At 39.1% G+C, this 72,089-nt stretch overlaps 1 long non-coding RNA gene across 1 annotated transcript; it reads left to right on the forward strand.

The window, feature by feature from the left end:
- The first annotated feature begins 28,614 nt into the window (after positions 1-28,614).
- LOC119530836 lies at positions 28,615-41,481 on the forward strand. Its single transcript, XR_005216149.1, has 4 exons — positions 28,615-28,781; positions 36,344-36,497; positions 39,791-39,828; positions 41,337-41,481. It is a non-coding gene; the product is annotated as an uncharacterized LOC119530836 (long non-coding RNA).
- The last annotated feature ends 30,608 nt before the right edge of the window (positions 41,482-72,089 follow it).

Raw genomic sequence — 72,089 nt, forward strand, 5'->3', positions numbered from 1 at the left:
ACAGATAGAGGACCTTCACTTCTTCTTTGCTGCCCAGTGAAGGCATTTCCTGAGGAGTTTGCATTGAAGTTCCCGGTTCGTTTCCTGAAGAGTTCGAAGATCCCAGTTCATTTCCTGAGGAGTTCATAGAGTTGCCAGTTCATTTCCTGAGGAGTTCATCAGTTATCTTCCTTGGAGTTGACAGTTTGCTGACTGCTCTACAGAATTTGGACTCATGCATACCTACAGTTGCGTCAGTCATTTTTACAAATTTTATAGTCAGAGACACCTCTCAATGATTCTGTTTCCCTAGAGAACCCTAATACAACTTGGTACCAGGAGAGGTTCTTGAGAAACAGAATCTTAAAATGGGCTTTTACAATTTGTTTTCTACTCTGATTAGATTCAAAGTCACTAATGACTCTATTTCCAATAATCAAGAGGGCACTGACAGTCCATGGCATGAGTTGGCAAAGGAGATAAACAAAATAGCACCATTTGATTCTCCTAATCATACTCTAGTATGAAGCAAGGCTCTGGGTGACAGTGTTTTCAACACCTACACAGAATTTGGGATGAGCTAAAGGCTTCAAATTCAAAACTTAAATGTCATATGACAGATGTAAAGGTTTCTATGTATGCCCTGAAAGAAAATCTTATTTCCTGTGCCCACAGACTGGAAGTTTCTGAAAACCAGATGCAGAGTCTCATTGTGCAAGTAGCAGATTTACAACACAAACTAGAATCTCAACCTCTTAGGGTGTCTGCTGTTAAAGTAAAGGCATTGATTGGAAAAGAATGGGATCCAGAAACTTGGGATGGGGACATATGGATTGATAATAATAGCAGTGAGGACATTGGAAACCTGGATTCTGCTGAGTCATTGTTAGATTTACCTGTAGAGGGTTTGTCCTGAGGAAATAGCTTCTCCACCTCCAGTTGCCTCTAAGGAGCCTGCCATCCAACCCCCACCTAAAGAGATTAACCCTTCAGTGCCTGCTAATCCTGTAATCACCTCCCCTGAGGAGCAGCCCTCATTCTCTGTCTGGAGAGATTAATCCTGTATTAAGAGATGAAAATGCAGCAGAATGTCCTGAAGTAAATGGCTTGAGGGATAATTCTAACTCTTTTCATGACCCACCCCCACCACCAGTCTTTGCTTCAAGATCTATATCTAGGCTAAAGTCCCAACAGACCATAAAGTGTGAGATAAAATGTGTAACCCCTGAAGAGGTATGCTATACTCCAAAGGAACTGTATGGGTTTTCCAACTTATACAGACAGAAACCAGGGGAATATGTGTTCAGAATGGATATTAAGGGTGTGGGATAATGGTGGAAGGAATATAAGGTTGGATCAGGCTGAATTTACTGATATGGGCCCACTAGCAGAGATTCTACATTCAGTGTTGCAGCTCAAGGGGTTAGAATGGGTACTAACAGTTTCTTTGGGTGGTTGGCTGAAACATGGATCAAAAGGTGGCTGGCATTACCAGAGGTTGAAATGTCAGAACTGCCCTGGTACAATGTGGAGGAGGGGATTCAAAGGCTTAGAGAAATTGGAATGTTAGAGTGGATTTGTCATGGAAGACCTGCTCACACACCCCTGGAATGTCCAGAGGACACAACTTTTACCAGGATTGTGAGGAATAAATTTGTGAGACCATCTCCATCATCCCTGAAGAGCTCTGTAGTTTTCCTTCTCTGTAGGTCAGATATTACTGTAGGAACTGCTATCACTGAGCTGGAATCCTTAAACACAATAGGGATAATTGGGTCCTGAGTTGGCAGAAGCCAAGGGGCTACACATAATCACCACAGACATGGTGGGCATGGCTACCATAATGGAAAACAGGCTCAAAGCAGCAATCAAAATAATATGACTCACAGAGACTTATGGTGTTGGCTAGTGTATCATGGAGTATCAAGTAGTAAAATAGATAGGCAATCAACTAAATTCTTGTTTGAACTATATAGGCAGAAGAATTCTAGGTCAGATGAACAAAAGCCTCCCTTGAATTACAACAACAGAGAGTCATGGCCCCTTAATCAATTCCCAGAGTTGAGACAGTTTACAGATCCAGAGCCCCTTGAAAGAAGGGAAGGCTGGGTACCCTTGGGAAGGACCCTGTAACACTGCCAAAAATTTATACTGTTAATCTTCCTCCCAGCCTTCCCCAGGGGGACCTACAGCCTTTTACCAGGGTAGCTGTGCATTGGGGAAAAGGAAATGATCAGATATTTCATGGATTATTAGACACTGGTTCAGAAGTGACATTAATTCCTGGAGACCCATAACGTCACTCTCGTCCACCAGTCAGAGTTGGGGCTTTTGGAGTTTGGGTGATTGATGGAGTTTTAGCTCAGGTCCATCTCTCAGTGGGTCCAGTGGGTCCCTGGACCCATTCTGTGGTTATTTCCCCAGTGCCAGAAAACATAATTGGAATAGACATACACAGCAACTGGCAGGATCCTCACATTGGTTCCCTGACTCCAGGAGTGAGGGCTATTATGGTAGGAAAGGCCAAGTGGAAGCCACTAGAACTGCCCTGCCTAGCAAAATAGTGAACAACAAGCAATATCAGATTCCTTGAGGGATGGCAGAGATTAATGCCACTCTTAAGGACTTGAAGGATGCAAGGGTGGTGATTCCCACCACATCCCCATTCACCTCTCCTATTTGGCCTGTGCAGAAAACAGATAGGTCTCAGAAGATGACTGTGGATTATCATAAGCTTTACCAGGTGGTGACTCCAATTGCAGCTGCTGTTCCAGTTGTGGTATCATTGCTTGAGCAAATCAACACATCCCCTGGTACCTGATATGCAACTATTGATCTGGCAAATGCTTTTTTCCCAATTGCTGTCAGTATGGACCACCAGAAACAGTTTGCATTCAGCTGGCAAGACCAGCAGTTTACATTCACTGTGCTACCTCAGGGTTATATCAACTCTCCAGCCCTATGTCATAATATTGTCTGCAGGGAACGTGATTATTTCTCCCTCCCACAAGACATCACACTGGTCCATTATATTGATGATATCATATTGATTGGACCTGGTAAGCAAGAAGTAGTAACTACTCTAGAATTGTTGGTAAGGTATTTGCATGGCAGAGGACGGGAGATAAATCCAACAAAAATACAGGGGCCTTCCACCTCAGTATAATTTCTAGGTGTCCAGTGGTGTGGGGCCTGTTGAGATATTACTTCTAAGGTGAAGGATAAGCTGTTGCATCTGGCCCCTCCTACTACCAAAAAAGAGGCACAATGCTTAGTTGGCCTCTTTGGATTTTGGAGACAACATGTTCCTCATTTAGGTGAGCTACTCCAGCCCATTTACTGAGTGACCAGAAAAGCTTCTAGATTTGAGTGGGGACTGGAACTAGATGAGGCTCTATGACAAGTCCAGGCTGCTGTGCAAGCTGCTCTGCCACTTGAACCATATGACCAAGCTGATCCAATGGTACTCGAAGTGTCAGTGGCAAATAGAGAAGCTGTTTGGAGACTTTGGCAGGCTCCTATAGGAGAATCACAATGCAGGCCCTTAGGACTTTGGAGTAAAGCTTTACCATCCTCTGCAGATAACTACTCTCCATTTGAGAAACAGCTGTTGGCCTGCTACTGGGCCTTACTAGAGACAGAATGCTTAACCATGGGCCACTAAGTTACCATGAGACCTGAATTACCTATCATGAGCTAGGTATTGCCTGACCCACCAAGCCATAAAGTTGGGCATGTAGAGCAGCACTCCATCATAAAATGGAAATATGAGATAGAGCTCAAGCAAGTCCTGAAGGTACAAGTAAGTTACATGAGGAAGTGGCCCAAATGCCCATGGCCCCCACTCCTTCCACCTTACCTTCTCTTTCCCAGGCCACATCTATGGAATCTTGGAGAGCTCCTTACAATCAGTTGACTGAGGAAGGGAAAACTCAGGCCTGGTTTACAGAGGTTCTGCATGACATGCAGGCACCACCCGAAAGAGGACAGCTACAGCACTGCAGCACTTTTCAGGGATGTCTCTGAAGGACAATGGTGAGAGGAAATCCTCCCAGTGGGCAGAATTTTGAGCAGTGCACCTGGTTGTTCACTTTGCTTGGAAGGAGAATTTGCCAGAGGTGCATTTGTATACTGATTCCTGGGCTGTTGCTAATGGTTTGGCTGGATGATCAGGGACTTGAAAGGAACATGATTGGAAAATTGGTGACAAGGAAGTCTGGGGAAGGGGTACATGGATACACCTTTCTGAGTGGGCAAACAACATGAAGATATTTGTGTCCCATGTGAATGATCACCAGAGGGTGACTTCAGCAGAAGAAGATTTTAATAACCAAGTGGATAAGATGACCCATTTGGTGGATACCAATCAGCCTCTTTCCCCAGCAACTCCTGTCATTGCCCAATGGGCTCATGAACAAAGTGGTCATGGTGGTAGGGATGGAGGTTATGCATGGACTCAGAAACATGGACTTCCACTCACCAAGGCTAACCTGGCCACAGCCACTGCCTGGTGTCCAATCTGCCAGCAGCAGAGACCCACACTGAGTCCCCGATATGGCACCATTCCCTGAGGTGATCAGCCTGCTACCTGGTGGCAGGTTGATTATGTTGGACCACTTCCATCATGGAAGGGGCAGCAATTTGTTCTTACTGGAATAGACATATACTCCAGATATGGGTTTTCCTTCCCTGCATGACATGCTTCTACCTAAACTACCATCCATGAACTTACAGAATGCCTTATCCACCATCATCATATTCCACACAGTATTGCTTCAGAGCAAGGAACCCATTTCACAGCAAATGAAGTGAGGAAATGGGCACATGTTCATGGAAATCTGTGGTCTTACCATGTTCCCCATCATTCAGAGGCAGCTGGGTTTGTAGAATGTTGGAATGGCCTGTTGAAGACTAAATTACGGTGCCAGGGTTGGGGCAGTGTTCTCAAGAAGGCTGTGTACGCTCTGAATCAGCATCCACTCTATGTTGTTCTTTCCTCCATAGCCAGGATTCATGGGTCCAGGAATTTAAGGGGTGGAAAGAGGGGTGGCACCACTCCCTATCACTCCCAGTGATCTACTAGGTAAATTTTTGCTTCCTGTCCCTGCAAGCTTAAGCTCTGCTGGTCTACAGGTCTTGGTTCCAAAAGGAGGAGTGCTTCCACCAGGAAACACAATAATCCCATTGAACTGGATGTTAAGACTGCCACCTAGCCACTTTGGTCTTCTTATGCCTCTGAATCAACAGGCAAGAAAGGGGATTACTGTACTCAGTGGGGTGATTGATCCTGACTATCAAGGGGAAATAGCACTGCAACTACACAATGAAAGTAAAGAAGAGTTTTCCTGGAATACAGGAGATCCCCTAGGGCATCTCTTAGTACTACCATGCCCCGTGATTCAAGTCAATGGAAAACTGCAACAACACAATCCAGGCAGGACTACCAATGGCCAAGAAACTTCAGGAACGAAGGTTTGTGTTACCTCACCAGGCAAAGAACCACAGCCAGCTGAAGTGCTTGCTGAGGATAAAGGGAACATGGAATGGGTAGTGGAAGAAGGTCGTGATAAAAATGAACTACAGCCACATGAGCAGTTACAGAAATGAGCACTATGATTTGTCTGTAAAGCAAATATCTTTGCTTTCTTCTCTGTCTTAAACCCTTCTCATATGGCATAGCCTGTAATGTTCATTTTGCTGTATTTAAGCTAATGTGTATAACTGTCAAGTTGACAAGGGGTGGAATGTGATGGCTAGGTTCATGTGTCAACTTGGCCAGGTGATAGTACCCAGCTGTCTGGTCAAGCAAACACTGGCCTAACAATTGCTGTGTGGACATTTGTGGGTGGTTAATAAACCAGCAGGCTGGTTTATTAAATCATCAGTCAATTGATGACAGCTGTGACTGATGACTCACCCAAGGGTGTGTCTTCCACAATGAGAGAATGCAATTGGCTGGATTTAATCCAATTAATCAGTTGAAGACTTCTAAGTGAGACAGAAAGAGGACCTTCTCTTCTTCTTTGGCTGCCCAGTGAAGCATTTCCTGAGGAGTTTGTCAAAGCTGCCAGTTCATTTTCTGAGCAGTTCATGAAACACGTTCATCAAAGATCCCAGTTCATTTCCTGAGGAGATCATCAATGTTGCCAGTTTGTTTTCTGAGGAGTTCATCAGACATCTTCTTTGGAGTTGACAGCATGCTGACTGCTCTACAGAATTTGGACTCATGCATACCCACATTTCAGTGAGCCACTTTTACAAATTTTATAGTCAGAGACACCTCTCATTGATTCTGTTTCCCTAGAGAACCCTAACTAATACACCAGGTGTGCCTAATATATAGCAGGAAATCCCACATTAAGAAAACTCAGGGAAGAAAGCTCACTGGGGCTCAAATCTGTGGAAGTTACAGAGTCAGCCCAGTCTCCAAAGTGGTGTAGAATTCTGGCAGGTGCTTGGAATGCACATGTGCAAAATATGCTGACCCTCTCCTGCCTCAAAATAGGCATCAGGTTGCTAAGCAACAGGGCTCTATCCCAAAGGCTGCCTTGTGGTCTGAAAACATAATGGGCCCCCCAATTGTGCAGGTGATGGTGGAGTTGTGGCCTGTACAGTTTGTTTTAAGTACATGAGGATGATTCTGCAGACCTGAGGATCACCTGCAGCCCTGATGGATGGTGAGGATTTGACTCTCCCCAGAGGATGCTATACAGAAATGCCCAAGGGCAAATTCCAATTTGGTGTGGGGTAGGCAGAAGTTTAATGAAGTGCCCTGGGCCAAGGTTGAGACTCCCTTTTTTTTCCAATGGCATAGAAATTACCATTGGAACCAAACATGCAGCTGAGCATCCTGGGTGCTTACTTAGCAAAGCCTGCCTACCATGAGGCATGCCAATGTGCAGTCAATGAACCCACTTAAATCAGAGAAATTTGGACAATTTTGATGTGTCGGCCCTGTACACTGTTTATAGCTGACATGAGGATTGGCTCATGGCTGTCTTAGTGGTGGGATTACTTTCTCTATTTATGCTTGCCAGAAGTAACATTCTGTGCCTAAATACTGAGTGAAAGTCAAGGAGGTCCTGTGATGAAGAGAACATATGACATGTGGAGAAGCCTATATGTTTTGTGTTGAGTGGATTGGAGGCATGATTGGGGACAGAAATTGAGACACCCAGAAGGCAGGCATGATGGTGTACACTGAATACTGTTTGTTCCTTGGTGCAGGAATTATCATTGCCATGAGGGATATCCCTGTTCTGGGAGCCAATATTCCCTGGCTCTTTCAGTTAGACTGATACACATGTAACTGTGAGTGACCACCCCAAGTACCCCATTTACATGTTGCTCAACTTGGGAGAGATTAACCACAAATGTTGCACATATTTTTTTCCAGATCGGAAAGCAAGTTTATTAGCAAAGGAAGAAAACTTCCCTGACCTCTACATTCCCAAATGTGCTGAAGCCCAAGGGAGTAGGTCCAAGTGGCACTGACTGTGACCATTGTTCTCATATCCCATGAAAGCAGGTCAGTGTAATATCACCCTGATCTGACCCTGCAGCCTAATGAGGAGGGATACTAACTCATGTGAAGTGTCTATATTTAATTTCTTTTCTCACTGATTTAACATTGTTTCATATTCCTTGTATAATAAGATTTCCTTAACAATTTTAAAATTATCTTTTAAAAATGTCAGTTTCTTTAATTATTCTTGTAGTATTTCACTTAAGATCAGAGACAGTCACTTATGTATTCACAGGAACATTACCACAATCATTAAATTAACCTGGTTGTAGTAATAATATCTCATCTAGGGGCCTGGACCCCACATCAACAATTACCCAATCATGTCCTATTGACCAAGCAAAATGTTAATAGGAATAATAATGATAGAAATGTAGAAAGGCAGAAAACAAAAATAGGGTCCAGTCTCATATCTCATATCAAACATGGCATTTGTTTTTCAGGTATATTTATGCTTTTTAATCTGAATATATATCAATTATTTCCTTCTTCTGGACATAATAGAAAACTGCTGAACCATCCTTTTAAAGAATATTCCTCAAATTGTTTTTTTTTCCACAGGTTCTTCCTGATAAAATTGAGTTTATGAATTTTAGGCTGTATTGACAGATATTTATTGTGACCCCATGGTGGTGTTTTTTAAATGATGTTTTTGTTTTTGTTTTTGTTTTTCATTGTATTGAATTCATTTTAAACTATCTATAAGCTACAACAACACACAAGTATCAAAACTCACCACTTTATAATAAAGCAAAGCAAAGTCTCAGGAAAGCTAGTAACCTGAAATGAGTTCTTTGCTTCCTGGATTGCACAAGTTTGCATTAATGGGTTATCTTCAAGGCACTTGATTGAAATTTCTAATATTATAAACAGTACTCTTCATACAGTCCATGTATCTTCCTTGGAGTATTGTTTATTGCTGTACAGTCCTAAGTTTCCTGTTTCCCCCTCTTGTCATCTACTTCCAGTTACATGACTTCACATCCCTCATATCCACTTTCAAATAGGCTTCTCTGCTGAGCCTCATGTGCAGAATCAGCTACACACCACAGCAACTGTTTCTGGGTCTTTCCCTATACTACAAATAGGAATACCTGTACCCAGGTGTGCCTAATATACAGCCAGAAATCCCAAGTTAAGAAACCTCAGGGAAAAATCTCACTGGGGCTCAAACCTGTGGAGGAGACAGAGTCAGCCCAGTTTCCAAAGCAGCCTAGAATTCTGGTGGGTGCTTCAAATGTGCATGTGCAAATGACACTGAATCTCTCCTGCCTCACATTAGGCATCAGGTTGCTAAGCAACAGGGCTCTACCCAAAGGCTGCCCTGTGGTCTGAAAATATAATGGGTTCCCCAAATGTGCTGCTGCTGATGGAGCTATGGTGGCCAGGGCCATTTGTTGTAGGCATATGAGGATAATTCTGCAGCCCCAAGGATCTCCTGCAGCCCCAATGGATGGTGGGGATTTGACTCTCCCTGAAGGATGCTATACAGTAATGCCAAAGGGCAAATTCCAGTTGGCTGTGGGGAAGATAGAAGTTTAATGAACTACCCCTGGCCAAGCTTGGGCCTGCTTTTTTTTCCCAATGACACAGAAATTAGCACTGGTTCTAAGACATGGAGCTTAGCATTCTGGGTGCTCACTTAGCAGAACCTACCATGAGGCATGCCCATGTGCAGTCAATGAACCTGCTTTAAGTCTGGGAAATTTGGACAATTATGATGTGTCTGTCCTGTCTGCTATTGATAGCTGACATGAGGATTGGCTCATGGCTGTCTTAGTGGTGGGATGTCTTACAGTATTTGTGCTTGTCAGAAGTCTCATTCTGTCCCTAAATGCTGAGTGATAGTCAAGGTGGTCCTATGATGCAGAGGACACATGATATTTGGAGAGGCTGATATTTTACTGTTGAGTGTGTTGGAGGCATGATTGGGGACAGGGATTGAGACTCCCAGAGGGCAGGCATGATGGTGTTCAGTGTAAATTGTTTGTTCCTTTGTCCATGAATTATCATTGCCTTGTGGGAGAGATTAACCACAAAAGTGGAATATATTTTATTCCAGATCTGAAACCAACTTTATTAGCCAAAGAAAAAGTCTTCCCTAACCTCTCCATTCCTGAATGTGCTCAAGCCCAATGGAGTAGGCCCAAGTGGCACTGACTGTGACCATTCTTCTCATATCCCATGAAAGCAGGTCAGTGTAGTCTCACCCTGATCTGACCATGCACCTTCATTAGGAGGGAAACCAACTCATGTGAATTGTCTATATTTAATTTCTTTTATAACAGATTTAACATTGTTAAATATTCCTTGTATAAGTTTCTTTGATAATTTTAAATTTATGTTTTAAAAAAATGTCAGTTTCTTTAATTATTCCTGTAGTATTTCACTTAAGAACAAAAACAGTCTCTTATGTATTCACAGGAATATTACCACCATCATTAATTTGACTGGTTGTAGTAAAAATATCTCATCTCAGGGCTTGGACCTCACCTGAACAATTATCCAATCATGTCCTATTGAACAAGCAAAATGTTAATAGTGATAATAATGACAGAAATGTAGAAAGGCACAAAACAAAAATACTGTCCAGGGTCATATCAAACATGACATTTCTTTTTCAGGTATATTTATTCTCTTTAATCTGAATATATATCAATTATTTCCTTCTGTACAAATTAGAATACTGCTAAACCATCCTTTCAAGGAATAGTCCTCAATTTTTTTTTTCAGATGTTCTTCCTCATGAAATTGAGTTTATGAATTTTAGGCTGTATTGGCAGAAAATTATTGTGCCCTGATGGTGATTTTCTTTTAAGTAAGTTTATTTTTTGTTTCTTTCATTGTATTTAATTCATTTTAAACATTATCTATAAGCTACAACAACACACAAGTAAAAAAATCACCACTTTATAATAAAGCAAAGTCTCAAGAAAGCTAGTAACTTGAAATAAGTTATTTGCTTCCTGCATTGCAAAAGTTTGCATTAATGGGTTGTCTTCAAGGCACTTGATTAAAATTTCTAATATTATAAACAGTATTCTTAATACAGTCCATGTATCTTTCTTGGGGTATTGTTTATTGCTACACAGTCCTAGGTTTCCTGTTTCCTCCTCTTGTAATCTAGTTCCAGCTACATGACTTCACATCCCTCATATCCACTTTCAAATAGAGGCTTCTCTGGTGAGCCTTGTGTGCAGAATCAGCTGCACAACACACAAAGTGTTTCTGAATGTTTCCCATTACTCCAAATAGGAATACCTGTACCCAGGTGTGCCAAATATACAGCAGAAAGTCTCACTGGGGCTTGAAACTGTGGAGACAGAGTGAGCCAAGGTCCCAATGCAGCCTTGAATTCTTGTGGGTGTTTGGAATGCACATGCACAATTTATGCTCACCCTCACCTGCCACAAAATAGGCATCAGGATGGAAAGCCACAGGCCTCTATCCCCATGGATGCCATGTGGTCTGAAAATATAAGGGGTTCCCCAACTATCAGGTATGGTGGAGGTGTTGTGGCCTGTGCATTGTTGTAGGTATATGATGATGATTCTGTAGCCATGAGGATCACCTGCAGCCCTGATGGATGGTGAGGTTTTGACTCTTCCTGGATCATTCTAAACTGGAATGCCCAAGGGCAAATTCCAGTTGGGTGTGGGATAGCCAGGGCTTTAAAGAAGTGCCCCTGGCCAAGCTTGGGCCTGCTGTGCTTTTCCAATGGAACAGAAATTACTGCTGGTTCTAAGACATGCAGCTAAGCATCTTGGGTGCTCACTTAGCAGAGCCTGCCATGAGGCATGTCCATGTGCATCCAATTAACCAACTAGAAGCCAGGGAAATTTGGACTTTGATGTGTCTGCCATGTCCACTGTTTATAGCTGACATGATTGGCTCATGGCTGTCTTCGTGGTGGGACTTCTTGCTCTATTTGTGCTTGCCAGAAGTGTCATTCTGGGCCTAAATGCTGAGTGACAGTCAAGGTGGTCCTGTGATGCAGAGACCACATGATATGTGGAAAGGCTGATATTTTTTGTTTTGAGTGTGTTGGAGGCATGACTGGGGACAGGGATGGAGACTCTCAAAGGGCTGGCTTGATGGTGCACACAGAATATTGTTTGTTCCTTTGTGCAGGAATTATCATTGCCCTGAGGGAAATCCATGTTCTGGGAGCCAATATACCCTGGCTCTATCAGTGAGAATGAACCACAGGTAATTGTGAATGCCCACCCCAAGTCCCCCTTTAACATGGTGCTGGACTTGGGGTAGATTAATCACAAATGTGGCACATATTTTTTTCCAGATCTGAAAGCAAGTTTATTAGCAAAGGAAGAAGGCTTCCCCAACCTCTCCGTTTCCAAATTTGCTGAAGCACAAGGGAGTAGGCCCAAGTGGCACTGACTGTGACCATTCTTCTCATATCTCCTGAAATCTGGTCAGTGTAATCTCACCCTGATCTGACCTTGTGCCTTCATGAGGAGGGAAACCCACACATGTGAAGTGCATTTATTTAATTTGTTTTTTCACCAAGTTAGCAATGTTTCATATTCCTTCTATAATAAGGTTTTCTTTAACAATAGGAAATTTGTTAAAAAATTTCAGTTTCTTTAATTATTCTTGTAGTATTTTGCTTAAGAACAGAGACATTCCCTTATGTATTCATAGGAACATTGCCACAATCATTAAGTTAACCTGGTTGTAGTACCAATATCTCATCTAGGGCCCTGGTTCCCCCTCAAGAATTACCCAATCATGTCCTAGTGGCCAAGCAAAATGTTAATATTAATAATAATGATAGAAATGTAGAAAGGCACAAAACAAATATAGTGTCCAGTCTCATATCAAACATGATATTTCTTTCTCAGGTATATTTATTCTCTTTCATCTGAATATATCTCAATCATTTCCTTCTGGACATATTAGATATCTTCTGAACCATCCTTTTAAAGAATATTCCTCGAAGTGTGTTTCTTTCAGAAATTCTTCCTGATGGACCATTGAAATGCTAATGACCTTAACCTATGTAGTCTATCTTCTCTAAGAGGGAAGTGGTGTGTCCCAGCTCTATTACCCACCTTCCATTCAGAACCAAAACCCAGACCTTGGGGAAAATGACCACAGACCACACCTCCTTACACCAGTCTGGAATTATAGGATGTTAGGTACCACCTCTTCAGCAGAAAATCACAGTGATCTGAGGTATCACAGGGTGAACCAATTTTTTAAGACTCATGTTCTAGTTTGCTAATGCTGCTGGAATGCAAAACACCAGAAATGGACTGGCTTTTATAAAAGGGTGTTTATTTGGTTACACAGTTACAGTCCTAATGCCATAAAGTTTCCAAGGTAACACATCAACAATTGGGTACCTTCACTGGAGGATGGCCAATGGTATCCAGAAAACCTCCATTAGCTGGGAAGGCACATGGCCAATGTCTGTTCCAAGTTCTGGTTTCAAAATGGCTTGCTCCCAGGATGTTCCTCTCTAAGCTTCAGCTTCTCTCCAAAATGTCACTCTCAGTTGCTCTTGGGGTGTTTGTCCTCTCTTAGCTTCTCCAGAACAAAAGTCTGCTTTCAAAAGGCCATCTTCAAAATATCTCTGTAAGCTGAAGTTCCTCTCAGTTCCAGTGAATTCTTCAAAGTGTCCCTCTTGGCTGTAGGAAGCTTCCTCCTTCTGTCTGAGCTTATGTAATGCTCCAGTAATTTAATTCATACCCACCCTGAATGGGTGGGGCAACATCTCAATGGAAATTATCAAATTAGAGTCATCACCCACTGTTGTGTGGGATACATCACCATGGAAACACTCAAATAAGGAAAACCTAATCAAAACTCATACATATGCCCACACAAGATTACATCAAAGATAGTGACATTTTGGGGGACTTTATACATTCAAATGGCACATTCCATCCTTTGGACCCCAAAATGACATTTCTTTCCATATGCAAAATACATTCATCCCACAACAGTATCACAGAAACTTAAATCATTTCAGTAACTATAGTTAAGTACAAGATCCCATCAAAATCAGTTATAGGTGTGGTCAATCCTAAGGCATAATTGTCCTTTAGGTGTGGATCTGTGAACAAAGAACAAGTTATGTGCTTCCAATATACAAAGAAGGGACATTCATAGGATAAACATTCCCACTGCCATAAGTAGAAACAGTAAGGAAAACAGGGTTAACAGAACCAAAACAGTTCCTAAAATCTGCAGGACAAACTCCATTAGATTCCAAAATCTGAGAGTCATTAACAGAATGATGTTGCATCCTTTGGGCTTGAGAGATCAGGAGTCTATCCCATCCTAAGGGCCTTTTTGAGAGCCCTTTCCTCTCCAAATGCTGGAGTGAGTGTTCCAACATACCCAAACACTGGGGAGACCACCTTCTCAACCCCACCGTCCTCAAACATCAGCGCAGCACCCAGATTCCCTTCCATCTCTGGGGCACATGTTCAACCCCTTCAGAATAGTGGGGTGGCAGCCAGGCTCTCCCCAATTCCCTGGAAATGTGCTCCACTCTCTTTGGGGCTTGAGGTGGCAGAACATTTCCTGAGCATCAAGGCAGAAGGCCCACCCTTGACCCCTGGGGCAAACTCAGCCTATTCATGTGTGTGGGCCACTCTGCTCTCCCAGCCCAAGACTCTTGACTGCAGACCTCAAGAACCATGGCTCTGTCTTTGAAGAAATCTTTTCTTCAATTCCTTCCTTGTCCAGACTGGCAGTGGTGCTGTCTATAAAGATCTCACAAAAATTCTGTTGGCTTCACATGAAGCACACAGGGGTCAAAGCCATCAGACAACAGGACTTTCCACAGATTCTTTCTGCTTAACTCCTTCTCCAATCTTGGCTTGTCCTGAAATGGAAGCTGGGTTCCATGTTTGGTTACATCCTCACATTGGGTTGTAGCTTCTGGAGTTCCAATCCCTGGAAGCCTGGAATTTTCCAAACCATCAGTTTCTGGTTTCTTTGAACACAAGGGTTCAGTTCTAAGTTTATCTCTGTTCTGTTGCATTTTACTATAAGCTGCAAGTAGAAGCCAGGCTACTACTTTTATATCTTTCTTGAAGATCTCATCAGCTAAATACTCCAGGTGATTGCTTTCAAATTCTGCTTTCCGTCCAACACCAGGACTCAATTTTGCCAAATTCTCTGCCACTTTAAAACAAGTTTTGTCTTCCTTTCAGCTTGCAAGAACACATTCATCATTTCTGCTCAAGGCCTCATCAGAAATATCCTTAGAATCCATATTTCTACAAACAGTCTCTTCAAATCAGTTTAGGCCTTTTCTATCAAGCTTCTCACACTTCTTCCAGAATCTTCCCATTATCCATTTAAAAAATCATTCCAACATGTTTGGTATTTGCAAACTCAGCAGCTCCAGCACCCCACTTCTCTAGTACCACAATCTGTTCTAGTTTGCTAATGCTGCTGGAATGCAAAACACCAGAAATGGATTGGATTTTATAAAGGGGATTTATTTGCTTACACAGTTACAATCCTAAGACCACCAAGTGTCCAAGGTAACATATCAACAATTGGGTACCTTCACTGGAGGACGGCCAATGGTATCCAGAAAACCTCCATTAAATGGGAAGGCACATGCCTGGCATCTGTTCCAAGTTCTGGTTTCAAAATGGCTTGCTCCCAGGATGTTCCTCTCTATGCTTCAGCTTCTCTCCAAAATATCACTCTCAGCTGTTCTTGGGGTGTTCGTCCTCTCTTAGCTTCTCCAGAACAAAAGCCTGCTTTCAAAAGGCCATCTCCAAAATGTCTCAGTAAGCTGAAGCTCCTCTGTCAGTTCCACTGCATTCTTCAAAGTGTCCCTCTTGGCTGTAGCAAGCTTGCTCTTTCTGTCTGAGCTTATATAGTGCCCCAGTAAATTAATTCAGACCCACCCTGAATGGGTGGGGCAACACTCCCATGGAAATTATCCAATTAGATTCATCACCCACAGTTGGGTGGGGCACATCTCCATGGAAACACTCAAAGAATCAATCTAATCAAAACTGATACATCTGCCCACACAAGATTACATCAAAGATAATGACATTTTGGGGGACATAATACATTCATACTGGCACAACACACTCTCAGGGAAACCAGATTTGGAATATTTCTTCCTTCTGGGACCTGAGCCCATTCTGGTCTGGGAAAATCTGATTGGGGTAACCAAGGGAACCATGTCTAGACAACAGAAAACTGCAATATATACTAAGAAAAATGAAGTTATGTTCCAGTCAAAGGAACAAACTTGGACTTCAAGTGAGATACAGGAATTGAAACAACTAATAATAAGTCAATTCAAAAAGTTTAGGGAAGATATGGCAAAAGACATGAACCATATAATGAAAACACTGGATGTACTTAAGGTAGAAAATGAAAGATTGAAAAACCAGCAGACAAAATGTATGGAAATTAAAGACACAACACAAGAGATGAAAGACACAATGGAAACATAAAGCAGCAGATCTCAAGAGGCAGATGAAAACACTCAGGAACTGGAGAACAAAGCACCTGAAAGCCTACATACAAAAGAACAGATAGAGAAAGAGAAAACAATGGAAATATATGAGCAATGTGTCTGGGAACTTAAGGACAAACAAAAAGCAAGAGTGTATGTGTCATTGGTGTCCCAGAAGGAGAAGAGAAGGGAAAAGTGGCAGAATCAATAATAAAGGAAATAATCAATGAAAATTTCCCATCTCTTACAAAAGACATAAAATTATGGATCCAAGAAGTGCAGCATACCTCAAACAATAGATATGAATAGACCTATGCCAAGACACTTAATAATCAGATTACCAAACATCAAAGATAAAGAAAGAATCTTGAAAACAGCAAAGGAAAAATGATCTATCACCTACAAAGGAAGCTTGAGAAGACTGTGAGGATTTCCCAATAGAAACCATGGAGGCAAGAAGGAAGTGGGGTGATATATTTAAGATACAGAAAGAGAAAAACCACCAACCAAGAATCCTATATCTGGCAAAGCTATCCTTCAGATATGAGGGAGAGCTTATAATATTCTCTGACAAACAGAAAATGACAGAGATTGTGAACAAGATGCCTGTTCTACAGGAAACACTAAAGGAAGCACTGCAGACAGAAAAGAAAAGACAGGAGTGAGACATTTGGAAAACAATTTTGGGAGATAGTAGCATAGCAATGTAAGTACACTGAACAAAGATGACTGAGAATATGGTTGAAAGAAGAAGGCTTGGATCATGTGGGACACCAGAACAAAAGACAAATAAAGACTGGGACTGTATAACTCAGGAAAACCTAGGGTGCTCAATGGTTGTAATAAAAGGTACAAATGTGTTTTTACATGAGGTAGAACACATGAATGTCAACATTGCAAGGTTTTAAAAATATGGTGGGATAGGGAGAAAATACAATCAATGCAAACTAGAGACTATAATTAACAGAAACATTGTATTATGCTTCCATTAATACAACAAAGCTAAATGCATATGGGGGTGGGGAATAGGGGAAAGGTATGGTACTACTGGCTTTGGTGATGTTGCCTGAATTTTTATTCTACTTTAGGTTAATGCTATCTTTCCTTTTGTTCCTTTCTAGCTGTCACACTTTCTTTTCTCTTTTTCTCCTTCTCTTTATTTTTTCTTTTGTCTCTCTACCATCTTTGACTCTTCCTCTGTCTTTGTGGAAGAAATGGAGATGTCCTTATATAGCATTGTGATGGTGCTCAATACACAAATACATGACTATACAGGGAACCAACAATTTTTTACTTAGAATAGAATGTTGAAGTGAAATAAGTATATTGAGAGAAATAAGACAGACACATACAGGCAAATATTGCAGGGTCTCACTGATATGAACTAACTATAATATTTAAACTCATAGACATGAAGTGTAGGTTACTAGAATATAGAAATGAGGCTAAAGGGGAGAATTTGCTTATTATGAGCAGAATGTTCAACTATGGTGAACTTAAATGTTTTGAAATGGACAGGGGTGATGGCAACATGTTGTGAGAATAATTAACAGTGCTGAAAGGTGTGTGAAGCTCAGAGTCATGCATGTCACCAGAAGGAAAGCTGGAGGTTAAAAGATGAGAATGTATAAAATAGTGAATCTTGTGGTGGACAATGTCTGCGATTAACTATACAAATATTAGAAATCTCTCTCACAAACTAGAACAAATGTATGTTACTATAATTAGAAGCTAATAATAGAGAGGTATATAGGGGAAAATATATACCTATTGCAAACTACATACTATACTACAGTTAGTATTTTAACATTCTTTCATCAACAGTAACAAATGTACTATACCAAAACTATGAATCAATAATGGATGGGGGCATGGTTTGGGGTATGGGAGGATCTGAGTTTCATTTTTTGTCTTTATTTCTTTTCTGGAGTAGTGAAAATGCTCTAAAAATTGAAAGAAATAATTGTGCTGATGGATGCACAGCTATATGGTGGTGCTGTGGGCAACTGATTGTACACTTTGGAACTTTGGATAGTTGTATTATATGTGAACAATCTCAATAAAAAAGTATATCAAGTTAAGCAAATGCCAAGAGGCCAAAGCAACAGAAAATTTTAAACCATACGAAAAAAACAGATGATATGGCTAACTCAAACCCAAACACTCAAATGAAAAGATCAGAGGAGACACAGTACTGGGAGCAATTAATCAAAGAACTAAAGACAAACAATGAGAGCATGACACAGGATATAAAGGACATGAAGAAGACCCTAGAAGAACATAAAGAAGAAATTGCAAGAGTAAATAAAAAAATAGATGATCTTATGGAAATAGAAAGTGTTGAACAAATTAAAAAAATTCTGGATACTCATAGAACAAGACTAGAGGAAGCTGAACAGTGAATCAGTGACCTCAAGGATGACAGAGTGAAAAATGAAGGAACCAAAGAGAGAAAGGGGGAAAAATTGAAAAAATTGAAATGGACCTCAGGGATATGATAGCTAATATAAAATGTCCAAGTATAAGACTCATTGGTGTTCCAGAAGGGGAAGAGAAGGCAAAAGGTCTAGGAAGAGTATTCAAATAAATTGTTGGGGAAAACTCCCCCAACCTTCTAAACAACATAAATACAAAAATCATAAATGCCCAGTGGACTCCAAATAGAATAAATCCAAATAAACCCACTCAGACACATTCTGATCAGATTGTCAAATACTGAAGAGAAGGAGCAAGTTCTGAAAGCAGCAAGAGAAAAGCAATTCACCACTTACAAAGGAAACAGCATAAGACTAAGTAGTGACTACTCAGTGGCCATCATGGAGGTGAGAAGGCAGTGGTGTGACATATTTAAAATTCTGAGAGACTAAAATTGCCAACCAAGAATTCTTTATCGAGGAAAGCTGTCTTTCAAACTTGAGGGAGAGCTTAAATTTTTCATAGACAAACAAATGCTGAGAGAATTTGCTTGCAAGAGACCTGCTCTACTTGACATACTAATAGGAGTCCTACTGACAAAGAAACAATGAAAGGAGAGAGAGATATGGAGGAAGGTTAGTACTAAAGAGTTTCAGTACATGTACATTAAAGGACATTAATAGAGAGAGGGAAAAATTATATCTGACAAACATAAACCAAAGGATAGTTTGCCTAATTCAAAAAAATGCCTTCACAGTAATAACATTGAATGCAAATGAATTAGACTCCCCAATTAAAAGATATAGATGGGCAGCATCTATCAAAAAATATGAACCATCAATATGTTGCATACAAGAGACTCATCTTAGACACAGGGACACAAAGGAATAGAAAGTGAAAGGATGGAAAAAAATATTTCATTCAAGCTACAGCCAAAACAAAGCAGGAGTATCAATATGAATCACAAATAAAATAGACTTTAAATGCAAGAATATTATGAGAGACAAAGAAGGCCACTATATACTAATAAAATGGACAATTCAACAAGAATAAATAACAATCATAAATGTTTTTGCACCCAATCAAGGGGCCACAAAATGTATGAGACAAACACTGGCAAAGCTAAAGGAAAATAATTGATGTTTCCACAAACATCACTGTGGGAGACTTCAACACATCACTCTCTCCTATACATAGATCAATCAGACAGAAGACCAATGAGGAAATTGGAAACCTAAACAATCTGATAAATGAATTGGATTTAACAGACATGTATAGAACATTACATCCTAAATTAAGAGGATACAGATTCTTCTCTAGTGCTCATGGAACTTTCTCCAGAATAGATCATATGCTGGGACATAAAACAAGCCTCAATAAATTTTTAAAAATTGAAATTATACAAAGCACATTCTCTGACCACAATGGAATAAAATTAGAAGTCAATAAGCATCAGAGACATAGAAAATTCACAAATATCTGTAGGTTAAACAATGCACTCCTAAACATTCAGTCGATTAAAGAAGAAATAACAAGGGAAATTTCTAAATACATAGAGATGAATGAAAATGAGAACACAACCTAACAAATCCTGGGGATGCAGCAAAAGTACTGAGGGGGAAATTTATAGCACTAAATGCATACATCAAAAAGGAAGGAAGAGCTAAAATCAAAGAACTAATGAGCAACTGAAGAAGCTAAAAAAAGAACAGCAAACCAATCTAAAACCAAGTAGAAGAAAAGAAATAACAAGGATTAAAGCAGAAAGAAATGACATAGAGAACAAACAAACAAAAAAAACTACAGAGAGAATAAATAACACCAAAAGTTGGTTCTTTGAGAAGATCAACAAGATTGACAAGCCCCTAGCTAGACTGACAAAATCAAAACTAGAAAAGAGCCATATAAACAAAATAATGAATGAGAAAGGTGACATTACTGCAGATCCCAAAGAAATTTAAAAAATTATAAGTGGATACTATGAATAACTGTATGCCAAAAAACTGGATAATGTAGGAGAAATGGATATTTTTCTGGAAACATATGAAAAACTTAGAGTGGCTAGAGAAGAAATAGAAGACCTCAACCAACCAATCACAAGCAAAGAGAGCTAATCAGTTATCAAAAATCTTCCCACAAATAAATGCCCAGGGTCAGATGGCTTCAAAGGGGAATTCTACCAAACTTTCCAAAAAGAACTGACAGCAATTTACTTAAACTTTTTCAAAACATTGAAGAAAATGGAATACTATCTCTTCTGGTTTGCTAATGCTTCCAGAATGCAAAACACCAGAAATGGATTGGCTTTTATAAAAGCGGGGGTATTTGATTTCACAGTTACAGTCTTAAGGCCATAAAGTGTCCAGGGTAATGCATCAACAGTTGAGTACTTTCCCTGGAAAATGGCCAATGGTGTTTGGAAAACCTCTGTTAGCAGGGAAGGCATGTGGCCAGCATCTGCTCCAAGCTCTGGTCTCAAAATGGCTTTCTCCAAGGATGTTCCTCTCTAGGCTTCAGCTTCTCAAAAATGTCACTCAGTTGCTCTTGGGGCATTTGTCCTCTTTTAGCTTCTCTGGAGCCAAAGTCTGCTTTCAAAGGCCATCTCCAAAATGTCTCTGTAAGCTGAAGCTCCTCTCAGTTCCAGTGCATTCTACAAAGTGTCCCTTTTGGCTGTAGTGCCTCTGTGAAATGTCACTCTTAGATGCACTGAGTTCCTTCTGTTTTTCAGCTCATTTATATGGCTCCAGTGATTTAATTTAGACTCATCTTGAATGGGTAGGGTAACAACACCATGGAAATTATCCAATCAGAGTCATAACCCACAGCTGGACAGGGTGCATCTCCATGGAAACTCTCAAAGAATTATAATCTATTCAACACTGATACATCCACCCACATAAGATTACATCAAAGATAATGGTGTTTGGGGGCATATAATACATTCAAAGTGGCATACTACCTAACACATTTAATGAAGCTAACATCAATCTAGTACCAAACCAGGCAAAGATGCTACAAAAAAGGAAAACTATAGGCCAATCTCCCTAATAAATATAGAGACAAAAATCCTCAAGAAAATATTTGCAAATTGATTCCAAAGACACATTAAAAAAATCATACACCATGACAAAGTGGGGTTCATTCCAGGCATGCAAGGATGCTTCAACATAAGAAAATCAATGTATTACAACCCATTAACAAATCAAAAGAGAAAAATCATTTGATCACCTCAATAGATGCTGAAAAAGCATTCAACAAAATCCAACATCCTTTTTTGATAAAAATACTTCAAAAGGTAGGAATTAAAGGAAACTTCCTCAATATGATAAAGAGCATATATGAAAAACCACAGCCGGCATAGTACTCAATGGTGAGAGACTGAAATCCTTCACTCTAAGATCAGGAAGAAGACAAGGATGCCTGCTGTCACCACTGTTATTCAACATTGTGCTAGAAGTTCCAGCCAGGATAATCTGGAAAGACAGAGAAATAAAAGGCATCCAAATCAGAAAGGCAGAAGTAAAACTGTCATTATTTGCAAATGATATGATCTTCTATCTGGAAAACCCTGAGAAATCAATGATACAGATACTAGCATTAATAAACAAATTTAGCAAAGTAGCAGGATACAAGATGAATGCACATAAGTCAGTAATGTTTCCATATGCTAGAAATGAACAAAGTGAAGAGACACTCAAGAAAAAGATACCATTTTCAATAACAACTAAACAAATCAAGTACCTAGGAATAAGTTTAACCAAAGATGTAAATGACCTATACAAAGAAAACTACATAACTGTACTAAAAGAAATAGAAAAGGAGCTTAAAAGATCAAAAAATGTTCCATGTTCATGGATAGGAAGGCTAAATGCCATTAAGATATCAATTCTACCCAAACTAACCTACAGATTCAATGCAATCCCAATCAAAATTCCAACAACATACTTTGTAGACTTGGAAAATGGATTATCAAATTTATTTGGAAAGGGAAGATGCCTCAAATTGCTAAAAACACTCTAGAAAAGAAAAATGAATTGGGAGGACTTATACTCCCTGACTTTGAAGCTTATGATAAGGCCACAGTATTAAAAACAGCATGATACTGGCAGAAAGATAGATATATTGATCAATGGAATTGAATTGAGAATTGGAGATAGACCACCAGATTGACAGCTGACTGATCTTTGATAAGGCACCCAAAGACACTGAACTGGGACATAAGTCTTTTCAACAAATGGGATGGGGAGAGTTGGATATCCATATCCAAAGGAATGAAAGAGGACCCCTACCTCACACCCTACACAAAATTTAACTCAAAGTGGATCAAAGACTTCAATGTAAAAGACAGTACCATAAAACTCCTAGAAGATAATGTACGGAAACATCTTCTAGAGCTTGTATTAGGTGGCCACTTCCTAGACCTTACACCCAAAGCACAAACAACAAAAGAAAAAAATAGATAAATGGGAATTCCTCAAGCTTAGACATTTATGTACCTCAAAGGAATTTGTCAAAACAGTAAAGAGGCAGCCAAGTTAACGGGAAAAATTTTTTGGAAACCATGTATCTGACAAAACACTGATATCTTGCATATATAAAGAAATCCTACAACTCAATGAGAATAGTACAGACAGCCCAATTATAAAATGAGCAAAAGATATGAAGAGACAGTTCTCTGAAGAGGAAATGCAAATTGTTGAGAAACACATGAAAAAATGTTCAGCTTCACTAGCTATTGGATGCAAGTTAAGACCACAATGAGATACCATCTCACACCAATTAGAATGGCTACCATTAAACAAACAGAAAACTACAAATGTTAGAAAGGATGTGGAGAAATTGGAACTCTTATTCACTGTTGGGACTGTATAATGGTTCAGCCACTCTGGAAGTCAGTTGGGCAGTTCCTTAGAAAACTAGATATAGATTTACCCTTTGATCCAGCAGTTGCACTTCTTGGTATATGCCCAGAAGATCTGAAAGCAGTGACACAAACTCCTTTGTTATGGTTTGTTTGAAATGTTTTTTATTGTATGCTTTTTTTAATTTTTTATATAGTTAATTAAAAAAATAAAAAAAAATATTCAGAACCCCCCTGAGGAGATGGTGGAGAATGCAAGGGTGTTGGGCCTCCCTATCTCAATGGTCTGATGTACTCACAGACATTGCAGACTGGTGGTTTGATGGGCTGAGCACTCTACCATGGGACTTGACCTGGGCAAGACTGTTGCTGTAAAGGATAGCCTAGGCCTGCCTATAATTGTGCCTAAATGTCTCTTCCTGAATGCCTCTTTGTTGCTCAGATGTGGCCCTCTCTCTCTAGCTAAGCCAACTTGGCAGATGAAATCACTGCCCTACCCACTACATGAGATCTGACACCCAGGGGAGTGAATCTCCCTAGCAACATAGAATATGACTCTTGGGGAGGAATCTAGACCTGACATCATGGAATGGAGAACATCTTGACTAAAAGGGGGATATGAAATGAAATGAAATAACCTTCAGTGGCAGAGAGATTCCAAGAGAAGCTGAAAGGTCACTCTGTTGGGCACTCTTATGCACAATCTAGACAAATCATTTTAGGTTCTAATGAATTGGAATAGCTAGCAGTAAATGCCTGTAACTGTCAAACTGCAACCCAGAACCCTCCAGTCTTGAAGACAATTGTATAAAAATGTAGCTTATGAGGGGTGACAATGCGATTGGGAAAGCCATATGGACCACATTCCCCTTTGTCCAGTGTGTGGATGGATAAGTAGAAAAGTGGGGGCAAAAAGAGAATTCTTACAACTCAGTGACAAGAGTTCAAACAGCCCAATTTTAAATGGGAAAAAGATATGAAAAGGCATTTTCCTAAAGAGGAAATACAAATGGCTAAAAAACTCATGGAAAAAATGTTCATCTTCACTATTAGTGAAATGCAAATCAAAACCACAATGAGATACCATCTCACACCAATAAGAATGGCTGCCATTAAACAAATAGAAAATAACAAATGCTGGAGAGGATGTTGAGAAATTGGAATCCTTATTAATTGTTGGTGGGAATGTATAACGGTACAGCTACTATGGAAGACAGTTTGGCAGTTTCTCAGAAAATGGTATATTGAATTACCCTGCAATCCAGCAATTCAACTTTTTGGTAATATACCCAGAGGTTCTGAAAGCAGTGCCATGAACAGACATTTGCACAGTGATGTTCATAGTGGCATTGTTCACAATTGCCAAGAGATGGAAACAGTCCAAGTGTCCATAAATAGTTGAGGAGATAAACAAAATGTGGTATCTACATATGATGGAAAGCTATGCAGCAATAAGGAAAAAGGTCATGAAACAGATGACAACATGTACAAACCCTGAAGATATAATGCTGAGTGAAATAAGTCAGGCACAAAAGCAGAAATATTATAAGTTACCACTACTATGAACTCCCTGAAAAATGTAAAATCAATGCCTTATAATGTAGAATATTGGGAACCTAGAGAAAGACAGAAGTTAGTAAAGGGGGAATAATATCCTAATATGTTCAGATATGTTAGTGAGGGTGAATTTAAAGGTCTGGGAATGGATAGGGGTGATGACTGTTTATTAATGGGATTATAAGTATCAGAGCTGCATTGAAGGCAAACAGGACTGAAAGGGATTGTTTGAAGGCATGTATCCTGCAGATCAGAACTATAAACTTAGATAGATGCTAGCATGATATACTTCTAAGATATGACACAGGTACAGAGAGTTGACAACAGAGTGGTATATGGGAAAAATCTACCTATTGCATACTAGGAACTGTAATTGATAGGAATACCTTAGTAGTACCATACAAATACTAGTGACAAATAATTAAGGGCTAAAAAGAGCTATGGGATGTTTTGAGTCATGAGAATCATTTAAAATGGTGAGTGATGAGGATTGTACAACTAAGGGATGAAAATGTGAGATACTGATTAATTATTGTGCTCAGAACATATCCCATGTGAAATGAGGAATCCCCTACTTTATAATATAGTCAAGCCCTCAATTTTTAGGCTTGCTCTTGTGAAACTTACAGTTGTAAAGGGGAGGTTAAGTCCACCTAAAATTTTGAATATGAGTCACCTCCAGAGAACCTCTTTTGCTGTTTTGCTCAAATGCAGACTTTCTCTCTCTAAGCCCCAACTCTGCAAATAAATCCATCATCCTACCCCTGACATGGGACAGGACCCCCCCCCCCCCGTGAAAGAGTCTCCCTGGTGAGGGGGGACTCAGAATCCAGAAATGAGCCTGAAACTGGCATCAAGGGCTTGAGAATGCCTTTCTGACCAAAAGTGGAAAAAGAAAGACAATAAAGTAAGGTTTTGGTGGCCAAGAGATTTCAAACATAGTCAAGAGGCTGTTCTGGAGGTTACTCCTATGCAAGCTTCAACTCAATATCCTAAATGTCCACAGTATGATAAGCCCAAGTCAACAGTTGTCCCACAAACCCTATAGAGTACCTGGGTCCCTACCTGAGACTATAAAAGTTTCATTCACTAAATTTATTCTTCAGAAACTTAAATCACCCAGAGAGCTCCTATTCCAGCTAAAACCTAGAGACAACAGTTTCTTCAAAAATGTCAACCAGTTTTGTCCCCTTTTCCCATAATATCAACACCCCTTGTCAACACAAACAAGTCAGTCTGCCTAGACATCCCTAAAGATTGGGAAAGTGATTAAACTAGAGGAAGGGGTAGCAACAGACAAGATGGAATTTAACAAAGGATCATGAATACTGAATCTCTATATAATTTTCTTTTTCTTAGTTGCTAGGATATTGGATTAGCTAGAAGGGAAGAACTGAAATGGTGTAATTATAACCCATAAAATTTTTGAAATTTGCTATATAGCTACTTGTTACATTATAATTTGAAAGTTATCACCTTTTTGTATATACATAATATTTCACAATAAGGAAATAGGTGACACTATATTACTGTAACCCATAAGATTTCTGGAAATTTCCTATATAACTACTTGCTAATTTGCATTTTGAAAGTTATCACCTTTTTGCATATATGTTATATTTCACAATAAGTAAATAGCTGAAACTGTGGAACTGTAACCCATAACATTCTTTGAAATTTGCTAACTACTTGGTAAATTGCACTTGGAAAGTAATCGCTACTATGTAAATATGTTATACTCTATAATAAAAAATACTATTTAAACAGTGAATTGCTAAGGTTAACAGTGTAGGCTTTAGAGTCTAACATACATGGCTTCAAAATCTGAGTTGCCACTTAATGGCAGGGAGCTCTTGGAGGTATTTTAGAATTCACTGCACCTGTTCCCTGATAGTAAAAATACAACAGCAAGCCCAGCTCAAAGGGACAACTAAGGCACTGTTTGTAAATTGAAACATCTTACCTGGGACTTACTGAGTGCAAAGCAACACAAAAAGTAACTGATTTTAAAACAATGAAAATTTAGAATCAGAATTTGTTGAATTACTTTAAGGTTTAATTTAATAGTACACCATATTTTACTTGATATTTTTGACAGGTTATGTTGCATGTTATAATTTATTAGTGTTTTATGGGTGATCAGGAATATATTCACTGAGCATCCAGTGTGTCCTAAAGTGCCCATGACTGAATTCCCAGAAATGTTTCACTGTAAATGGGAAATATGCTGCAGCAAATAGATGCTCAAATGCAGACTTAAATTCTTTAATTTTCATTCATTCCTTCCCCATCGCAATCGCTCCAGCCTCAGTAGATTTGGTCACCATCACACTAACCCCACCCTATCAACACCTCTGTTTCATCTTTCCACTCTTTAAAAATAGAAAACCTTGAGATTATCAATTAATAAAAATTAGGAACTATGGATAAACACAAAGAAGAAAATTAATATGTCTTATTATTTTATCTATCACTCCAGGAGCAACCCTGGTTGAGTAATGTGGCAACTATCATTTTACCTCTAGCACTCCAGGATGGCTCCTATCTTGGAAAGTGTATTGCAGCATGCCTTTCTACTGTACAATGTATCAGGGACATCCTTCAGGCCGGTGACTGTGCATCTGACCCACCCCTCCCACAGTCCTGGTTTACTTGGCAAATCTTAAGTGGGCCGTGCCCCATGGAGTGCTTCCAGATGTTCCTTGAACTAATGTTGAAATGTTTATTTTCCTACCTAATTCTTTGGAATAAATTAAGCCATGAAGTCAGAAGTCTTTCTTTCACACTTCAGAAGCCAATGCAAAATCTCCATCTCTCAACCTGAGAACCTCTTCCTTGCTTCCTATGGCTAACAACCAGCCTTTGATTTGCAACCCAAAACTGCAAGCTCCACAAGAGAGGGTGGAATTCACTACAAGGCTCACCATTCACGTATTCACTAGATGTCTCAAGCCAGGATTTGAGCAATTTTTAACACTGGTAATGGAGAACCGCCAATGAACCCTCAGGATCCTCAAGCCTCACTCCTTTCCTCTCTATTGCATAGTTTTGCCTGCATGCCCAGGGTCACGGTGAGGTCGGGCCTGCAGGGGGTCAAAGCAAATGTCAAAAGCTCTAAGGACTGCCCTGCAGTTCACCGCATCAGGAAGTCGCTGCCACCTGGCGCCCTCCAACTCCTTGATCAGGGATCACTGAGGTGGAAGAACAAGCATCCCCAGAAGGGCATCTGCTCAGACCCATCCGGCCACATCCTTGGGGTCTGGGTTTACGAGGTGTCCCCCCGGCCCCCGGCCCATCCAGGTCCTGGAAGCCAGAGGTGGGGGCGGGGGTAGAGAGCAGTGGGTGCCAGGGCCTGAGGTCAGAGGATTACCTACCACAGACCCCTCTCCAACTAGCGACTACAGAGCCAGCCTCGGCTCCCAGAGTAACTTGGGGCCAAGGGAGTGGGGGTTGTCCAAGGCTTATCACTTTCTCTAGGCACCGGCTGCTGGGATGGGGGTTCCGGTGCTCCCCGCCCTCCTTACCACAGGTTAGGATGTCGGCAATTCTGTTCAACTCAGGGCACTAAGGACGCAGCTTCCACCCGCAGGATCCTAACTTCGGAGGACTCAGGGGTTTGCAGGGTGGGGACGCAGAGAGGGTGCTATGTCCAGGGGCTCCGGCGGGAAGCGGCCGACCCCTTCCAGACCGAAACCCAACTCTAACAGCTCGGCAAACTGCCAAGCGCATCCGCGGCGCCCCGGCCCCTCCCAGCACCGGAAGCCCTGGGACCCGAGCCAAGGGGCGGGGCCGGCCATCTCCCGCGGGACATAAGCGCAGGCGCTGCGCACACAGTATCTCCTGCGACCCCGCGACCCTGCTGGTGGCAACACTGGCGCCCCGGCCTCCACCGACGGCGCAGATAAAGGTCCCTACCCTGCGGAAATGACGGTGGGGAGTAGCCAAGCCCGGGAGACCCGGATGAGTATGGACCCTGGCAGGTGTGTGTGTGTGTGTGTGTGTGTGTGTGTGTGTGTGTGTTGAGGGGACGTGTGTGTGTGTGTGTGTGTGTGTGTGTTGAGGGGACGTGTGTGTGTGTGTGTGTGTGTGTGTGTGTGTGTGTGTGGTGTGTGTGTGTGTGTGTTTTGAGGGGACGGCCGACGTAGCACCCAGAGGTGGGAGCGCCCAGGAGAGCCCCGAAAGTTGGGGTACCGAGCGTGTGGGGTCCTCTCTGTGAACACTTCCAGCAAGTTTCCTCTACTTTATCCCCCCCACCCATAAATACCCAAGTCAAAACCAGGGCGGACCCGAATTAATCCATTTCTGATCTTAAATTACCGGTTCCTGGTCAGACTGCCTACGTGCAGTGCAGGCCTGGCCTCCAGCTTTGTCTCCTCATCCCTCCCTCTAGCGGCTCCCAAGTGTCTGGTGGGGAGGAGTCTGTGCTGAAGGAAACAGGGTCCTGAGAAGCCCTCCCTGCAGTGGGAGGCCTTGGAAACTTTGCTCCTTTGAGGAGGGAACCTGGGGTCTTTGGCCCCTTACCTGAAGTCCAGAGCCTTCTGCAGTCGGTGGGATGCTGTTACCAGACAAAGGCAATGCATTCTTTTACCCTATGCGCTCAAATGACCAATTCCTGAGACACTGGGTTGTCAGAGAGAGAAAGACTTTTATTGCTAGGCAGGAAGCAGAACAGATGGCCTGTCAGTCCAAAATCTGTCTCCCCAAACTGCAGTAATTCTGATAGTTTTAAAGCATGAAAAGATGGGCAGGTTTTAGGATAATGAGTACAGTGGCCCCCAGATTATATAATTAGAGGTGATCTAATTATTGAGCTTGTACAGAATTGATTACATGCTTAGTCACAGAACAAATGTAAGAAAATGGCACCCTTAATATGATGATGGGTGTGATTTTTAGGATTATAATGAAGTATAGGTGACTTGTAGGTTAAAAGTCTAAGCTACTGATCATGTCAGGCGGGCCCATTTTGGTTAGATCCAACTTCGATTACCAAGATAACTTTGAACTTGTGGTGGGTTGGTTCTTGCTGACCCAAGACCCTTCATTAATAAACACTAGGGTCTGTCTTTTGTGGCCATAAGACTTTGGAGTTAAAAAAAATAAACGGACGCAAGTGAAAGTCACAAGGTTTTTACAATCATAAGGGCATAAGATAAAGGCTATACATTCATTATCAGAGATCAAGACAGCTGGATTACAATTCAGGTTTCAGATATTTCCTTCTGTCTACTCTGGTATACCAGAAAGTAAAAAGCAATATCTATGTAATGATTCAGTAATCATCAGTCCTTAAATCTTAACTTCTTGGTTACAAAGTGTGGACCTGCATAGCTGCCCAACAGTGGCTTCTAAAAACCCTAGTCAGGGTCTGGGAACTGTTAGGCCAGTAAAGTCTGGGAAGCAGGGGATCTGGAGACTAGCAAGTCTCCCTTGTGGGGGTGACATGGAGAGAGAAGGAGGAGCAACAGCAGGGCCTGGAAAGAACCAGCCTGGAAATTCCAAGGGCAGTGTGCAAGGACAGCCAGTTTGCAGAGAATGAGAAAGAGCAGAACACCCATGGCAGCAGGACAGACAGGGCCTACCACCTGCCCTCTTTGGACATGTAGGTTCTTGCTGCCTTTTGGAATGCGGTTTGGCATTATCAGTGAAAAATGTTGATGTCCATATTAATTTTGTTAATTTTCCACTTTAATTTCAGTTCTACAGGTCTTCTGTGGAAATAGCTCAGTTGTAAACAGAAGTGTTGTGTTTGAAAAGGCAGGCACCAGGATGCCACCTACATGTCCATGGGGTGGGGGGACTTGCATCAACCACCTCTAGTCCTCCATTGAAGTAACACATGGTGGGACTGTGTTTATGGGCAAAGACTCATTTGCCATTGTTCAGGCAGACTGAAGGTGGCACAGGCAATGGCCTGTCTCTGGGGTTAAAATGGGTGTATATGCACATAGTTAGATTTGTATAAACTTAGGAAGATTCAGAAATCCTGGGAATCCAACCAACCAGGGCTTAGCTCTGAAGAAGCCAAGTAGAGGTTCCATGGGGGAGAACACATGGCTCCCTAGGTGGCAGTGTAGCCTTCTGTGTTTAGGTGAGGTGTGTGCTTGGGCATGGAGGCCAGCCTACCAGGGTCACCACCTTGCAACCCTTGGATGTTTCCATAACTCTCTGAGCTGGATGTCCTCACCTGCCAAGTGGGGAAGCTCTAGGAGTGACCCCACATGCTCCTGTGAAGGAAACTGTGTCAAAGCTCCCATGCAGGACCTGTCCCTCCCAGGATCCACAAGCAGCACCACTAACTGGGGCTTTCCTTGGCATTTTTCATTGGTTGGACCAGGGCAGCCTTTACTTCTTCATGTTTTCCAGTAATTTGTCAAGTAAAATTTTGTTGTTTCTTTTTTCAAAATTAAAATGCTTGTATGCAGATGGTGACAGTAGCCTTGCAGCTTTAGTTATTTCTTTGCTGAATTGGAAATGGCATCTGCCAACCCTAGCCAGGGTGACTCCTAAATATATGGGAAGGCATGTGACTTCTGTGGCAGATGCCAGGAAAATCCTGGTGAGGCAGACAGCAGCCCCCATTGAACTGAGAGCCCAGAGAAGGAGTCAGAGAGAAACCCAATTGCAAACTGTAGGATGAGGGTGGAGGATGTGAAGTGCAAAAAGTGTCCAAGTGGAGCTGTGTGGTTAGGGCATCAGGGTCAGCATGGCCAACAGGGGCAAAGGAGAGGTTCAGAGACAGAGGTGAGCTATGGAAGGTGGCCCTGGTCACCTGTGCGGTGCTGAGTTTCTAGAAGACTGCATTCTTCAGAGGATTGGGAGGAAATTCTCCAGGGCATCTGGTACTCCTCACCCCTATCTTTTCTCAGGTGGACTCCTGTGACTCTGAGGCAACATGTGGAAAGGGTCTGAGGATGCAGAGGGTGTGGCTGGTGCCATGTGCATGGTGTGGTGATCTGGCTGGTGCTGCTGAGACTGTCACCATGTTGGCAGCATGGGACCTTGGCCTGAGACATGATGCAGAGCTTCCTGGCACTGCTATGGGAGAGCAGAGAGGCCTGTCCACCAGCCCCGGAGCTGGTGGCACTTGTGGGAAGGTTGTGCTTGGACCTGCAGGATGACCTGGTCAAGGTGGAGCCCTTGGTGGAGGCTCTGCTGGAGAGCCAAACCTGTCTGCACCTGGTGGACAGTGTGGATATTTTGCCAGTGTGCACATGCATGCTGGCCTGGCAGAAGCAGCCCCAGGCTGCTTGCAGGCTCCTAGAGGTAGGCCTGGGCTGGATGGGGGAGGGCAGAGGAGAGCAGGGGTGCCCTGAGTGCAGGCCAAATGGTCCACAATGTGTTTAAGTAGCTCATCCCAGGTCCCAAGGCCCTGTCTTCACTTGGCAGCAAACTTGACCTGTGCTGGTGTGATGCTATTGATGGTCTCTACCCACTTATCTGATGATTCATGACATAAATAAGTGTGGGGTTGACTAGGGGCTGCTGGCCCAGGTGATGCTGGAGTGGTGCAGGTTATATGGTGTATGCCTTGTATACCTCCCTCAAATATTTTTTAAAACACTTTTAATTGTAGAATATATATACAAGAAAAGTGATAAATTTCAAAATGTAGTTTAACAGGTAGTTATAGAGAAAATTTCAAGGTATAGTATGGGTTACAGTTCCACAATTTCAGGCATTTTCTTCTGGCTATTCTAATACACTAGAAACTAAAAAAGAAATATATGTATAATGATTCAGCAGTCATTTAGTAAACCCATCTCCCCTCACATAAACACCAGCAGACTAGAGTAAAAGCTGCTTTGGCTGTGAGAATAGCAGAAGGGAGAACAAGAAAAATAGGCTACTATTGAGAACCAAGGCATATGTGTTCTGTGCAGATTTGCACTGTGGATATGAGGAGGCTGGTGAGCTATTATGGTGGACAGACTGCAGGAGGCTGGAGTGATTCCCTCCTGATGCTTTTCACAACCTTTCTATTCCCTCCCCTAGAGTGTGGGTGGGACCTGTGACTTACTTGTAACCCATAGAATATGGCAAAGGTCAAGTAATTTTGCAGATGGAATTAAGGTCCCAGATCAGTAATTTTCCTTCATTCAAAAGTGAGATTACACTGGGTTAACCAGAGTTAATCCATAAAAGCCCTTCAAAGAGGGCCTGGTGCCTTCCTGAAGGCAGAAACAATTGAAATCCTCTTTCCAGGTGGGTACCTTCATTCTAAACTCAAAATAATTTTCTAGGGGTCAGTAATCAGCATACTGTGAATGATAAGCAGGCATACAAAGAAAGATATGCATTTTAAAAGGTTTTGATATCCTTATTTGAAAATTGATTCTCAAAATTTTGAAGTTTTTAAATGTTTTAACTAGGAAGCATCCTCTTACTTATAATTTAGTTGTGAAATATTGAATTTTATTGAGGAAAATAATATTAAGATGACACAAAATATATTCTTATCCATTTAAAAATATTTGTTTGAGGTACATTATGCTCTTTTAAAAGCATCCTTGAGGTGCTTATTAGAAACATTGTTTAGAAACTTTCATAAATTCAATGTACTTGAGAACATAACAAAAATAGCATGCTTTTTATCAAAGAAAAGATAAGATAAATTAAAAACCTGATGCAAATCAAGCTTCATATGTAAAAGGGATTTTGAAAAGACATCTCTTGAGGATCCTGGGAGATGATATCCATAATTTCCTGCTTTGCTCTCATTTCTTTGCTGGGATTGGGGCCCTACACCTTGGCTTAGTCCCTGGAATGCTGATGACCACTTTACAATTCTACTCTCCAACTTGAGAAGGCCTAGCCCTAGAACAACTCTTGAAGTCTTTAACCCTGATCTCCCTACTCTACTCTGAAATGACACTTTGAAGCATTGGATGCAAAAACTGATACTGCTATGATTTAGTGATCTGAGAAAACACATTTCAGCAGTTTTCCAGAATGCACCATATTTTAATTAGCACTCAAAATATCAACAAACCATACTGTTGGAAGGAAAACCACTTTAAAAATATTCCTGAGATGAAAAAAGTTAATTAGCCATGCAGTTAAAACTATTTTAAGCAGCTTTCTTGTTTAAGCAGAAAGGACTTGGATTTATAATATCAAGTCATTCCAAAATATTTATAGAGTATTTGAATCTATGTTGGAAAATTAAGAAAAAATTAACTTTGTTCTAAAGTGTTCTAACATCCTTTGTTGGCTGCAATATGATATAATTAAACTTTGAGCTCCATATTTTAGGGATGTAATCTTGAACATGCTCCAAACATTTAAATTTGTTATAGCTATCCTATTCCATCTGATTATCTAGCATAGACACTATAATGGAAGTAAACATCATACAATGCAGTGATGACTATGGAGTATAAGCAAGATACTTATCTTTATTTTTTATCATTTCATGTATGCATAAGTTTCATCTTCCTGGGAATTTATCAATTCAGAAATATATCTGGATAATTTAGTGTATATAAAAATATATAATTGATATATATAGAAATGTATATATACAAGTATATAGTTTAAGTATTTATAAATATACATATTATACACATATATACACATTCATGCACATATATAGAAAATCTAATTTAGTCTTGAATTTGCAAACAATTCAATGGTATAATTTTATTAAATCCAAATAGGCTAGTCCAAAATAAATGAATTTCTTTCAATTCATGCAAATATCATAAATTCCCTCCAAGGAGGAGATACCTATCTTCATATATGTTTGGATGAGATTTGCAAAGATGTGTATTTACAAAACTGATAATATCAAGGTTTTCTACTCAATTAGAATGTTTTGTCTTATCTTTTTGTTGTTCAATCAAAATTTAGTCATTGTAGAATAATCAAATAGAAAAAAAGAAAAGTTAACCAGAAAGAAGCAGCAGCATTAGCCTGTTGTCTCACCAGAGGTTTTGCTTACAAATTGTCTGTTTTCTTGTAGATCTAACATCCATTTAGTTCATTGGTCTCACGTTCACTTTACTTTTTAAATCTCTTCTGAATCTGAGGTTATGCATCATTCACAATGTACTGCATATGTATTTCTTCCTTCTCTTTCTCTCAATGTACACTGAAGTAAATTGGTTATTTAAAGAAATTAAATGGATCTACATCTTTGTTCTATTTAAAGAATCTTATTTTATGTAGATTTATCAATTATATACCAAGTTTCTAAACAATATCCTAATATCATGGTCTCATTACTTCCTTGCTATTGTTTTCTCAGTTTTTTCTTGTTATTTTACTATCTTTTCCTCCACATGTGCTGCAACTCTCACTTAATCCAGTTCTTTTAATATTATATCTTCAATGCAATCTTTAAATATGTTTCTTTGTGGGCATAAGCTGTGATTTTTCCTCTTGTTTTTATAATTTTTGATTTTTAAGTTAGATTTTGGGAAATAGGGTACTGATTCTGTAGTTTCTAAATGTCATAAATATTATGAATATTGATTTTTAATTTTCATTTATTTGTTCATTTAACAGATAACACAAACTAGAATATTTATAGCATTTAAGTTTTATGAAGCTCCAAGTACTAAAGCATCACCAGTTTTGTTTTTATAGATGTAAATCCCAGGTTCCTCACAAACTCCAGTCATTTTCCCAGAGTTTATGAAAATTTAGCTTCAGAGTAAAGCAGGCAGGTGTATTTGTTAAAAGTAGAGAGAGAAAACTAGAGAGAAAGAAGAGAGAGAAAGATAGATATTGGGAGGAAGAGAGAGGAGGTGACTTATTGGATCTAGTCTCTATTTGGGTTCATGGAAAGGTTTAGTAATGGATGGTGGTTGTGATAGCACAACATTGTGAATACAATCAACAAAAATGAATGTTACAGTTGAATGTGGTTAAAAGGGGGATGTTTAGGTTTATATTGTTACTAGAACAAAAATGTGAAAATAGGAAGAGGACAATACAACACAGTGAATCTTAATACAAACCATAGACAATAGTGAATAGCACAATTATAAAAGGTTCTTTCATGAATTGTAATAGATACACCTCAGTAATGTATAATTTAAATAATAGGGTGGTATGTGGGAACAACTGTACTTTATGCATGAGCTTTTCTGTAAATCTACTACTTTTCTAATAAAGCAAATGGAAAAAGTAATAGGATTCAGATAAAAAAGGAAAAGGATTTAAGGGATGATTTTGAGAGTAAATAGGAGAAAATAAATAATTGTGCATCTACAGCTAAGTGGTCCTATTTTGTGGTTTAGCTTATGTTCCTTGGATTCTTTTTGTATTCCAGTCACTGTGCTATGTTTACATAGAAAATATAATTTAGTCTTTTTAATAATCTTATTAGATAGATGAGGAAACTGATGTTAAAGAAGGTTCATAAATTTGCCTAAAGATAAGGAAGAATTCAATGTAATCATATTTGAACCAGGATTGACTAAAGATGGGAGCATAGGCACAGGTTGTGGATTCAATGTTTCAATGTTTGGGGAATAACTGGAAATAGGAGAAAAAAATATAAGGATGTAATATCTCACACTTTCTTCTGTTTTAGGCTCAGCTAGCTTTGACTGTTGTTATTCCCATAAGTATGATACTGATCTGCATCAAACCACATAATAAGTATACTGGACTCTACAAAATCTATGTCTACAACTTTGGAATTTCTGACATGTAAAGAAGGATTTCTAGTGGGAGAAGAAGCTCAGGTAAAAATTTGATACTTGGATATTAATGCATCTAAAATCTCAGTGATTCCCTATCACTGTTTTAGAAAGCATCTTATGATTAAATTTCAGACATTTCTTCAGAACTATTTCATTGCCTATTTTATTCACTGCACAGTGCTCTTCTTTATACCTTATACTCTGAGGACAATGCCTCACTAAACAACATACAAGGGTCCCTAAACTCATTAATCCATTGAAGGAGTTGAGTTCATATAAAAATGCTACCATACAGAGTAATAAATGTTGTGTTAGTTTGCCAGGCTGCTATAATAAATACCATAGACTGGTTGGCTTCACCAACAATTTATTGTTGGCAGTTTGGGAGGGTAGCAGTCCAAAAACAACATATTGGCAGGCCCTGCCTTCTCTGATGTCTGTAGAGTCCTGGTGGTGACTCACAGACATAACTCAGCCCCTGAACGATGTCACATGGCAGTCTGTCCTGCTCTGTCTCTACCTCTGGCTTCTAATTCTCCTGCTCAGTCATCTGTGTCTCTGTCTAGTGTCAGGGGTTCATTTCTTTACACCTCATGCCTATGATCTCCATTATAAAAGGCCTGAGCCTAATCAGGTCCTGATTTAATAGGTTTGGGCTCCAAGTTATCTCCCACTCATTTAACTGTATAGGGACAGGCAATAGTTTAAAAGTAAAGAGCACTTAAGAAAAGAATTCACCTTTAACACATTTTTACTAAAGGAGCACTTAAGCTAAAAGAAAGAAGTTTACAATGTAAAGATTAATTGATATATTACCAAGAGAGGGAGCCCCCACTCCTCCAGATACAGCTGGCTTGAGACTAAAGAGACCTCCTTTTTGTTTGTTACAGACAATTTATAGCATCTTGATTTAGAGCAACTTTAAGTTATGGTCTATTTTTACATTAAAGGATGCTTCATGAACATGAATATCTCATGTGAAGCATCCTGATCCATGAGTGTCAAGATCAAAGGAGGGTATCCACATATCAGAGACTTAGCCTTGAATGCCTATAAAACTCTACTGATAGTACTTTTACTAATTAAGCTATGATTTCTGTAAGAGCAATATAATATACTTTTACTTTCATAAAGACTAAAAATTGGAAAAGAGATTACTGTTACTTGTTTCTAACTTAATATAGTTTTTTCATTTCATTCTATGATTAGCCATTTCATCATACTGATAAACATATATTTGATTAGGACTGTACTTAAACTTGCTACATTATTTATAACCTATTTATGGTTAAAGTAACAGCTGCAGCTCCACCCTGTTTTCACAGAGGACTGATTACATGTTACCTATATGTAAGAAGGTTGAGAGGGCCTTTCTGCTTTCTTGAAAATATTCACAGGTTTTTTAACCATTTAGCTTTTCCTTCAAGTTCTAATATGGGACTTGAAGGATATGAATCATCTGTCCCAGTTAATGTAGGTAGGCCTTTCCACTTTCTGTCATTTGGAAATTGTATTTGAGTGTTTTTAGGTAACAGTTCTGTTAAATATGCTTCTACATCATGAGTAATAACTGATTCTTTACTATCAAGACAGAAAACATCAGGTGGTGTATGAGAGCAGCATGAATAGAAGGAATCAGCATTCTCATGATCAGCTTTCTTAGATCTGTGATACCCTCTCCCACTGATCTCTCTCTCCAAATTCTATATAACTCATTCCATCATTATTTTCATTAATACCTGTCTCTCCTTGTTCTCCAATGTTCATTCCATAAGGGCCAATCAACGTTGCTCTCTGAAATTCTTGCCCTTTCAGAAATTGGCCATACCCATGGGTAGGATGTATTCAATTAGGGTCAGTAGCCCATTTATTCAAAATATAGGCTTGCATTATCCATACATTCTGACTGTACAATTCTTATACCTGGATTAAATTACAAAGGATATTTACAGTATTCTGTTACTGGTTTATTTAATTCAGTGATTAAAGTCCAAATGCCATATAATTACTTTGTTCCCCTCTTTGGGGAAGTTCCAAAACTAGTAATTATAGTCCTAGTTTGCTAATGCTGCAGAATGCAAAACACCAGAGATGGATAGGCTTTTATAAAACAGGGGGTTATTTTGCTACACAGTTACAGTCTTAAGGCCACAAAGTGTCCAAGGCAACACATCAACAATCAGGCACCTTCACCGGAGGATGGCCAATGACGTCCAGAAAATCTCTGTTAGCTGGGAAGGCAGCCGGCATCTGCTCCAAAGCTCCGGCCTCAAAACGGCTTTCTCCCAGGACGTTCCTCTCTAGCAAGCTTGCTCCTCTTCAGAATATCACTCCCAGCTGCACTCCGTGAGTTTCCTCTCTCTGAGTCAGATCATTTATATAGCTCCACTGATCAAGGCCCACCCCAAATGGGTGGGGCCATGCCTCCATGGGAACATATCATCAAAATGATCATTACCCACAGCTGAGTGGGGCACATTCCAAGCAAATCCAACCAGCACTAAAAACGTCTGCCCCACACAAGACCACAAAGATAATGGCATTTGGGGGACACAACACATTCAAACTGGCACAATAGTATACAGCAAAACATTGTTTAGGATCACATTTAAACTTTCCACCACACCAAATGGTGTTTTTACAGCAAATATAAATCAGAGTTCCATGTGGACTCAAAATCATAACCACATCCCCAAGTCCTGGTGAGTTGAAGGTTATTGAGGCTGTCATTCTGGAAGATCTTCTCCATGGTGATGGGTACAGGATCTTCTTCCTTGCTGCTTGGGTCTTCTGGCAGATCAGAATGCTCAGCACACATGGAACCTTACTCATCAGTGGAAACAGAATTGTTGCTGGGATATACATGCTCCATATCAGGTGCCAGTCATGCTCATTTGCAAAGCTCTGTGCCTGGTTGGCTTTTCTTGTATCTCCTATACCTCTTACTAGAAGGAATAGGTGATGGCAAGGCAAAGTGTATGTTAACTCTTGAATTGTAATATGGGCACTATATTCTGTTTTTATTGGAATGAAGCACTCAGAATTTGGATTTGTATCATAAAACAAATATTTTCTATCCAGGAACTTTTCTGCACATATTTTACACATATATTTCAGGCTAAATTTGTTAGCCTTAGCTACAAAAAGATAATGTCAGAATTATGCATTACATTCCTAACAGTATGAAAGTGTACAGAGTTAATAGAGCAGACTGAAGTTTCCACTTGCATTCTTCACTACAAACACCTTGTAGTAAGATTTTATGAAGATGCTGTAAAACTGCAGTATTGCCCTTTCTCTCTCCATTGTCACTTACTGTTCCTTCTTTTTCTCAGAACTTGGAAGACATTTCAGAATCCTGAAAATCAATACTGTAAGTATGGTAACAATTATTAGGGTGACTGTGGGCTTAGTATAATTAATATATCAATTATTCCACCAAAGATGCCTTTGGTAGCAGAGCTCACAAAGCTGGCAATTGTTTTAGTGGCTGAGGCAGCAGCAGGCCAGACATCCTCCAATGCTTCTCCATATTGCTTGATCCACTCTAGTGTCCCCTTTATGTAATTGCAGTGTGAGAAGGTCAGACTTTGTATCTTCTATCTGCTCTTGAATGCTAGCCCATGTATCAGTGGCCTTGACTTCAATCTTCTTCAGCTTAGCTAAGATTCCAACCAGGTGTGGTAACCTCAGTTGTATTTCTGGTATATGAAAGTTACCAAAAACAACAGTTTGCTCTTTAGACAAATGTTTCTTTAATTTTTTCAAAGCATGTTGCTGTATCATTGATAGTGAGAATTGAGGATTGATATGGAGGTATATTACAGTCTATAGCATATGACATAACTACATAACTGTCATTCTTTAAAGGAATAAATTCTAAGGAGATGAAACTGCTTTTCCAGTTACTGGATGTTTACTTTCAGTTTTATTGCCACAAGTTTGATGTAGATTAGTTTCTTCACAAATAAGCTAATCTCTTTGTTCACATCTTTTGGGCTCTAAAGAATATAACTCAGAACATTATTGACTAATATGTATATAAGGTTGACGTATCTTTGTTAAAGTAAGCTGAGTTCCTGTTTTTACTAAATGTCCAATGTTTAATACTTGCCAGTTAGTATAGAACACTTTGTTAGATAGAATTATTTGATAATAAATCCCTATTTCCCAGATACTGTTCATTGGGGATGTGTAAGTTTTCTTTATATCATATATATTGCTACATGACATTCACTTAACTATTGTGTGACATGATGAGGAATATTAAGACCTTCATTAATCCATGTACCATTTAATATTCTTCAGTCAATTCTCCCTTCTGTGGAGGGTATTCTGAAATTTTGTATGTAAGATAGTATCAACATGGCTGTAGTTAATTCAGCTATATGCTGAGAGTCCTTCATGTTGGCTTCCAAGAGAGTCACCACATGGTCTTTTAATATATGTAATCCATCAGCAGATACTCATTTAAGTCAGAAAGTTTAATACTGTTGCTGTTGAAATAGCCATCATAAGGCTTACTTTCTCAAGTCTTTGAATGTTGGGCTTTTTCATCCTCATTTTAAGGGACAAGGATTTACTTCCTTTTGTTTACTCTTAATTTATATATTAGACATATTGACTTCAATAACTAACCCCATCTCTTATCTTCAATTTGAAGTTCTTTAATATTAATAGTATTACTCTCTATTTGAGTTATAAAATTTCATTTAATTAGCTACACACTTGCTACATGATGTTTTTTAGCTTTTGCTATGCATTTCTGATATAGTGATTTTACCTTATATTTAGGCACTACAATTTTCCTTTCCTGTTTACATATTGGTGCAGGGAACTTTTTAGAGTATGCTAATTGTCTCCAATCCCTTTTAATTTCAGAGACAGTCTATTTTGCATAATAAAGGCAGAATTCACCTGGAGAAGACTGTGATTCATATTGCTATTTAACTTGTATATTGTTTGGGTCAGGGAATTGTCTCCAAAATTGACATGTATAAGGATGAATATTCTTATTTTTAATAAAGTTAACACATTCAGGTAATATATGCTTCTTACATTCTTTTGAAAATATCCACAATCTCCTTCCCATAAGGAATAAGTAGTATATGTGGTATTTAGGAAGTGTTGGAAATAAAGTGGTACCTGTAAGGGAATAAATGCTCACTCAGTTCTGGAGGAGAAAAGAATTTATTTATGATCTTGCAAGGTAGAGTGTGCAGCCAGAAATGTGGTGGGCTGGTGCATGGGCAAAAGAACTTGGTGGTCTTTTACTCTCCTATTCCTAATGTGCAAGTCCCTCCCCTGTTTCCCCATTGGCTGGGTACTACAGAGGTAATTAGCCCATCTTTGAGATTTTGAATTGTACAGCCTATCTGAGTGAGTTCATTCAGTTTAAATTTCCTGCTGGGAGTTCCTGCCTCTGATTGTACCCCATATCCCTTTACATTCCAGTAACCCTGGTTATTTTTCCATATAAGGAGCTGGCACAGATTCTAGGATTACATCATGGCTCGCTCCCTCTTCCCTTTACCACAATGCCTGTTTAAGCCAGTTCTGCTGCCATTTCCCCTATTCCATGCTGCCTTTATGTGAAAAACTAAACTTAACCCTTTCTTATGGATTCCCTCCTCTTTCTTTTTATTAAACCTTTTTAGTTTTCACATTTTAGTTTCTCAAATTTGCTAAGAGCTTTTTCACATTCCTCATCATAAGAATCTTTCTTCTTAAGGGAGGTACAGATTGTTCTGCTGATATTCTGGATTAAAGTGTTTTTGATGGGTCTCTGAACTAGCCTCTGGGCACACAGGATGATGTAGCACCCAGCTGCTGCAAATATTCCAGCTGAAATGATAAGGAAAGTTAAAATAGATGTTGCAATTCCTTTCCATTTCCTGAACCAATTTTTCAACCATTCTGTGAGTGGGTTGTTAATGCCAGAATTTTTTGCTAGTTCCTGAAAGAAAGCTGTTAAGCCTTGTAGAGTTTTGGTGATACTTCCATTGGGTGCCATGTTATTGGGGATGGACATGCAACAACTTCCCCCAACTATAGCACCCTTAGTGTTGTTGCTGCCCATTATCATGATTTGAATCATCTTAGCAAAATGTGTTTCATTAAACATTAGTCCAACCTATTTGAACAGCAGCCACGCTAGGATCCCCCAAATGGGAGGTGCACATCTTCTCATCTCTTAGCATCACAGAAGAGGCTGTGGGGTGCATGGAGGGCAGGGAAACCCTGAAGAACAAACTGTTTCTTCAACCCCACATCCCATGCACACTATTTCCTATTATGAAAAGTTAATACTTAAAGAACAACTATGTTTTCCGAGTGGACACCCTGCATCCTTGTGGTATAATATATTTATCATTGAGAACCTGCAATCATACCTGCTGCCTAGCCTTGTGTCATCTGATGTCAACAGGGATCAGATTTTTCTACCCCTGATATGTTTCAATACTTCCCACTAAAGGTAAACACAGAACAACATCCTAAGTGACAAAGGAGGACCTCAGACTAAAAATTTCCTCTATGATACTTGGGTAAGACCTGGAACTTTCTGTAGTTGAAGTGAATGATGCAAAAAAGTTGTCTCCAAAACTGGTTTACTGTGGGCAGCACAGAAAGTGATGGGCTTGCTTCTTATCCACTACTCAGTGGCCCTCTTTAGTACCCAGAGCCCTTTCACAGGCTTATGAGCAAATTAGTGTTATCTACAGCAAAGAGAAGAAATCGCCCAGATTATAGTTTTTACCATGTAGCTGATGAAGTCTGGGTTATAAACTGTGCTCTCCACTTAGAAAATTACTATCAATTCTACACTAAAAATTCAAATTTTTCTCTTGGTCAATCTATCATTGAATACAAAATTACACAGTTCTTTTTTGGCAGAAAATTGAATCTGAGAGAAATACCCCAATAGCCAAATTCATATTGTGTATTGTAATGTGACATTTTGCCTGCTCAGGTGGCTGAATTTCCCCATGGATTACCTTGAATTTTTAAAGCCTTATAGATGATATAATGATGATGATGATGAAAATGATGATGATTAACAAGTTTATTGATGTACATTCACACACCATAAAACCCATGCAAAGTATATAATGAATGGCTCACAGTATTATTGCATAGTTGTGCATTCATTACAAGAATTTCAGAATATTTTCATTATTCCCCCAAATTCCATAACACTTTTTCCCCTTATTATTTACCCTTAGCCTTGGTATAGTACATTTGTTACTGTTGATGATAGAATATTAAGATATTATTGTTTGCAAAAGTTTGCAATAGATGCATTTTCCCCACATACCACTCTATTAACTCCCTGCAATAGTGATGGGCATTTGTTTTAGCTCATGAAAGAACATTTTTATATTTGTGCTATTAATCATGGTCATCATCAACCACAGGGATCACTGTATTATACAGTACCATGTTTTATCCTCTACTTTTCCTTCTAGTGACATACATGACTCTAAACTTCCCCTTTCAGTGACAATCACATGCATAATTCAGTGCTATTAATTACTCTCACCACAATAGGCTACCATCACTTCTATCCACTTCCAAACATTTAAATTCAACCTAGTTAAATATTTTGCCCACATTACACAATTGCTTCCATTCTATAGCCTCATCATATCTCCTGGTAACCTTTCTTTTCTGGATTTTAACTGAGTTTACTTATTATAGTTGCTTCATATCAGTGAGATCATACAATATTCATCCTTTTGTATCTGACTTATTTCACTCACCTTAATGTTGTCAAGGTTTATCAATGTTGCATGCTTCAGGTCTGCATTCCTTCTAACTGTAGAATAATATTAATAACATTTTTTATCCATCCAACAGTTGATGGACACTTGGGTTGCTTCCTTGTTTTAGCAATTGTGAATAATTCCACTATGAACATTGATGTGCAAATGTCTGTTTACATACCTGCTTTCAGTTCTCTTACATTTTACATTCCCAACAATAATGAATGTATTCCTATTTCTTCACATCCTCTCCAACACTTGCAGTTTTCTATTTGTTTAATGGTGGCCATTCTGGTAGTTGTGAAATGATATCTCAATTTGGTTTTGATTTTCATTTTCCTAAAAGCTAGCAATGTTGAGCATCCTTCTATAGACAGAATAGGTTCTTCATGTGTTTGTAGAAATCAGTGCATTTCACCAAATTTGTTGAGTATTGTCAGCATCTAGTTGTTTATAGTATCTTCTCATGAACATTTTTTTTTGTGTGGAAAAGAAAAGAAATTTATTCACGATCTTGTGAGAGCAGGTGCACCAGCAAAGAAACGTGGCAGGTGCACCCAACAATAGAACACAGTAATATTTATATCCTAAGCCTAACATGCAAGTCCCTCCCCTGTTTCTCCAGTGGCTGGATACTCCAGAGGGTACAGCCTATCCAAGAAAGCTAATTAGCCTGCCTTTGGGATTTTAAATTGTACAACCTGTCTGAGAGAGCTAACTAGTCCACCTTTGGGAAGGAGCTAGCACCAACTCTGGGCTTACGTCAGAGGCCCTCTCCTTCCCTGTAACTGTGGAGCCCATTTGAGCCAGTCTTGTCTAGTTTCCATTTCCTTACTTCACACTGCCTTTATGTGAAAGCTAAACTGAAACCTTTCTTGCAGATTCTTTCCTCTTTCTTTTTAAACTCTTTTTAGTTTTCACATTCCAGTTTCTTAAATTTGCTAAGAGCTTTTTCACATTTCTCATCATAGGGATCTTTCCCTTTGAGGGGGGTATAGATTGTTTCGCTGAAATTGCACAGGCATTTGCTTGGTTAGGGCAGTTTTAATGAGTCTTTGTGCTAACCCCTGGGCACATGGGGTAATGCAATACCCAACCACTGTGAGTACTCCAGCTGAAATGATAAGGGAAGTTAAAACAGACATTGCAACTCATTTTCATTTCCTGAACCAATTTTCCAACCATCCCGTGGGTGGGTTGTTAATGCTAGAATTTTCTGCTAGTTTTTGAGATAAGGCTGTTAAGCCTTGTAAAGCCTTGGTGATAGTTCCGTTAGGTGCCATATTATTGGGGATGAATGCATAATAGCTTCCCTCAATTATAACACAGACACCTTCCTTTTTGGCTAGCATCATATCTAGGGCCATCCTATTTTTCTATGCCATTTGGTTAGTGGCATCTAACTGTCCTGCTATTCCTTTAATGGCATCCCTGTTATAGTTGATAAATCTTTGCTGATTATAATAGATATAATTGATCCAATCCACATTTTTACTGATGGTGACCCACCAGAATAAGAATGATTCAAATCCTGCAGCCACTTGATTTCTAGCTTTAAACTTATCTGGAACTCCCCAGGGAACTATCTAAATAGATTTGTTCATCAAAGGAACCAGGTACATTTCATACATTTCTTTATTTCTTTTGCCTTGGGTTGGTACTTTTTCTTTACTTTCAAATGTCAGGGTGAATGGGATAGCCAATTGAACCAGAGTGCAGTTTCCTCCCCAATTTTCAGGTAGTGTTGGCTGGAGGACGCCCTTCCCACAGTGTCACCAGAGGTCTGCTCAGGGTATAGCTAAGCTGGAGAAGTTGCCAGCATTATCCTCACTCATGTTCCACACTCGTGTACACAAGGGCATGATTCCAACATCCTGGACCCCTTCTTCCCATTTGGAGAGACAGGTGGAGTGGTTTCCAGGACCAAGGCAAGAAGCCAGTATGGCCTTGACACTTCCCTTCCAGACTGGAGGGAAAAGGGAAGACAATGTACTACAACTTTCACCAGGAGTCGCATTTTGAAAGAGGAGTATAATACACTTGAACTCCTTTTCATGCTTTTCCATACCCAAGGGGAAGGGCACAATTTGAGCAGTGAGTTGGCCTGTTGCACTAGCATAACAGTCGCTTTTGTTTAGACTCTTGATGGTGCATTTGACCCATTCTACCCAGGCATTTGTATCTCCATAACCTGTTTGTATTTCTTTCCTTTTTTTATTTAAATCTTCAATTTATTGACATACATTCACATACCACACAGTCATGCAAAATAAATCATACATTCAATTGTTCACAGTACCATTACATAGTTGTACATTTATCACCTAAATCAATCCCTGACACCTTCATTAGCACATACACAAAAATAACAAGAATAATAATTAAAGTGAAAAAGAGCAATTAAAGTAAAAAAGAACACTGGGTGCCTTTGTCTGTTTGTTTCCTTCCCCTATTTTTCTACTAATCCATCCATAAACTAGACAAAGGGGAGTAAGGTCCTTATTGCTTTCCCAATCCCATTGTCACCCCTCATAAGCTAGATTTTTATACAATTGTCTTCGAGATTCATGGGTTCTGGGTTGTAGTTTGATAGTTTCAGGTATCCACCACCAGCTATCCCAATTCATTTGAACCTAAAAAGGGTTGTCTAAATTGTGCATAAGAGTGCCCATCAGAGTGATCTCACAGCTCCTTCTGGAATCTCTCTGCCACTGAAGCTTATTTCATTTCCTTTCACGTCCCTCTTTTGGTCAAGAAGATGTTCTACATCCCATGATGCCAGGTCTACATTCCTCCCTGGGACTCATATTCCACATTGCCAGGGAGATTCACTCCCCTGGGTGTCTGATCCCATGTAGGGGGGAGGACAGTGATTTCAGCTTTCAAGTTGGCTTAGCTATAGAGAGAGGGCCACATCTGAGCAACAAAGAGGCATTCATGAGGAGACTCTTAGGCACAGTTATAGAGAGGCCTAGCCTCTCCTTTGCAGCACCAGTCTTCCCAAGGGTAAATCCCATGGTAGAGGGCTCAACCCATCAAACAACCCATCCCCTATGTCTGTGGTCATCTTAGCAACCATCAAGGTGGGGCAAGCCAATACCCTGCATTCTCTACAGGCTCCTCAAGAGGGTTCCACATATTTCTTCCTTGATTTTTTCTAACTTTTTTTTTAAATAGACTGTATGAAAAATAAAAAAATAAAAAAATAACTTAAAAGAAAAACATACAATAAAAGAACATTTCAAAGAGACCATAACAAGGGAGTAAGGAAAAGACAACTAACCTAAGATAACTACGTTACTTCCAACATGTTCCTACTCTACCCCAAGAAAGTAACCTAATAAAGCAATGTTTCTGTGAACTTGTTCCTACTATACCCATCAGAAATTAACAGACCATAGTCATTCCTGGGCATTCCCAGAACATTAAATTTACCTACAATAACTTATCTCTTCTTGGATTATTGTCCCCCCTTCCTTAATTGCTCTCTATCACTAGTTCCCCTACATTCTACATTATTAACCATTTGTTTTACATTTTTCAAAGTTCACATTAGTGGTAGCATATAATATTTCTCTTCCTGTGCCTGGCTTATTTCACTCAGCATTATGTCTTCAAGGTTCATCCATGTTGTCATATGTTTCATGAGATCGTTCCTTCTTACTGCCGTGTAGTATTCCATTGTCTGTATATACCACATTTTATTTATCCACTCATCTGTTGAAGGACATTTGGGTTATTTCTATCTCTTGGCAATTGTGAACAATGCTGCTATGAACACTGGCATGCAGATATCTGTTCGTGTCATTGCTTTCTGATCTTCTGGGTATACACTGAGAACTGCAATCACTGGATTGGATGGTAACTCTATATCTAGTTTTCTAAGGAACTGCCAAACTGACTTCCAGAGTGGCTGAACCATTATACAGTCCCACCAACAATGAATAAGAGTTCCAATTTCTCCACATCCCCTCCAGCATTTGTAGTTTTCTGTTTGTTTAATGGCAGCCATTCTAATTGGTGTGAGATGGTATCTCATTGTGGTCTTAATTTGCAACTCTCTAATAGCTAGTGAAGCTGAACATTTTTTCATGTGTTTCTTGGCCATTTGTATTTCCTCTTCAGAGAACTGTCTTTTCATATCTTTCACCCATTTTATAATTGGGCTGCCTGTACTATTGTCATTGAGTTGTAGGATTTCTTTATATATGAAGGATATCAGTCTTTTGTCAGATATATGGTTTCCAAAAATTTTTCCCATTGAGTTGGCTGCCTCTTTAACTTTTTCACAAATTCCTTTGAGGTACAGAAACTTCTAAGCTTGAGGAGTTCCCATTCATTTATTTTTTGATTTGTTGCTTGTGCTTTGGTTGAAAAGTCTAGGAAGTGTCTGCCTAATACAAGGTCTTGAACATGTTTTCCTATATTATCTTCTAGGAGTTTTATGGTACTTTCTTTTATACTGAGACTTTGATCCATTTTGAGTTAATTTTTGTGTAGAGTGTGAGGTAGGGGTCCTCTATCATTCTTTTGGATATGGATATCCAACTCTCCCAGCCCCATTTGTTGAAAAGACCATTATGACTCAGTTCCTTAGGGGGCCTTATCAAAGATGAGTTGGCCATAGATCTGGGGATCTATCTCCAAATTCTCAATTCTATTCCATTGATCTATATGTCTATCTTTGTGCCAGTACCATGCTGTTTTGACAACTGTGGCTTTATAATAAGCTTCAAAGTCAGGGAGTGAAAGTCCTCCCACTTCATTTTTCTTTTTCAGAGTGTCTTTAGCAATTTGAGGCATCTTCCCTTTCCAAATAAATTTGATAACTAGCTTTTCCAAGTCTGCAAAGTAGGTTGTTGGAATTTTGATTGGGATTGCATTGAATCTGTAGATGAGTTTGGGTAGAATTGACATCTTAATGACATTTAGCCTTCCTATCCATGAACATGGCATATTTTTCCATCTTTTAAGGTCCCCTTATATTTCTTTTAATAGAGTTATGTAGTTTTCTTTGTATAGGTCTTTTACATCTTTGGTTAAGTTTATTCCTAGGTACTTGATTTTTTTAGTTGCTATTGAAAATGATGTCTTTTTCTTGAGTGTCTCTTCAGTTTGTTCATTTCCAGCATATAGAAACATCACTGACTTTTGTGCATTAATCTTGTATCCTGCTACTTTGCTAAATTTGTTTATTAGCTCTAGTAGCTGTATCATCGATTTCTCAGGGTTTTCCAGATATCAGATCACATCATCTGCAAACAGTGACAGTTTTACTTCTTCCTTTCCAATTTGGATGCCTTATAATTCTTTGTTTTGCTGGATTGCCCTGGCTAGCACTTCCAGCACAATGTTGTATAACAGTTGTGATAGCGGGCATCCTTGTCTTCTTTCTGATCTTAGAGGGAAAGCTTTCAATCTCTCACAATTGAGTACTATGTTGTCTGTGGGTGTTTCGTATATGCTCTTTATCATATTGAGGAAGTTTTCTTCAATTCCTACCTTTTGAAGTGTTTTTATCAAAAACAGATGTTGGATATTGTCAAATGCTTTTTCAGCATCTATTGAGATGATCATTTGATTTTTCCCTTTTGAATTGTTTATGTGTTGTAAAACATTGATTGATTTTCTTATGTTAAACTATCCTTGTATGCCTGGTATGAACCCCACTTGGTCATGGTGTATGATTTTTTTAATGTGTCTTTGGATTCAATTTGCAAGTATTTTCTTGAGGATTTTTGCATCTATATTCATTAGGGAGACTGGCCGGTAGTTTTCCTTTTTTGTGGCATCTTTGCCTTATTTCTTTATTAGATTGATGTTAGCTTCATAAAATGAGTTAGGTAGTGTTCCATTTTCTTCAATGTTTTGAAAGAGTTTAAGTAAGATTGTTGTCAGTTCTTTTTGGAAAGTTTGGTAGAATTCCCCTGTGAAGCCATCTGGCCCTGGTCATTTATTTGTGGGAAGCTTTTTGATGACTGATTGGATCTCTTTGCTTGTGATGGGTTGGTTGAGGTCTTCTAGTTCTTCTCTGGTCAGTCTTGGTTTTTCATGTTTCCAGGAAATTGTCCATTTCCTCTACATTATCTAGTTTGTTGCCATACAGTTGTTCATAGTATCCTCTTATAATTTTTTAAATTTCTTTGGGATCTGCAGTTATGTCAACTTTTTCATTCATTATTTTGTTTATATGGGTCTTCTCTCTCTTTGATTTTGTCAGTCTACCTAGGGGCTTGTCAATCTTGTTGATCTTCTCAAAGAACCAATTTTTGGTGTTATTTATCCTCTCTATTGTTTTTTTGTTCTCTACGTCATTTATTTCTGCTTTAGTCCTTGTTATTTCTTTTCTTCTATTTGGTTTAGGATTGGTTTGCTGTTCATTTTCTAGCTTCTTCAGTTTATCCATTTGTTCTTTGACTTTGTCTCTTTCTTCCTTTTAATATATGCATTTAGTGCTATCAATTTCCCACTCAGTACTGCTTTTGTTGCATCCCATAGGTTTTGGTATGTTGTGTTCTCATTTTCATTCATCTCTGCATATTTAGCAACTTCTCTTGCTATTTCTTCAACCCACTGATTGTTTAGGAGTATGTTGTTTGACTTCCATGTATTCATGAATTTTCTAAGTCTCCGATGGTTATTGACTTCTAATTGTATTCTATTATGGTCAGAGAATGTGTATTGAATAATTTCAATCTTTTTAAATTTATTTAGCCTTGTTTTACATTCCAGCATATGATCAATTCTGGAGAAAGTTCCATGAGCACCAGAGAAGAATGTGCATCCTGGTGATTTGGGATGTAATGTTCTATATATATCTGTTATCACATTGTTTAGGTTTTCAATTTCCTTATTGGTCTTCTGTCTGGTTGATCTATCTATAGGTCTATAGAAGAGAGTAATGTGTTGATGTCTCCCACAATTATTGTGGAACCATCAATTGCTTCCTTTAGTTTTGCCAGTGTCTCCCCTCATGTATTTTTGTGGCATTTTGATTGTGTGCATAAACTTTTATGATTATTATTTCTTCTTGTTGAATTGCCCCTTTTATTACTATGTAGTGACCTCCCTTGTCTCTCAAAATATCCCTGTATTTAAAGTCTATTTTATCTGAGATATTGCTACACCTGCTTTCTTTTGGCTGTAGGTTGCATGAAATCTTTTTTTCCATCCTTTCACTTTCAATTTCTTTGTGTCCCTGTGTCTAAGTTGAGTCTCTTTTATGCAGCATATTGATGATTCATTTTTTTAATCCATTCTGCAAGTCTATGTCTTTTAATTGGGGAGTTTAATCCATTTACATTCAATGTTATAACCATGAAAGCATTTCTTGAATCAGCCATCTTGTCTTTGGTTTATGTTTGTCATATATTTTTTCCCTCTCTATATTAATATCCTTTAATGTACCCATTCAAAATCTCTTTAGTACTGAACCTTTCTCCATGTCTCCCTCACCTTTCTTTGTTTCTTTGTCTGTAGGGCTCCCTTTAGTATCTCCAGTAGGGCAGGTCTCTTGTTAGCAAATTTTCTCAGCATTTTTTTGTCTGTGAAAAATTTAAGCTCCCCCTGAAATTTGAAGGAGAGCTTTGCTGGATAAAGTATTCTTGGTTGGAAATTTTTCTCACTCAGAATTTCAAATATGTCATGCCACTGCCTTCTCACCTCCATGGTGGCTGATGAGTAGTCACTACTTAGTCTTATGCTGTTTCCTTTGTATGTGGTGAATTGTTTTTCTCTTGCTGTTTTCAGAACTTGCTCCTTCTATTCTGTGTTTGACAGTGTGATCAGAATATGTCTTGGGTGGGTTTATTTGGATTTATTCTATTTGGAGTTTGCTGGGCATTTATGATTTGTGTATTTATGGTGTTTAGAAGATTTAGGAAGTTTTCCCCAACAGTTTCTTTGAATACTCTTCCTAGACCTTTACCCTTTTCCTCTCCTTCTGGAACACCAATGAGTCTTATATTTGGATGTTTTATATTATCTAGCATATCCCTGAGGTCCATTTTGATTTTTTCATTTTTTCCCCATTCTTTCTTTTGTGCTTTCATTTTCCATTCTATCATCTTCCAGGTCACTGATTCATTGTTCAACTTCCTCTAGTCTTGTACTATGAGTACCCAGAATCTTTTTAATTTGTTTAACAGTTTCTTTAATTTCCATAAGATCATCTATTTTTTTATTTAGTCTTGCAATGTCTTCTTTATGCTCTTCTAGGGTCTTCTTGATATCCTTTGTATCCTGTACTATGGACTCATTGTTCATTTTTAGTTCTTTGATTAGTTCCTCTATGTACTGTGTCTCTTCTGGTCTTTTGATTTGGGTGCTTGGCCTTGGGTTATCCATATCATCTGGCTTTTTCATATGCTTCAGAATTTTCTGTTGTTTTTGGCCTCTTGACATTTGCTTAACTTGACAGTGTTCTTTTATAATTTGTAGACCAATTGAAATCCTTATCTCTAATTTATGAGATCTACAGCTTCATGGAGTACACTTTAACTAACCAGCCGGTGGTGTCCACGAGCCACCTGTTCTCCACAAGCCAGTTCTCTCCTGCTTTGCCTTTGTGGTGAGTGGGGGAGTGAGTCTTGTGGGGTCCAATTGGTGTACCAAGCTTGTGTGTGTAGTTGGTGTTGCCCGACCTGTATATGGGGCATGTGTCTGGGAGGTTGGGGGGAGGGTGGCTCTAACAGTCAAATCTCCCTGGTGTACCTGAAGCTTTAAAGCTGCTGCAACAGTCTAATCCTTCAGTTCAGTCCTGCCACAATTTGTCTCTGCCACTGACCCCCAAGTCCTCGGTATTGGCATATGGCCCCTGAGACTTTCAATTGGGTCCCTCTTCCAGGCCATGCACCCCCTGGTCCTCTGTTGTGGGATGACTGTGCTATGTCACAGGTGAGTGCTGTCCCCCCAGTGCAGTTCTGGACTGCTGGGCTGTGTAGAGAGGCTCCCAGTCTGCTGAAATAATGGCTGAATGGGGCTTTTTTAATTCACACTGCTCCACGTTTCCAACTCTGGAACAACCAGCTGAGGGTGCAGGGAAGGCTAATGTCTACACCCAGTTTTGTGGTGTGCAAATGTTATTTGAAGCATTTCTGTCACACTCAGTTGTCTGGGGCAGCTCTGGGCTATGGGGCTGGTGATGGGCAGGAGTGTTTCCTGTCCACCAGAATGATGGCTCTGAGCGGACACCCCCCTTTCCTTGGGAAGTTGTGGTGCTTAGTGAATTTTCTCAGCCACTGGATTATTGCCTTTTGTCTCAGAGCTATCTTAGTTCTGCTCTTGTCTTGACCTGCCCAAATTGCAAGTCTTTAAGACTTTCTGTATTGGGCTTCTTAGAGTAATTATTTTAGAAACAGAAAAAAAGATAAAAAAAATACATCATATAATCTCCATGTATTTGTGAATTTTCCCATTTTCCACCTCATTAATTTCCAGCTTCATTCCATTGTGATAATAGAAATACATCATATAATTTCAAATTTTTAAATCTTTTGAGACATGCTATTTGGCCCAACAATTGTTCTATTCTGCAGAATGACCCATGGCCTCTTGAAGAGAATGAATATCCTGCTGTTTAGGGGTGTAATGTACCATAAATGTTATATCTAGTTCATTTATCATGTTATTCAATTTATCTCTTTCCTTATGATGCTCTCTCTAGATGTTCTATTGATGAGTGTGGTGTACTGAAGTCTCCAACATCATTAAAGAGACAAATGTATTTTTCCCTTCAGTTTTGCCAATGTTTCTCTCTTACATTTTGGAACACCCTGGCTAGATGCATAAATATTTATCATTGCTTCTACTTTTAGTGGATTGCCCTTGTATTATTGTCTCATAACATTTTTCTACTTAAAATCTATTTTGTCCAATATTGTATAGCTACCCTAGCTATTTTTTGGGTACTATTTGCATCGCATATCTTTTTCTAGACTTTCTCTTTCAACCTATTTGCATCTTTGAGTCTAAGGTGAGTCTCTTATAGACAGCATATACATGGATCTTTTTTTTTTATCCATTCTACTAAATGTGTCTTTTGATTGGAGAGTTTAATACATTGACATTCAATGTTCTTACTGTAAAGGCAGTACTTACTTCAACTATTTTATCCTTTGGCTTTAATGTGTCATATTTTATTTATGTCTCTCTTTTGATCCTCTCAGCTATACTTACTGAAAGTCTTCATTTCTAAACTCCCTTCTGAGTCTCTATTCTGTCTTTTATATTCAGCTGATATAACTTCCTTTAATATTTCTTGCAGAGCAGAGACTTGTTAATGAACTCTCTCAACTTCTGTTTATCAGTGAGTATTTTAAACTCTCTCTCATTTTTGAAGAACAGTTTTGCAAGATAAAGAATTTTGGGCTGGCAGGTTTTTGCTTTCAGTAGCTTAAATATGTTATACCATTGCCCTCTTGCCTCTATGGTTTCTGAAGAGAAATTGGCACTTAACCTTATTGCAGTTACATTGTAGGTGATGAATTGCTTGTCTTTTGATGTTTTCAAAATCCTCCATTTATCTTTGACAGTTGATATTCTGAGTAACATGTCTCAGAGAAATTACTCTGCATTTATTGGACTTGATCTTTATGCCATTCAAAATAGTTGGGAATTTTTTTTGCCATTACTTCCTTGAACATTCTTTCTGCCTCTTTTCCTTGTGGGACACCCATGACATGTATGTTTGTGAGCTCCATGTTATCATTCAAATTCAGGAGGCCCTGCTCAGATTTTTCCATCCTTATTACTATGTTCTTTTTTTAGTTTGATTTCATATGTCCTGTCTTCTAAGATGCTATCATCTGCTGTTGTTTGCCTTTAGCATATTTTTAATCTCATCTATAATGCATTTCTGTCTTTTCTTTGCATGCTTTCAATTTCTTCTTTATGATCACCCAGTGTCTTCTAAATATCTTTATGCACATTTTTCCTTCTTCTCCTTGAATTGGTTTAGATTTGTTTGAATATTTTTAGTTGTTCCAACTTCCATATCTCTTTTTATTTTTTTCCTTTCACTGGCCACATTCTTGTTTCTTACCATGGATTATAATTTTTGCTTGTTAACTGGGCCTCTGATTATGTTGAAAAGATTGTTTTTTCTCTCTTGTCTAAGATTTTGTTGTTGATAAGGTTCCTGTTAAAGCTCTTCTTTGACACTGAGCTTTTATTTCTGACCCCAAACAGGGTCAGGGTTCCATGCAGAGGGTGCAGAACAGCTCCAGTGGGACCTGGGAAGAGTAGGAAACAGCTTCCCAAGATGGCACATTGCCAGCCTGCCAAACAGATGGCACTCTGGCAATATACTCCTCATTGGTCATAAAAATTTCTGAAATTGTATATTTTTCCTGAATATGAAATGCATTCATTTAAAAACATATATGGGCAAAAGACAAGGGATTTTCACATGGCTTATTAGTACATCTGTTTGATGGCGGGAAATTGCAGACTCATGTCTCCTGGGAAGCTAATCACTGACTTCCTGTTGCAATGTTTTTTTGCCTGCATGGAGGAGGATAAAAAACAAGACAGAGAGAGAAACCACCCATGCCAGTTTAGTCTAAGAGGCTAGGACCATGACAGTGATATTTCAAACTGTGGGGACTTCCCATAAAGTAAAATCACCTAGAAGACTGTCCAGGAGGCCATAACTGCCCTCCAGGTAAAGGAAAAACACTTGGCTGCCCATTCCTGGTTAGGACAAGAGGCAGTCCTGCCTTGGACAGCAATAGAGGGATTAATGAAATGAGAGCCTGCCTAGGGTAAGAGTCTTGCATCCTTCCTATTCTCCTCAGGAAGTAATGTGTGAAGTGGTAGAAAAGACCCACCACAATGCCCTGCTTTGGGGTCAAAATCAACAGCACAGCATCAGTTATTTTCACTGAGCTACCCCAGAAGGATAGAAGCCCACTAATGGGAAGCTATGACAGATGGGCCATGAACCAGAAAAAAAAAAAAACAACCCATGAAACACAAGAAGGGAGAAGAAACCACCCAAAGAACAATTTGCCTATGGTTACCAAATCAAGGGATAGACAAAGCAGAAAAGGAAAGGATCCTTACAGAGAACTGCCTATGTTTATGGTACAGAAGATGTTTCCTGTAAGTAAGAGATTAAGGCCCTATTAGAAGACATAGGAGGAGGAAAAAGGCTCACAGACATGTAAACATTTAGAATTCTTCATTGGCCCAATGAAAAACAGATGCATCCCAGGAAAGAGGAACATGTGGATTGCCAAGGCTTCCTTGTGTATGGACCAGGATGGTGAGGACAACTCTGACTGTGAACATGTTGAATCAGATAGGTAAGATGCTCCTTATTGCCTGTTACCTGATCTTACTCCCTTTAAAAAGAATGTTTAGGGATCAAGAACTCTGGGTGTCCCCAGGGATCAGAAGTCCCCATAAGGTGGATGGGAAAGAGAGGATACAAACCCTCATGGGCCTCTTAAATACAGTTGCTCAAGTGGCATATATCCCAAGCCACTGCAGAGAAATCAGTACAGTGTATAACAAGGAATTTCTGCTGATGGTATGGCTTGGTCCATGGAGGAAACTGCAAAATTCAATAGAGATGAGCTTTATAATGCAATTTTATTAAGATATATTCATATACCATATAATCCATCCAAAGTATAAAATCAATGGTTCATGGTATCATCATATAGTTGTGTATTCATCACTACAATCAATTTTAGAATATTTTCATTACTCCAAATAAAGAAAAAAAAAAAGAACACCCCAAACAACATCCCATAAACATGTCTCCCTGTTATATATATATATTTGCCTTATATGTGTCTTTATTTTATTATTCATCTGCCCATACACTGGATCCAGCAGTGGTTGTCACAAGGTTTTCACAATCACATGGTCACACAATAAAAGGTATATAGTTATACAATCAAGAATCAAGTTTAGGAGAGGAGCTAAGATGGTGGGATAAAGAGAAGTGGAAGACTGTTACATGCCCCTGGAACAATTCATAAATGACCAAAAAACAAGTAAATAACCTGGAATAACAGCAGGGAGACTAATGTGACTGTCCACTCATCACCCACCAACCTGAATTGAGAGGAATGCCCAAGATTGCAGCATAAAATCTGTAAGTAAAACTGTGGACCCACACTGAGAGCCAAGAGCCAAGAGCACCTCCCTCATGGAAGACTCATGTGCTAGAGAGCAGCACTCTCTCAGCCCAGCTCCACCTGGGGTTTTAATGTTAACTGCTCAATACAGACAGTGAATCCTCAAAAAGCAGAGGCTTTTCATGACAACTGACCTTAGGAGAGTTGGGGGACATATCTGTCTCAGGATGGGGAGCCCAGAGGATTGGGTGCTATCTCTGGTTGTTGGGTGAACCTGGGAGCTTTTCTGTCCCTTTCTCTGTGGAGAATACCTCAGCCTTTTTCAGACCACAGCACTTTACAGTAAAGACAGCCTCAGTCATTTTAAAATCAAAACACCTTGATCAGCAGATTCAGAGAAACAAAGAACTTATTGATATACAGATGACCTCTCTGGAGGGGTCACAGCTTCCAAGAGGAAAGGGAGGGGTCCAGCTCTATTGCCGGCCTTTCCAGAACCAGATGCAAAAGCCTGGGGGAAGAGAGCCACAGGTGATACCCTCTTATATCAGCTGGTAACAGGATGACAAGTGTATCAATACTCTAAGAAAAACCATCAGGAAACCAGATACTGAATATTTCCTCCTTCTGTGACCTGAGCCTGTTCTCATCTGAGAAAACCTGTTTGGGGTAGCCCTACACTAAGAAAAATGAAGCTATGGCCCAGTCAAAGGAACAAAATTACCCTTCAACTGAGGTACAGGAATTTAAACAACTAATGCTAAATCAATTCAAAAAGTTTAGAGAAGATTTTGCAAAAGTGATAGAGGCTGTAAAGAAAACACTGTGCATACATAAGGCAGAAATAAAAAGTTAAAAAAATCAACTAGTAGAATCTATGGAAATGAAAGGCACAACACAAGAGATGAAAGACACAATGGAGACATACAACAGCAGATCTCAAGAGGCAGGAGAAAACAGTCGAGAACTGGAGAACAAAACACCTGAAAGCCTACATGCAAAGGAGCAGATGGAGAAAAGAATGAGAAAATATGAGCAACATCTCTGGGAACTTAAGGATGAAACAAAGTACAAGAATGTATGTATCATTGGTGTCCCACAAAGAGAAGAGAAGGGAAAAGGGGCAGAGGCAATAATAGAGGAAATAATGAAAATTTCCCATCTTGTATGAAAGACATAAGATTACAGATCCAAGAAATGCAGCATACTCGAAACAGAATAGATCTGAATAGGCCTACAACAAGACACTTAATAATCTGATTATCAAATGTCAAAGACAAAAAGAGAATCCTGAAAGCAGCAAGAGAAATGCAATCCATCACAGACAAAGGAAGCTTAATAAGACTATGTGCAGATCTCTCAGCAGAAACCATGGAGGCAAGAAGGAAGTGGTGTGATATATTTAAGATACTGAAAGAGAAAAACCACCAACCAACAATCCTATATCCAGCAAAGCTGTCCTTCAAATGTGAGGGAGACATCAAAATATTTTCTGAGAGACAATGAGAGACTTTGTGAACAAGACACCTGCCCTACAGGAAATACTAAAGTGGGCACTACAGAGTGATAGGAGAAGACAGGAGTGCATGGTTCGGAACTCAATTTTGGGATATGGTAGCACAGCAATGTAAGCACACTGAACAAAGATAACTATGAATACAGTTGAAAGAAGAAGGTTGGGAGCATGTGAGACACCAGAAGAAAGGCAGAAAGATAAAGAATGGGACTGTGTAACTTGGTGAAATATAGTGTTCAACAATTGTGATAAAATGTACAAATATGTTCTTTTATGAGTGAGAACAAGCAAATATCAACCTTGCAAGGTGTTAAAATGGGGAGGCATTGTGGGAGGGATGCAATCAATGTAAACTAAAGACTGTAACTAACAGAATCATTGTATTATGCTTCTTTTAATGTAACAAAGGTGATATACCAAGGTAAATGCAGATAAGAGGGGGGGATAGGGGAGGCATGTTAGAGAGTTGACATTGGTGGTGGTGTCTGACTCTTTACTCTACTTTGATTGAAAGTAACTTTTCCTTTTGCTACCTAGCCATCGTTTTTTTCCTTTCTTTTGCCTCTCTACCTACTTTGACTCTCCCTCCTGCCTTGTGGAAGAAATGTAGATGCCCTGATATAGATAGTGGTGAAGGTGGTGAACACATAAATATGTGACCATACAGAGAACCTTTGATTGTTTACTTAGGATGGAATGTATGGTGTGTGAACAAAACCATCTTAAAAAAAATGGGTTGATGACAAAACCTTGAGGGCAATATACTGAGTGAAATAAATCAGACACATAAGGACAAATATTGCAGGGTCTCACTGATAAGGACTAATTATAATAGGTAAACTCATAGACATGAAATATAAGGTACCAAGATATAGGATGAGGCTTAAGAATGGGGAGTGGTTGCTTGGTATGAGCAGAATGTTCAACTAAGGTGAAATTAAATGTTTGGAAATGAACAGAGGTGTTGGTACCAAGATGTGAGAATAACTAACATTGCCAAATGGTGCATGAATAAGGTGGAAAGAGAAGCTCAGATTCATGTATGTCACCAGAAGGAAAGTTGGAGGTCAAAAGTTGGGAATGTATAAAACTGAATCCTGTGGTGGGCAATGTCCATGATTAACTGTACAAATATTAGAAAACTCTTCCATGAACCAGAACAAATGTATAACAATACAACTACAAATTAATAATAGAGGGGCATATAGGGAAGAAATATATACCTATTGCAAACTATATACTACAGTTAGTAGTATTTCAACATTCTTTCATAAACAGTAACAAATGTACTATACCAACACTACGAGTCAACAATTGAGGGGGGCTGGTTAGGGATATGGGAGGATTTGAGTTTCCTTTTCTTTTTCTTTTCTTTTTTAATCTTTTACTTTATTTCTTGTCTGGAGTAATGAAAAAGTTCTAAAAATTGAACAAAAATTAAGTGCAGTGATGGATGCACAGCTGTATGAGGGTACCAGGGGCAATTGATTGTACACTTTGGATCTTTGGAAAATTGTATGGTATCTGAACAATCCCAATAAAAATTAAAAAAAGAATCAAGTCTAATGAATAAGAATTAAACAGATTCAAATTATTTCCTTCTAGCTATTCTAATACACAAGAAGATAAAAAGGAATATCTCTATAATGCATAAAAATTATTTCCAGAATGACCTCTCAATTATATTTGAAATCTCTTAACCACTGAAACTTTGTTTTCTTTTCCCCCTTTTGGTCAAGAAGGCATTCTCAATCCCACAATGCCAGGGTCAGGCTCATTCCAGGAAGTTATGTTGAGAGGGAGACTTACACCCCTGGGAGTCATGTCCTGCATAGGGGGGAGGGTAGTGAGATGAATTTTGTTATAGACAAAAGACTTTGTAGGCACATACTGTGGGTAAGAGGCAGTAATTCTCATGCTGATATGGCAGATGAAACCACTGTTGTAGTTGTGGAGAAACACTTGTGCAAAGTGTTCAGATATCCAAGTAGACACCAATCAGTTCTTGGTACCTCATTTATGGCACAAGTGACCCCCAAAAATGGCACACTCCCACCCAACAGAGTTGGGATAAGAGGATACTAGGGTGGACAACTTAAATAACAGCTATGAAAATTCCATCAGGAAGAACTTACTGTGTGGTGACACCACCTAAAGGTATTTCAGCACTAAATATTGCAGTGTAAGGAAAATGAGGCTCTAGAACACATGACAGGAAATATTGGACTTTGAAGGAGTGGAGAACCAGGGAGCTCCCTATTTAGGCCACAAGTTCAAAATTCCAGTCTCAATATACCTGTTCTATTTTCTCACTGGAATGGATTCACCATGGGTAGGCTGCAGTGGTATTACCAGAAAGGCACCCTGATTCCAAATTGGAGGTGATGCAGATGTCACCCTCAAGAAAATTAGACACTGATTATTGGCATTCTGTAAATTGAAGACTCCCTATGACTACAAAATACATTCTGTTCCTTGTTTGGTGTGATCTCTGTGTTGTTGGCAAAAGCCTTTCTGCAATAAACTACTAATGTATGGAATGACACTGACATGTTCTGAACTTGGGAATTTTCTGGTCAATGAAACCACAAGTCCCCATGACATGTTTTGTGTTATTTAAATAGTTTTGTTTTTAATTTCTACAAAATTATGAAAACATTAAGTATTTTAAAAGAGGAGTATTTACATATCATAAAACCCTATTTTCTGGTTTGCTAAATCTGATGTTATGCAAAATAACAGAAATGGATTAGCTTTTATAAGAGGGACTTATTAGGTTACAAGTTTAGAGTTCTAAGGCCATAAAAGTATCCAAACTAAGGCATCAACAAGAGGATACCATCACAGAAGAAAGGCCTGGGAAATGGAACCCCTGTGTCAGCTGGATAGGCATTTGGTTTCTGGTCCTTTGCTCTGGGATTCTGGTTTCAAAGTGGATTTCTCCAAAATGTCTCTGGGCTTGTCTCTTTAACTTTCATCTCTCAGCTCCTGTGCATCCATGCTTATTCTCTCAGGGCATTTCTAAGTGTCTGGGGGTCTTCTTAGCTTCTTCAGAGCAAACTCTAGGTTTCATCTCTTAGCTTAGTATCTCCAAAAGGCTTTCTGTCTGCATTTCCAAGTGTCTGACACCTGCACCTCCCTCTTAGGTCTCTTAAGGAATCCAGTAAACTAATCAAGACCCACCTTGAATGGGCAGGGTCACAACTCAAAGGAAAAATCCTAATCAAAATTTCCCACCCATAAGTCTCCCCCAAGATTGCATTACAAACATGGCTTTTCATGGGGTGCATAAGAGACTCAAACCAGCACACTCTAGTTGTAAAGTGTTTTTATTTATCAGTGTTTGCATTCATCCTTGCCATGAACATATATAATACTAAGACAATAGTAAAGAATAACATTGCATTCTACATTTTTGAGTTATTATTCCAAGTTACTTTCTGATTGATTCAAATCTTTGTGACTGCAACTGCATAAAAAGAAAATTAGAATATCACAAACATTAGATTTTCAGCAACAATATTTGTTGCTTATATATACACAAGAACAAATCAATGAATTAACCTCACTTCAGAACACTTTTTACAAATTCAGAACTCAGTATACCCATTCACTGCATACTTTGTACTGTTATCCGACATAACATCAACAGTAAGTCTTGTTCAAAAACTTGAGTCTCAGTCGAATTTTGTGCTCATGGGCAACATAAAGTATTTCATTTTCCACTATGAATTTCCTGATGTGAAATCATGTTGCTGATGTTTCTTAATGGATTTTAGGACTTTTCTTTCCTCTGTAAATGAAAATTAATGCTAAAGGAATGAGTGATCACTGATTTCATGCCTGCATTCATGACACTGATAAGAGAATTATAAAGTGTGAATTCTCAATTGCCCTACAAGTGTGGGAGTAAAAATAAAAAATTTTGTGATTTTTCGTGAATAACATCTCCAGCATGAGGTACCTGGAAATTCCTCAAGAAGCTCCTTCATCTGGTAAAGATTTGTCTATCAATAGGAGCAGAGAATGAAGAACCTCCAACTTCCATTAAATATGTAACATGAGTTCTCTCACATTGTATATCAGACCTTCTTACTAAATTCTTTGCCACAAAGGTGACATGATACTGATTCTCTCCAGTATGAACTGGCTTACATTGATGTAGAAAGAATGGTTTAAAGCTCTACCAGATTGATGACAAATGGTGTTTCCTCAGTGTGTGAGTTGTCTGGTATGTTTAAAGGATAACTCAAGAACTGAAAGTGCTTCAATATTCAAATCATTTATGGTATGAGTTCTCTCACATAATCTAATAAGTGAACATATACTATTCATAAGGTTTCACTCAATTTGAGTTCTCTCAAGTTGTCTAAGTTTACAAAAATAAACTAAGTTTCCCATGTAGATGATATTCTTATGGTATATTTTCCTGGATATTTTGCCATGTTTTCTAAAATCAGAAGAGTGGGTGAAGGCTTTCTGACATCAAACCTTTCTCACAAGGTTTCTCTCCAGTGTCAGTTCTCTTACATTGTCTCAGATGAACATATTGTAACAGCTTTCCCACAGAGAAGATATTTAGAGTGTTTCTCTCACATGTGAGTGTTATTATGTACTAAGGCTAGGAATAACAGGTGAGAACCTTCTCACATAGATGACATTCATAAGGTTTCTCTCCAGTGAGTTCTCTCATGTCTTCTAAGGGAATAATAGTGAGTGAAGACTTTCCCACATAGATGGCATTCATAAGGTTTCTGTCCAGTGTGAGTTCTCTTATGTTGTCTCAGGTGACCATATTGAGCGAAGACTTTCCCACATTGAAGACATCCATATGGTTTCTCACCAGTTTGAGTCCTCTCATGTTCTCTAAGATTAGAACAATGGGTGAAGACTTTCCCATATAGATGACATTCATGTTTCTCTCCAGTATGAGTTCTCTCATGTCATTTCAGGGAAGAGAGATAAATAAAGGCTTTCCCACACAGATGACAATTATGTTTCTCTCCAGTGTGAGTTCTCTCATGAGCTCTAAGGGAAGAACACTGAGGAAAGGCTTTCCCACAAAGATGGCATTTGTATGGTTTCTTTCCACTGTGAGTTCTCTCATGTTGTCTCAAGCTAAAGAAACAATTGAAGGCTTTCCTACAGAGTTGGCATTCATAAGGCTTCTCTCCAGTGTGAATTCTCTCATGTTCTCTAATGGCATCATGTCGAGTGAAGACTTTCCCACATAGATGGCATTTATACAGTTTCTTTCCAGTGTTAGTTCTCTTATTCTGTCTGAAGTTAGACAAATGACTGAAGGCTTTCCCACAGAGTTGGCATTCATAAGGCTTCTCTCCAGTGTGAGTTCTCTCATGAGCTCTAAGGGAAGGACATCGAGTGAAGGCTTTCCCACATAGATGGCATTCATATGGTTTCTTTCCAATGTGAGTTCTCTCATGTCTCAAGGCAGAGAAATGAGTTAAGGCTCTCTCATGTAAGTGACATTCATAAGGTTACTCTCCAATACGAGGTCTCTCATGTACTCTGATGCCAGAAAAATGAGTGGAGGCTTTCTCACATGGATGATCTTCATAGGATTTTTGTCCAATGTAAGTTCCATTGTAATGTGTAAGGACAGAGCTTTCAACAAAGGATTTACCAATTAGAAGACATTCATATTATTTCCTTCTAGTGTGAAAATGCTTTTGTTGATTAAAAGATGACTGGTCATCAAAGGGTTTTCCAAATAGATTGCTGAAGTAGGTTTTCTTTCCCTTGTGATTTAATACAGGTTGAGTAAAATCTTCTGTCAATTCACTACACATAATTCCATTCTCTTAAGTACCAGAATTTGGCTTCTGGGAAGTAGATGAGAGACTGTAAAAGGTTTGTTCATAAAATTCAATTCATATACATATGAATTCTAGAATAATCATTCAGTGCATCTCCAATTAATATTTTTCCTCTATTAGTTACATACCATGTTATTCTTTTGCATGTAGAGATCTCTTTTGTAGCATCTAAACTGCATTCTTCATCAGTTTTGAAGACATAATGTTTTAAAGATTTGATATATGAGCCATGCTTATACAATTATATTTTTATTAAAACACAGGTTATCCTTTTTCATTGAAATTAATTTTCCTTAAATTCAAACTATCACAGACTTTTTCTGGAATAGCACTTAAACCAACCTACAGTTAAGTGATTGCATTGAATTACTAATTTATTCCACTTCCAGATATCTATTTGGAATACCAGGGCTCAACACCAAGATTCTTACCAATGATATGATTGTAAATGTGTCTTTCCTGCAGATATGTTGCATGGAGAGCATTTCTTGTTTTTTTAAAGCCACCTTCCCTGCCTGAAACAATTGAAAAGAGAATTAAATGCTAGACTAGCATTAGGGAAATGAAAATGCTGAAAAGAATCACATGACCTTATAATTGTTTCAAATATGACAGTTACCTGGGAAAGAGCATCAAATGAAGTATTATTTTAGGGAGTAGAAAACTTCACATGAAATTGACAATTAGAAGAGATGTTCAAGATGGAAGCATAAGAAAAATTACTTTTAAAATAGTATGTTGGGAAGCTAAAGGGAGGGAAAAACACTGAAGAGGAGTACCAGGAAAAGGGCCACTGAGTGAAAGTTTAAATTCAATAGTACATAAACATCCATTTCCCCAAAGCCATAGACAATTGAATACAGACTATTAAATGAGTGAAAAAAAATGACTACACCGGTGGAAAATTTCCCCCATATCATCACCTACATTTCAGAATATGTAGTTTACTTAAGGAAATCTGCAGGTGATATTTCAAGAACCTACTCAGTCACTGACAAGGCTCTACCTTGTCATGAAGGACAGGTTCCTAGAGCTCACCTGAATTCTGGCTTTGGAAAAATCCAATTCCTTCTTCCATCAGTTTCTCTACTTGATCAAACTTGGAGGCTACATCAGATTTGCAGATCTGGTTTCCTGCTTTTGAGAAAAAATAAATGGAATTTTGAATTCTCTGCACTTAGTGTATTATCAAGTCCAGGAAAGATGTTTTAGTTTCCTATGCTGCTCAAGCAAATACCATGAAAGTTGTTAAACAATGGAAATTTATTAGCTTATGGTTTTGAGGTCAGGAAAATGTCCAAATCAAGGCATAATTGGGGCAATGCTTTCTCCACAACACTGTGGCATTCTGAGGCTGGAAGCTGGTGACCCTGGGTCCTTAACCTGCCACATGGGATGGCACATGGCAGCATCTCCTGGTCTCTTGCTTCTCTTCTAGGTTTCATGGATTTCTGCTTCTTACTTCTGATGGGTTTCCATGTGTCTGAATTTTATTCTTTTATAATGGACATCAGTAATTGGATTAAAACCCTTCCTGATTTAGGTGGGACACACCTTAACCCAAGGATCCTTATCCAAAGTTCATACAGTCAGTATACAAAGGAATGGCTTAGAGGTAAGAAAATGTTTTTCAGGGGTACATACAACTTCAAACCATACTCCAACCTCTGGACCCCTAAAAGACCTGTTGTTTTTATAGGCAAAAATGCATTCATTCCATAATATCCCAAAAGACTTAAGTCATTTCAGAAGCAAAGCTTAGTACAAAGACCAAAATCAGTTACAGGTGTGGTCTGTCCTGGAGCACAATTCTTCTCTGTGGACTTGTGAAATCTAAAGAAGTTATCTGTTTCCAATGTACAATGGAGGGACAGGTATAGAATAAACATTTCCATTCCAATAGGGAGAAACTGAAAGGAAAACACAGTTCATGGTTCCAAACCCTGCAAGGCATACTCCATTACATTTGAAGGTGTGACAGTCAAATATGGAATGATATTTTGCCCTCTGAAACTGATGAAACAGCAGCCTGTTCTGGTTTGCTAATGCTATTTTGAAAAACACCAGAAATGAGCTGGATTTTATAAAGGGGGTTTATTTGGTTACAAAGTTATAGTCTTAAGGCCATAAAAGTGTCTAAGCTAAGGCATCAACAACAGGTACCTTCACATAATGGCCAATGCCATTTGGAACACCCCTGTTGTCTAGGAAGGCTCATGGCTGGCATCTTCTTCTTTTGTTTCCAGTTTGTTTTTCAAAAGGCTTTCTCCCAGGGCATTTCTCTCTAAGCTTCCTGGGGTATTCTTTGTTTATCCCAGGCAAATTCTGGATGAAGTCTGCTTTCAATGGCAATCCCCAAAATGTCTATCTCGGCTACAGCAGCACTGAGTTCCACCTGTCAGCCCTTTTATATAGCTCCAGTGATTTTATTAAGACCCATCCTGAATGGATGGGGTAACATCTCCATGGAAATTATCCAATCAAAGGTCTTGCCCACAGTTGATTCAATCACATCTCCATGGTAACAATCAATAGGTTCCAATCTAATCAACACTAATACACTGTCTCCACCAGATTGCATGAAAGAACATGACTTTTTTCTGGGGGACCTAAATATATCCAAACTGGCACACAGTCCTACCCCTTCCAAGTGCTTGTGCAGGATCCATGCTCTCTGTAAATAGGGTGAAGCCTCCATCCTATTAGAACAGTGGGGTAGCAGCCATAGACTCTGCACCCACACAGGTACAGATTCTAACCTCTGAAAACAGTGGGGTCACAACAATCTTCCTCAACAATAGGTTGAGATGCCAAACCACCCCAAGCCCTGGAGCAGACACATCCTTTCCACTCACATGGGTGGTACCACCTTCTTGTCTGAGAAGATGTCTTCAGTCCAGGCCTCAGCCTTCCATGGTTCTACCCTTTTTCCTACAATCTACCCCTTCTCTATCCCTTTTAATCCAGGCAGGCAATGTTTCCATTCATGCTGATCTTGCAAAAAATCTGTCAGTTGTGCATGTAGAACACAGAGTTCAAAACCATGAGAGAGAAATGTGCAACAGACCACTTCAGGATAACTGCACCTCCAATACTGATTTGAACAGAAATCACTGGTTCCATGTTTAAACACACACATGGAACACTAGTCTCTGGGGACTTGCTTTCCAGAAGCTCAGAATTTTTCTAAACATCAATTTCAGGTTTCTTTATGCCTAGGATTTCAGTTTTCAGCTCATCTCAGTTCTCTTGCATTTTGCTCTTAGCTGCAGGGAGAAATTAGTCTGCACATTCCACACTTACCTTGGAAATTGCCTCAAATATTGAAGTCCATCACTGAAGTTCTGCCTTTCATCCAACATAAGAAATCAATTTTGCCAAGTTTTCTGCCATTTATAAGACAAGGATAGCCTTTCCTCCTGTTTCCAATAATACATCATTTCCTTCTAAGGCCTTATTGGAAGTACCTTTAAAATCCATATTTCTACAGCCTCTTCAAAGCAATCTAGGCCTTTCTTATAAAGCACCTCACAATTCTTCCAACTTCATCTAAATTACCCCATTCCAAGGCCATTTCCACATTTTTGATGTATGCAACAGAAGAACCCCACTCACCTGTTTCCAAATTTGTTTTAGTTTCTGAGGCTACTTAACAAATAGCATGAAATAGGTTGGTGGAAACAATGGAAATTTATTAACTAATTTTTTTTTTGAGACAGAAAACATTTATTGAATCAAAATCAATAATTTCTTTTTAATATCTAGAAGCAAACACTGAACTTACTATATTCAAGAATGAACACAATGTACAAAGTATGCTTATATTATAAAAGTATGTCTATTTTTTCTTCTGGGCACTGAGCAGACATCATTTTAAACAAAATCAAGGCAAACTTGCTCTCTATAATGACACTTCTATAATTTAATAACAAAAGTGAAAGCTACTATACTCACAAAGTATTTTTAAAAGCTTACTGATAATGCTGCTTTATGCTCATTGGCACCACTTCATGCTTGCCTCATGAAAAAGTACATCTTTTATAGAGTACAGATTACTGTTTTAACAGAATTCATGTGATTAGTTAAATCTTTAGGTTTTCTGACTTAACAGCTGTTAACATATATTTCAGCAAAGTATTAATAGCTTGATGAATTTTGAGTAGGAAAATCCTTTTTATATAATAAGCTTTCATTTAAAGACAAGATATATTGCTTTGGTGAAAAATGACCTCCCAAGATTTACAATCCAATTTATGAATGGGGGAAAGCTGCACACCCCTACCCTTTCATACTCAAATATCCTCAATCCTCCCTAAAAATATATGCCCAAGATTAATATTGTTTCTTTTTTTGTTGTCATTTTCTTCTTGCATTGATTGGCACTTTCCCAGGAGCGATTAACAGGTGCTCTTTTACACAATGTGGCTGCTGTGCCTGTACAGTTAATGTTAGCTGCGGAACAGTTACAGGCTGAAGAGTCCAGCCTTTGGCTTAGCATGGAGATAACACTCCAAAGCTCATGGGAATATTTGGTCCTTGTAGAAACAGAAAAGATAGCAGAATGGAAATAATAAAATAAAATCATGAGTTGGGGAGAAGAGACCATAGCCCCCTCATTGTTGCTCCAGGAATTGTGACAAGTTCAAAAAATTGTACTAATTTTAAAAATCAAAACAGAAATAAACTAAATAGCATCAGCACTAACAATGTCAATAAAATGCAACCTGCCCTTTAAAGAGCTTATACACTGCACTGTCACAGGCAGGAAATGATTCTCAGAAAAATCTCAGAGTACAGTGGCCACACAGTGAATTAATGATAAGAAATGAATCCAATTTTAGGAGTTACTGAACAAACTACAAAATACTTAAGTATGTGGCTCCTAGATACAAACATTTTTTCTAGACCAATTCTCTCTGTGCTTGGTTCTGATATCTCTGAAGGCTTAAAATTGCAGAAATACAAGGAAAGAGTAATCTGGAGCCCTGCTATAGTGGGTAAATTAATTTCAAAAGAACTGGGGGAGAAATGCTTTCATGTTTTGCCTACAGAAAAACTAACATTTTTTCAGTTACCTGTTTCACAATATCCTGGGACTAAGGTGAGGAGAATAGGATAAAAGAAAGCAGAAGAGAAAATGATTGCTGTTTCTTTAGCAGATTATCTAATTCCTTACAGCTTTCTAAGTTCTCAACTAAGCCCTCCTTGCATATGAAATATTAATCCTGTCACTTGTAGTTCGATATGGCTGAATTACACATACAATCTAAGCTGACTTAAGAATTTTAATGAGAATACAATCACTGGCTATGGTTATAGGGAAGGAGGAACACTTACAGTAATATTTGAACTAGTATAATATTAAAAGAGACAGCATAATTTGTGAAAGGATGAACATATTTTGGAATGTGAGCAAAGGTTTCTTACCAATACCATAAAAAGTGACCATCCAGGTTGTTTTCACTGGCAATGATTCAGCCTGGTCAGTGTGTTGTTCTTGGCAACTTCCATGGCCCCCAAGATATTCAGGACACAGAAAGCCCAACATCTCTGGAGGTCTACAGTTAGTAACACAGGCCTGAATTTCAACACTGCCACTGAAAACAACTGGATACCATAAGAGTAAATAAAAATAAAGAGTACACAAAGAAATTAAACAGCTAATAACATGATGCTATTCAGAATCAGACTGGATGAGAGGATTACCACACCTGGCCACAATCACAGGTCCTTGCTCTCAAAATAAAAATAAGGAACATTTACAACAGAATGAAGCTTTATGAATGCAAGATTTCTTTTATTTTATCAAACAGACCAAAAGTCATATTTCTAAAATAATTAAACTAATTATCTCTTTTTCTAAAGCTCATGTGACTTGGTACCACAGCTAAACTTTCTCTAATAGCAGCAGTGTCATCAGCCCACGGCAGCAAAGAAATTTTAGTTTTTAGCCCCCCATGGGCTCCCATGCAAAGCAACTTCATAAAGCATGCAGATATCTACTCTGCTGAAGTTTCAAATGAAAAAAAATGATTTTGCTTGTGGGTCTCATACCTTCAAAAATATACATAAATGGTGACAAGTTAACAAATAGTAGACCCTTGCTTACCAATGAAATCATTTAAGGTGAAGGGTGGGTGGAGAAGAGAGAAATGTTTAAAATGAAAAAAATATTTCATAGGATGCTAGCATTCATAAAAAAAGGTCATCCTAAGATCACATCCATATTGACTCAAAAACTGAAAATTAAGCCATAATCCAAAGAATTCTGTCCATGAGTCCAAATGCATGCATACCAGCTGAAGAAAATGCAGTATTCATCTGACAATAGCTTCTTCAGAGCATAACAGTAATGTCTCTCTGGAGTAATCACAAGAGGGTGAATAAGATGCCATCACACTTCTTTTTTGTCATTTAAAAAAAAGGGAAGAAAAGAAAAACAATCACAAGACAAAAAAATTAAAAAGAAAATTCACAGTAACTGAAGAAGGCTATCTCTGGGGCTATCCTGCATTAGTGTCCATGAGCTGCATCTGCACAATGGCAGACATCCTGCCTCCATAGCCTCCCTTGGACTACATTTGGTTCTCAATGGAGCTAACTGAATTCATTCCACTGAACAGGTCTCTTGATTCTACATGAGCTGTGTGTATGAAGTTTGTTGGCTCTCTGATTATACTTTGGTCAATCTGCCATTGCCTTTTCACTCCTTGTCAACACAACAAGCCATTCAGCTATCTCTGGGCTGAGAGCATTCCATATTATGCATACAGATAACTCTGCAGATTCACTGTTGTAGAAATTTTTCCTTGAAGGTTTCTTTTCATTTGGGTTGGAGGTTTCACTCAAAAATCAGACATTCATAACTGGTGCTATTGTTGCCTTTGTCTCCACCACCTTCTCTGGCTGTAGCCACTCTTGGTGCCCATTCTCTGGCTCTTGCCACCCCCATACCTGCAGCTGTGCTGCCCTATGTGCATGCTGCTTCCTAGCCCCCTCCTTCCCTGCCCAGACTCATGCTCAGGTGGTGCAAGAGCTAGCTTATGGTTTTGAGGCTGGGAAAAGGTCCAAATGTAGGCATCATCAAGACAACACTTTCTTCCCAGGACTGTGGCATTTGGGGGCTTGGAGCTGGCAAACTTGCTCCTTAGCTTGCCATGTGGCAAGGCACATGATGGTGTCTCCCGGTCACTTCTCTTCCAGGTTTCACTGATTTCAGCTTATGCCTATGGCTTTCACTCTCTCTCTTCTCTTAATTTTATTCTTTAAAAAGTACTCCCATATTAGCATGAAGCCCCATCCTGATTGAGGTGGGACACCCCAAAACTGCAGTAACCACATTAAAAGTTCCAATGTAAAATGGTTTAACATGTGCAGGAATAGATTAGATTTAAGAACATGTTTATTCTGTTGTATATATAGCTTCAAAC

This window comes from Choloepus didactylus, chromosome 4 (assembly GCF_015220235.1).
Source record: "Choloepus didactylus isolate mChoDid1 chromosome 4, mChoDid1.pri, whole genome shotgun sequence".
Lineage (NCBI taxonomy): Eukaryota > Metazoa > Chordata > Mammalia > Pilosa > Megalonychidae > Choloepus > Choloepus didactylus.